Genomic DNA, 66,737 nt, shown 5'->3' on the forward strand with positions numbered 1-66,737 from the left:
TAAACCCAATTCTCTCACTCTCACACTAGGCACTCACCAGGAACTCCTTGCTCTCTCATGTCTCTCTCGAACCCGACTAGATGTGCTCTAGTGATCCTAGGCTAGGCCCTAACAATGGTATCAGACACCTCCTAGAACCTACTCTAGATCGGGAAAAGACTCAGATCGAGAAAAAGAAGAAGAAAGAAAAGCAACAGAAATTGGAAACCCTAACCCTAACCCTAGATCTAAAGAAAAGGGGACGCGGGAACACTTACCTGCTGACGTCTTCACCGCCGCCAGCCATCGCCGGCGAGTGGCAAAGGCCGGCCGAGCCTCGGGCTCGCCGGGCAACACGTCCACCCGAACCACCGGCGCAACCGCTCGGGGCTCGGGGGAGGGCGCCATAGCATCACCACAGGACCGCTCGACGGCGGCGCGCCCAACCCTCGGGTGGACGCGCTCGCCGGCGAGGGGACCCGCGGTGGCGCCGGCCTCTTCTTCTCCATCTGGATCTCGACCTTTCGGGTTTTTGGAGGGAGGAAAGGAGGAGGCTAGCAAAAGAGGGGAGGAGGGGGGCTGCCGCGGCCGTGCGCCGGCGGGGCCATCCCTCCACCGCCGCCGCCGGCCATCGCCGGATGCGGGAGAGAAAGCCGCCGCCGCCGCCGCCGCGGCGAGAGCGCGCGGGCGAAAAGAGGAAAGTGGCTAGGGTTCTGGGGAGCCAGCGTTCCACCGGGTTTTTGTTTCGCCGTAAATGGCGCATGGCCGTCGGATCTGATCGGACGGTCGTGATCGACCGGGCCACTTTCGGCCCAGGCGGGACGCGGCGGCAGGCCGCTTTCGCGGCCCAAGCCCAGGTTGCGGCCTGTTTCCCGCGGGCGCGCGGGAGGCTGAGCGCCGGGCCGTTTTCGCGGGCCGGCTACGCAGCGCGTTAATGGGCCGCCTGCATAGCGCTTAAGCGGGCCGGTTGCGCCGCGTTAGGCCGCCGGCGTCGCGCGAGCGGGCCGCGCGCGGGAACGGGCTGTGGGCCGTTTTCGCGCGTGGGCCGGTTTTCGCGTTTTGCACAGTAACTCCTGGTATTTTGTTTTTTCTATTTTCAGAAGCATTTAATTGATGTTTTTTGCATAGTTTTAGTCTCTAATCTAATTTGAACCAACGGGATAATTTGTATTAGAGATTAATAAAGTTTCTTACAGTGTTTTGGTTCTGAAAATAGATTTATTACACAGTTTCCGCTGCAAAAGTCATATTTATTGCTCTATTGAAATTTAATTTGAACCAACGAGATAATTAAATTTTGTGAGAGCATGATAAAGTTAATTAGATCATGGTGCTGTTATTTTCTGACCAACATTGTTAATAACTGTATCATGATTTAAAAAGTTATTTTGATGCTTTTATTTCTATTTCTGCCCAACGGTGATATAGTTTTAAATTGTATCAACAGTTGTATGTTTTATTTTTTGACCAACGTTGGAAATGACTCATGCAATTGTCGTTATGATCTCACTTATGGATTGTGAATTTCAGGATCATTCAACTTAATGGCGTGTCTCAAAGAGATACCCATTCTCAAAGGCAACAACTACACAGAATGGAGGAAGAAGATTGAGTTCTCCTTCGTTTGTGGAGAAGTTGACTGGGTGCTGACCACACCGCAGCCACAAGCTCCACAGAAGCCAGTGAGGGCTGATGGTGATGATGATGCTGCATGGCAGCAAAAGGAAAGGGACTATGCTCCACTGGAGTCGGCATACCCCATTCGGCCAAGTTCCTGGACCTTTCGCAAGGTTTTTGCAGGAAAATGGCATAGTAGCCCAGTATTCGATGCCGGGCGAACCTCAGCAAAATGGAGTAGCTGAAAGGCGTAACCGTACACTGATGGATATGGTGCGCAGCATGATGAGCTATTCCACCCTACCATTGGGACTGTGGATGGAGGCGCTGAAGACTGCCATTCACATTCTAAATAGAGTACCAAGTAAGTCGGTGCCCAAAACACCGTACGAACTATGGACAGGAAGAGTACCCTCACTAAACCACCTACGTGTGTGGGGGAGCCCAGCTGAGGCCAAAGTGTTTAACCCAAACATCGGGAAACTAGATCCCAAAACAGTAAGTTGCCACTTCATCGGCTACCCAGAAAAATCAAAGGGTTTTCGTTTCTACTGTCCAGACAGATTCACAAAGTTTGTAGAAACGAGACAGGCGATTTTCTTAGAGGATGAAATGGTGAGGGGGAGCATGGTAGCTCGAGAAATTGATCTTGAGGAGAAGCGGGTGTGTGCACCTAATCCGATGATTCAGGAACCATACTTCTCACTACCTATTATTCCCGCACCGATAGTTCCTGAGGTCGTGGTGCAAGCACCTGCTACAGTCCCTGATATTGTGGTGCAGGCACCTACTGTGATTCCACCCGTGGAAACGATGAGTGAAGTTTTGGAACCTGTCTTTCAGGAGCCAACTGAACCCATCGTTGCACACGAGGAAGAGTTGCAGCAGCCACCCCAGAATAGTGTGCCACAAGCAGAGGCACAGAATATGCCTGAAAGTGAGGGGCCTAGAAGGTCTCAAAGGGTCAGAAAATCAGCCATCCCTGATTGTTATAAAGTTTATAACACAGAAGAAGTTCATATAGAAGGTGATCCCACTTCATATGAAGAAGCCATGAAAAGTGTTCACTCATCGAAGTGGCTAGAGGCCATGGAAGATGAGATGAAATCGATGAGTTCCAACAATGTTTGGGAACTTGAGGAGATTCCTAAAGGAGCCAAAACAGTAGGCTGTAAATGGGTCTACAAGACTAAACGTGACTCCAAAGGGAACATAGAAAGGTATAAGGCGAGACTTGTGGCAAAAGGGTTTACACAAAGAGAAGGAATAGATTATAATGAGACTTTTTCTCCTGTCTCATGTAAAGACTCCTTCAGAATCATAATGGCACTAGTTGCACATTTTGATTTAGAGTTACATCAGATGGATGTAAAGACGGCATTTCTAAATGGGGATTTAGAAGAAAACGTCTACATGAAACAACCAAAGGGTTTTGTCATGGAAGACAAAGAGAATATGGGATGTCGTCTAAAGAAATCCATTTACGGATTAAAGCAAGCCTCTAGACAGTGGTATCTAAAGTTTAATGATATAATAAAGAAATTTGGGTTTCAAGAGAATATAGAGGACAATTGTGTCTATGCAAAGTTCAAAAATAGGAAATACATTTTCCTAATCCTGTATGTGGATGATATTTTGCTTGCAAGCAGTGATATCAGTCTACTGCAAGAGACAAAGAAGTTCTTGTCCTCAAACTTCGATATGAAGGATCTTGGTGAAGCAACATATGTTTTGGGCATAGAAATTCACCGAGATAGATTGAATGGGGTTCTAGGGTTATCGCAAAAGGCATATTTAGAAAAGGTTCTAAAGAAGTACAATATGCATGCGAGTAAGGCCACACCTGCTCCTATAGTCAAGGGCGATAGTTTTGGGAACTTTCAATGTCCCAGGAACCAGTACGAGATCGATCAAATGAAAGCGGTTCCATATGCTTCAGCTGTCGGAAGCTTACAGTATGCCCAAGTGTGCACTCGCCCTGACTTAGCTTTTGTCACCGGGGTTCTCGGTAGATATCAAAGTAATCCAGGTATAGAACACTGGAAAATGGTAAAGAAGGCGTTGCGCTACGCACAAGGCACAAAAGAACTCATGCTTACATATAAGAGATCTGATTCCCTAGAGATAAAAGGGTATTCAGATGCAGACTTTGCGGGAGACAAAGATGATAGAAAATCCACGTCTGGATACGTATTCACTCTCGCAGGAGGAGCTATCTCATGGAGAAGCTCGAAACAGAAAGTAACTGCGTCATCAACGATGCATGCAGAATTCATAGCATGTCATGAGGCCACGGGGCAGGCAATGTGGCTAAAGAAATTCATACCCGGATTGAGAGTGGTTGACTGTATTCACAGACCACTAAAGATGTACTGCGACAATGAACCAGCAGTATTCTACGCTCACAACAACAAATCAAGCAATGCTTCCAAAGCCATTGAGATAAAGTTTTACGTTGTGAAAGACAGAATCCAGGATCACACTATAAGTCTCGAGCATATAAGAACAAAAGATATGCTTGCGGATCCGCTCACGAAAGGCTTACCTCCCAATGTGTTCAGGGAACACTTAGCCGGCATGGGTTTAAGGGAAAGCCTATGATTCCTGGATTGGATAAGGCCCAAAAGAAACAGAATTGTTTCAAAATAGAGAGGTGTGTTGTAGCTGTTGATTCTATCGGCAATCAAGCTGTGACGATGAAACATGCTCTACATATTAATCTACGATGAAACGAATAAAAGTGAAAAGTGCAAAGCTAAAAGTAAATGATGAGATCAAGGGGGAGAATGTTAGATTGATCTCTTTCCCGATTGGCCCAAAGGCCAATCAGGACCTTGATCTGCGCCCTGATCGGGGGCGCTCACCCTATCAATGGGTGGTGGGCCCCTGTCGCGCTGCGCTATATATAAACAGGGTGGGGGACCCAGCTCGGCTCACGAGGTTCGCCGAAGCCAGCCGCCCCCACCGACACACCTACCGATCTAGGTTGCGCAGTAGCGGCGGGAAGTACCACCGCCACTTCGCCGGCGACCAAGCTCGGCACTGCGCGTTGCTGCCTTGCGCAGACTCCGTCAACAAGAACCCACGATGGCCAGCAGCTCTGCTGCTCCCACCTCTAGGGGTGAAGGTAAACCCAATTCTCTCACTCTCACACTAGGCACTCACCAGGAACTCCTTGCTCTCTCATGTCTCTCTCGAACCCGACTAGATGTGCTCTAGTGATCCTAGGCTAGGCCCTAACAATCCAGTGACCGGTGGTGAGCAGATCGTCAGTTCACGATCAACCACGTCGACCTCCTGTGGAGCATAGAGTCGAGTAACAACGCATAGCTCCGCCGCGCGCTTGCCCCTCATGCTCAAACATGTGCACGCCACAGACGCCACTACAATGCCAAAGAAGATGGGCATCAACACGCAGGCTGAGTCGGCGTCAGCCCCCCTTGGGCGGAGACCTACTGACGACGGGCAACCGAGGGCTCAAGTTGTGTTCTGCGCGCCGCCACAAGGATGTCGGGAAACACGCCGCCACTTCACCGAGCGCAAGCAGGAGCAGCTCGCTGAGGTCTGTTGCAAAGGTCGCAGCCAACAGTTGGCATATATTTCCTCTCTCTAGTTTCTCTCTCTAGCCCTGAGCATCACGGGCGCATCCCGCCGACGGCCACCCAGGTTCCGGCATCCACCTATGCCCTGCGCGCCTCCACAGGCACGTATGGACAGATCCGGATCTAAGGACAGGAGGGGCAAGGAGGAAGAGCTCGACCCTACCCTTCCTCCCCTAGCGGCTGCCACCATTGCAGCTGGCATCGCAGGCTCGTCGGCAGTGACATCCTCACCACCGCGGTTGCCCCCTTTGAACCCCTTGGCCCCTCCTTACGAGCGGCGGCTAAAGGGGCTATTAGGGGAGACCCCGGAACTGGCTCAGGTACAGTGCCTCCTCAACATCTTCCTCGGATGGACAAGGCTCACAGTCAAGGTCGCCTGTGGCCGCCCGATGAAAGGGGAAGGCGGTCGCGATGGACATCTCGCCGGTCGCCCCTCGCCCCGGCCCTTCCCCTGGTGGCTTCATGGCAGATGCCCGGAGGGGAGGTCCCACCTCCGGCACCCAGGCTGGCCGGCCCAGGCCGCGACTTCTGCTGAAGCGTGTGGCCTTGGCTGTTGCCCATGCTTCAGGTCGCGTGTTGGAGACCCCCCCTAACCACCCACGAGGGACCTTCAGGTGATGGTTGGGTGGAGGTTCGCTGCCGTCGGGGACAGTGTAAGGACAACCTCGGCCCACGCCCCGCCCCTCGTCCGATCCCGACTGACCTGGTGGGACGCTGCTTCAACTACTTCGCCACTGACCACATCGCCGCTGCTTGCAGAAATCCCTCATGCTGCCTTCATTGCAGACGGGAGGGACACTGGTCGTGCCATTGCAAGTGGGGTCACTCTCCGCTGCAACCTCATGGATGCTCCCCCCCTCCACGTCGGGCTCCAACTCCGGCTCGGTTTCAAGCTTGGACTGGGCGCGGTCTCTTATCTTCTTCCAACGCGACAAGGTTAGCACATTCTCAATCTACTGGGCATATCGGCTCTCCCCCAGCGATTTGTGCACTGCCGTCGTCAGGTCCTGAGGACATGTCCATCCCCTCATTACCGCCGTCACCTAGGCCCTATGGTCCATCCCGCCGCTCGGCCATAGAAATGTGTGTGATCCCCAGGTTGTAGAAGATTGAAGATTGTGAATCGCGCTTGCCGTCCTGTGCTCTGGTCGCGATGATTGGAGGCACGCGCCTTTCGGTCTCAGCTATGCAAGTTAAACGAATTCTTGAAGAATTTCTTAACATCATCCCTGAGGAATACTCTGTCCAGCGCTCCGATCTCGATGACTTCCTGGTCGAGTTCAGCTTGTCGGCGATCGATGAAAGGATCCTGCACTCCGACTTGCCGTCGGAAGCGCTGTTCCAGCTGATTTGGAGAAGATGGTGTCGCTAGTCGACGGCAAGCCTGACCTCGCAACAGTTTAGAGTCTTGAATGAACTGGAGGGATTCCTGCACATGCCCAAAATGTGGAGACTACACAGATTGCTCTAGATTTCGCCTGTTCTGACCTAGTGGAGGCCTCGGTACATCTCGCTAGGAACAACAGTGCCATCTTGTATGTTGCTTGCTAGTGCATTCATCTAGACCTTGTCCCAATAGAGAAGCTGATTTTCATTCCAGAACCATCGACGCCGTATGTTGAATGCGGCCTCTTCCTGAAGCCTCATGAGCTGATTCCCTCCAAGCACGATGGGCTGTGGTACAGTGTGCACATCAGAATTGTGGATGTGCAGGATTGGAACATCTTCAGTGACTCATTCGACGATGGCACACCGCCAGATAACCATGACAGCTCAGAAGATGAAGACTACCCGGGCTTCTCACAATGCAGCAGGAAGAATCCATGGCCAAAGAAAACTCGGTTTATAGATGAAGCAGGGGGTTCTGGTGGAGGGCCCTCCCTTGGCCTCGATTGGGGCAGCTGTTCTCCACGACGGCAGCAAGGAAGTGGTACACGGTGGTGGCAAGCTTGCTGCTTACAGCGTTATAGTTTGGTTGCTTGAAGCACGCCATTGCTCTGTAGCAACAGTAGTGGCAGAGTGCCCTGTTGCCTCACCCTCGTGCAACAGCAAGGCAGAAAGCGGGCAAGATGTCATCATCACTGCCACTGTTCCAGAGGTCAGCAAGACCACACGGGCCCTAGGATTCGACCCGATGGTGATGGAGGCGGGCCTTGATTCCTAGAAGAGTGCAAGACATTCGCTTGTGGACAAAGAGCTTGCGTGTTTTCCAGGAGATAGAATCCCACTTGGGTCGCGGCAAGGGGGGCCACCGTGCGCACTGGACCCGATGAGGCTGGAAGCTGTGTTGAATCCACCTTGGAGCCGTTTCCACTCCTGCTCATCATGAGATCACCTGATGGGCCAGGCTAGGAAAATACGGGGAGCGGGCTGAACAGCAGACCTGCTGGTGACGGTGGACAGGCTGGCCATATATGACTTAGTTCAAGATGATGACCCAATCATGCAGGTTAGAGTAATGGACATCGGGTTAAGCACCCCTTGGTCGGTCGCACGCACCACTAAACATCAGCCACAGCTCAGACAATGAGGCTATCAACTTCGAAGTGGTATGCTTCGATGACGTCCCAGCACATGGACTGCCCTCTCCTCCAGCACATAGCAATTTCGTGACTCTTACCAGAGGCTCCTCCCATACATTGCCGTTGCATTTCCCCCCAAGGCCTCTACACCTATTAAGAATGTTACAGCTGACTTCACACATTCCGTTTGCAGGGTGGGATCACTAGTCGTACTACAGCTAACACCTCCGAGGTGCAAGGCCCGCACGCCTCCGAGAACAACACCGATGATAAGGAGAAGCGAGAGACTGGTCAGGAAGTCATGCCATCGAGCGACAAAACTGACACTCCAAGCAGAGAACATGCTTATGAAAAAGCTAGGCATCTCATCACCTACTGGGCCACTAAACGCTGCGGCTTTCCAGCACTTCCTGGAGGTCTTCACCGCTACTGTCGTTGTCAAGATCAGCGGATCAGGACTTAGACTAGTGAATTTCTTTTATGCGCGTGAGCCTCAGATGGTTGCACGGGAGACACGGATTAGACTGGTTCAGGCAAAGGGAGCCCTACGTCCAGTATCGAGGATGCTCGTGTTGCCCGCGCGGGGGTTCTGTAGTAGGGGGTTACAGACGGGCGAGAGAGGGACTGGTCCCAGGTCTCTTGTGTTCTAGGAGGAGTGTTGATCTTTCGAGATGCCGATCCCTTCCCCCGGCTCTAGGTTCCGCCTTTTATATCGCAAGGGGCCGGCCGGAGTTACAATTGGGAACCGGGCAAAAGGTAAAGAGTGAGAGGGTAAAAAAGGTCTGGCGGGAAGGAGGGCAGGGGCCCATGGCGCCCGATGTCCTGCCGACCCTGAACGCGTGCCGTCGTGCATGCTCGAAGGGGTCGCCGCCGGGTGCCAAGTGTTGCAGCTCCTCGCAGGTAGCTACTTCGACGTTCGTAGGTATCAGGATAGATCATGATGAGGGGGTTTCGTCGTCACCTTGCCGTCCGTTAGGGAGGACGGTGGATACCGCCGCTCTGACGATGGCTTGTAGAGGGGGAGCTCCACGCCTGTACTGCCGCTTGCGCGGGGCCCGAGGGCGTGCGGGGCCCGAGGACGGGGCCGCCCCTTACTCCGCTCCGGTCGCCGCAGATCATGAGTACTTTGTGACGAATGGGAGCTGGCCGCCAGTACTGTAGCTCGTACAGGATGGTTGTGCGCGGGTACTTGCGCCGGGTCGCGTGGGGGGCGCGGTCGCCCTGCGCTCTGCCTTCTCTGCGGCGCATTTATGGTGAGGCCGACGGGGGGCCCCACCGGATTTGTCTTGTCTACGCGGAGCGTATCCGAGGAGGATTCTGACCCGTGGGCCTCAGCGTGCCCGACTCCTTCGCTCGGGGTCGTGCAAGGCGGAACCTTTGTGGTACAGGGTCGGGGGCTCCCGACCCTGGGGACGCGGTCGGTCGAGGCGGAGACCCTGCGGAGGGAGGTCGGGTGCTCCCAGTCCTGACGCTGGGGTCGGTCAAGGCGGAGACTTGATCACACTTTGGTGGGCCTAGGCCTTCATGTTTGCTTCTTCAAGCTGTGTATTAGGGGGCCGTTGATATTTCCCCCCGACAGTAGCCCCCGAGCCTGTGGTGGAGCAAGGGTGCTCCTCCGGAGGCTCTTTTTAGCTTGTTTCATTATTCACCGTGCTGGGGAGAACCTGTCAGTTTGTGACCACACGTGTGGTAGTTTTTTGCGAGGCTAGCCCCCGAGCTCCTGCTCGTTGCAGGAAACCGATCGGCGGCCAGGTCGACTTTTTGATCGTTGCCCCTCAAGCGTCTTTTCGCTAGGACGGAGGGGTTGAGCCGGGCCACGTTATCCACGTAGGACGAACCGTGGTGCTCGTTTGAGCTGCAAGCGGGTAAGTTCGAGTGGAGTCCCGGTCCCCGTTCGGGGGGGTCCGGCTCGGGCCAAGCTGGTGGCGTACTCCAATTTCCCGCCAGTCAGTTCATATAGTTCTCGGATCCGTTCGATTGGATCTGAGGGCTCGTTGCCTTTCCCCGTGGAAAAACCATGAACTTTATACTGGGCGGGACTCGAACGTGAGGTTGGGGGCGCCCTTAGCGTTTGCTCGCCTGGGTGTTGGCCGCTAGCGGGCCCGTCCCTCCTCACCCCTCGCTCGGGGATGTCCTGGGGCAGCTGTCGAACCCGTTGTTGGGCCAGCCTTTGAACCCCTGGACCGTATTGGGCCGTAGGGGCATTTTCAGCCCCGTATCCCTTTCTTACCTTGTTGCGGGCGTTGGACCGGTGCGGGGCGGTTGGTATGCCAGGGCCGATCGTGCGGAGCGTCGTGGGCGCGAAGCCCGGGGAGTGGAGTTATGGAAGCGCCGTCCCACGGATCGAGGAAGATAGGATGTTTTTTCGCGGCCGATCGTGCGCGCGTTTTTCGAAAGGAAACGGGCGTGACAGGAGCGTACCTGGCGCCGCATTTATGGTGGCCGGGGCGTCGGTTTGGCTTCCCCGGTACTCTTCCTATAAAAGCTGGAACACGCCGCTCTGGTTCCTCTCCTTTCGCGCTCAAGCCTTCTTGCCTTCTAGCTCTTCCTGCGCTCGCTTTGCTTTCCTTGCTCCCGTTGCCATTTGCCGTGCGTTTCGTCTTCGTCTTCGCCGGTCCTCTTCCCCCTTTGGCGATGGCTTCCTGGGGAGTCTCCCACTTCACCGCCAAGCGCGCCGAAGGTCTGGTGCGGAAGGGGCTCCTCTGCGAGAGGACGGCGGCGGACGAGTGGAGGCTGCCGGAGACGGAGCAGGTTCCGTCGCCGCCCGCCGGCTACGTCGTCTCCTTCGCCCATTTCCACGAGCGGGGATTCGCCTCCCCTCCGAGCCGTTTCTTCCGCGGGCTGCTCCACTACTACGGGCTCGAGCTCCAGCACCTCAACCCCAACGGGATCCAGCACATTGCGGCGTTCGTCGTGTTGTGTGAGGGATTCCTGGGGATCGAGCCCCACTTCGAGCTGTGGAAGTACTTCTTCGCGGTTAGCCTCTACCAGAAGACCGGGAAGGTCGGGGGCCAGCATCAGTCGCCCCCGGTGCCGATTGGGTGCGCCGGCATCCACCTCCGTCATACTCGCTCCAAGGAGTATATGACGGTGAAGACCTCTGTGTCCCATAAGGGGTGGCACAACCAATGGTTCTACGTGAAGAACTACCCCAACTCCCCCTTGCCGACGTTCACCGGCCGCACCATCGACACGGCGCCCGACGTGTGGGCGTACGGGCCGATGGAGAAGGAGAAGAAGAAGATCTTCGACCTCCTGCAGACCATCGGGCAATTGAAGCGGGAGGGGCTCACCGGTGCCGGTGTCATCGGCGCCTACCACGCCCGGCGGGTGGCGCCGCTGATGCTCCGGATCCGGCCCCTCGGCGACATGACCCCTGACATGCCGCTCGAGGGCACCGTCCTGGCGGTAGGCGCGCTCGCCAACTCCGAGATCCAGCAGCGGCTCCGGGAGGCGCTGGAGGACAAGGATGTCGAGTACCCGGTCCCCGGGCACCCGCCGATGCGCCCGGAGCCGGGCTTCGTGGACCTGGTAAGGCGTCTGGGTCACTACCTCTCCCCCCTGATGTTCTGCCGTCTCATTGTTCCGACGTGGATCCTCTTTTTTGCCTCACAGGGCTCGCTGACCCGGGTTAAGGACTCCATCCCGCCGGTGCCGGAGGATGCCGCGCGGAGGGCTCTTAACCGTCTCCAGGCAGAGAAGGACAAGTGCCGCAAGGATAAGGAGACGGAGAAATGGCGGCAGAAGGCCGCCAAGGAGTACCGACGGCGGCGGAGAGGGGCGGTCGTGTCTGACGACGACGACGATGATGAAGAAGAAGAGGAAGAGGAAGAAGAGGAGGAGGAGGAGGAGGAAGTGGAGCTGTTTGCCCCCCGGTCGGGCTTTAGTGATTCGCGACGCACCCCCGCAGACGGCGGCAGGGGGTGCGGCGGTGGGAGCGCCCGTGCGGGGTCCGGCTCCCTCCGGTCCTGGGGCCGTGCCTCAGGGGCCGGCACGGACCGCTCCTCAGGGGGCGACGCTGGGCGTCCCCCGGGGGTCGGCACAGGATCCTCCCCAGCGAGGGACGTGGGGCGCCCCTTCAGGGTCGTCCCAGGGCACCCCCCAGGAGCAGGCGCGGGGTGCTCCTTTGGTGCCGGCAAGGGATGCCGCCCCGGCGCCGAGCCGGAGCGTCCCTCAGGGGCCTTCAGGGCCCGCCCCTACCGCATGTTGGTGGTATGCCCTAGAGGCAATCATAGAGATGATGATATTCCATTTGTATCCATGATTTGTATATTGTGTTCATTGAATATCCATTAAAGGCTACTTGAATTGATTTGCAATTATGTGAATTGTATGTGAAACTCTTTACTTGTATGGTTATTCTAAAGTTGTCCCTAGTCGGAGTTCATGTGAGGACACACATGAATATTAGACTAGCACATGTATTAGTTGATGACTATGTTTCACAAGTCATGGACATGAAGATGTTGAACTAATAATGTGGACACATGTGGAGACATGTGTTAGGACTGACCCAACACGAGAAGTAGTTCTCTCTTTAAACAACATATACGCTTTATCCTTAGACCTGAGATTGTCGCATGTATTCTAGATGTGGATTGACCTACTTAGGGGCTATCAAACGCTACACCGTAACAGGGTAGTTATAAAGGTAGCTTTCGGGTTTGTCAAGAAGCATGCTATGAGACATGGTCAATCAAGATGGGATTTGCCCCTCTCTGATTGAGAGTGATATCTCTGGGCCCCTCGAGTGATCGGATCAGAAAATGCATGGCCATGCTACGTACGGTTAAGAGTTAACCTACAAAGGGATTCCGAATCACAGGATCGAGAAAGAGCGGTCGGCTTGAGGCTAGACCAAATATCGTGAGGCAAAGGGAATAGCATGTATATTATGTTGTGATGGTTCGTCTGATATGATCTTCGTGTGCGTATAGGAGTTGGCACGTCTTGCTAGAGGCCGCTACCGACTATTGGGCCGAGTAGGAGTACTCGGGCTATGTCTATACGTATCCGAACCCATAGGGTCACACACTTAAGGGGCTGGAAGCTCAATTCGGATCTGATCCGAGTTGGATTAGGTTTAGGAGTACTAATGGGCCTCGGATCCAGAGGCCCATCAGGAACCTCTATAAATAGAGGGGTGGGGGCGCCCTAGGGTTTACACCTTTTGGCGAAACACACCTGCCGCGCCTCCCACGCCCTCGCCTATTGCAACTCGCGGATCTAGCAGTCCGGCTTGCGACGCTTCCTCCCTGCACGTGTGGATACCTTGGAGGTGTTGCGCCTGCAGCACTTGGACGAGCCATCGACAAGCCGCCGACGAGCCACGACGAGCCGACGACGAGCCGTGGCACCGGAGGTGATCTTGCTGCACGTGGACGAGCTGCTGAGGAGCTGCTGGACGTGATCGACTACGTATGACTACGTGATCGTCTTCACTGCACCGACGCATATCTACATCTTCCGCACCAGTAGTGCGTCGAGTGGTAATCCCGTGATCCTTATACGGCAGTTCTTCCTGGTTATACGCGGTAGAAAATTTTGTTTTGCGCTAGCGTAGCCTACCTCGTATCCCAACAGTGGTATCAGAGCCGTAGCTGCTTAGTTTTGGATTCGGGATGTGTGCATATGGAGATATGCGAGTTCTCTGTTTGATCTATGTCCTGATTTCGTGCCCTTGCTGCAATGGTAGTGTAACGACATACTCCTACCGGTCGGTTTCCGCCATCGGAGTTAAGTGATACATGTAAATCCAGTTGCAGTGAGGGAAGATCAATATGATTGGTCGAATCAAGATCCAGGGTCATACGCCAGGCGCATTAGATGTGCAATGGTAGATGGGATCTACTGCCGGGGTCGGGATTTTGCCGTATGCGCATGCTTCGTTAAATCAGCCGTAACTTTTCGGTACGATCTCGGATCGGGGCGATTTCTATACGAAAATTGATCTACAGAAAAAGTTACACGTGAATTTCAATGGCTTTGCCATTTTCGGCGAAATTAGATTTGCCAAATTCAGCTTGGAAGATGGAGTTTCGGACCTCCGAAGTTTGGAACGTTAGGACGCCTAACTCTCTTTTGCAGGATGTATGTATATATCTTGTGATCAGTATGGCCCCCTTGTGTATGTGATGCATGTGTGTAACTCATTCGTGACCTGCGTGTCACGCGTACGGCAACACGGCAGGAGCCATATGTGTTGTCACTTTAATGTATTTAATGGTCTGCGTACCAATCTGTGATGATCCAAGCAACTATGTAATCTTCTTTACTAGCTATTAGGCGTAATAGCATGCTCTAGTTCTTGGAGGACTCATCACCAGGAGGATGGCGCACATGGAACATGGAGATGGAGATCACCATGGTGAACAGGTTCTATGGAGATGGAGATCACCATATGAAAACGGGCCATACTGTGTCACAACTGTGTGAATGCTATTCTGTTTATGTTTTACTTTCTGCATGCTGTGATGTTAGAAGTAGAACGATCCCTCACAAAGTTTAAGTTAGTATGCCCTCCCAACTAAAACTTGCACCGTCCCATGTCTTGTACAATTAGTGGTGGGTCTATGAAATTAGGGTGTCACTATTTTTCCTTGACTAGACGGGTTTGTGTCGGACACTTACACGCATAAGGGTTGGTTTGCTTAACAAGGTCATCTTAACGGTTAAGGACCTTGGGGCATAAAGGTTGGGCGCCGAGACATGGAGATGTCACCCAACAACAGGAGTCATATGTGATATGATTAGCAAAAGTTGCTTACCGATCTACCTCGTTTGCTAGCGGTGATGCTAAAGCTCACTAGTCGACTTGTTAGTTGTGGATCCTGAATCACTAAGTTTCAATAGAGGGATATTGATTTTAGTGGGAGTAGATTCTGTTAAAATAGTTTAATATAATTTGCTCTATCATGGATACGTTTGTCTTAGTGTATTTTGCATTACTTTTGTTGTAGATTAAATGGCACCTAGCAACACCACCACATCGTTTGCTTTGCGTTCGGTCCTTGAGAAGGACAAGTTGAATGGAACAAACTACTCGGATTGGATCCGTAACCTGAGAATTGTTCTCAGGGTTGAGAAAAAGGAAGATGTTCTAGACAACCCACTACCAGAAGAACCTGCTGATGATGCACCCGCTGCTGCTAAGACTGCTTACAAGAAGGCATGTGATGCTAACCTTGAAGTAAGCTGCCTTATGCTTGCTTGCATGGAACCTGAGCTGCAGATGCAGTTCGAAACAAACCATGAGGCGCACGATATGATCGTGGCGCTTAGAGACATGTTCCAAACACAGGCCAGGACTGAAAGGTTCAATGTGTCTAAGGCCTTTGTTGAGAGCAAGCTAGCAGAAGGCGCAGCAGTAGGACCACACGTAATCAAGATGGTTGGTTACACTCAATGGTTGGAGAAGCTAGGCTTCCCACTGGGCCAAGAGTTGGCCACTGATTTCATTCTTTCGTCTCTTCCGCCTAGCTATGGGAACTTCATCTCGAACTACCATATGCATGGGACGGAGAAGGGTCTGAATGAGCTGTGTGGTATGCTCAAGACAGCAGAGGCTGACATTAAGAAAAGCGCTAGTACCAGCCATGTGATGGCGATACAGAACAAGCCCAGCTTTAAGAAGAAGGGCAATTCTTGGAAGAAGAAGGGCAAGGCTGGAACGTCCAAGCCAAACCCACCGCCCAAGGCTAAAGCTGGACCTGCTCCAGATAAAGAGTGCTTTTACTGTCATGAACTTGGTCACTGGAAGAGAAACTGCAAGCAGTACCTAGCTTCGTTGAAGAACGGTGGAAGTAAGAGTACTTCTACCTCAGGTATGCTTGTTGTTTATGTTATAGACAACATATTTCTCGCCGATACAGTTATTAATTCTTGGGTATTTGATACCGGATCGGTTGCTCATATTTGCAATTCGATGCAGGGAATGATAAGAAGTAGAAGCGTGGAAAGAGGAGAAGTTGATTTCCGCGTGGGCAATAATGCAAGAGTTGCTGCTTTGACCGTCGGGACGATGCAACTCCACCTCCCGTCAGGATTTATTATGGAGTTGAATAATTGTTATTTTGTTCCTAGTTTAAGTCGAAACATTTTATCTCCTTCATGTTTGATGAAGGATGGTTATTCATTTGCGAGTGAAAACAATGGTTGTGTGATCTCTAAGAATAATATGTTTATGGCTTTTGCACCCATTGTGAATGGATTGTTTGTTTTAAATCTTGATGGTTCACCTGTCTGTAATGTAAGTGCTAAAAGGCCTCGGCCTAATGATTTGAGTCCTACCTACTTGTGGCATTGTCGTTTGGGTCATATAAGTGATAAGCGCATGAAGAAGCTCCATTCTGATGGACTTCTAACTTCGTTTGATTTTGAATCATACGAGACATGTGAGGCTTGCTTGCTAGGCAAGATGACCAAGACGCCTTTCACAGGATTTCCTGAGAGAGCAGTAGACTTGTTGGAACTCGTACATAGTGATGTATGCGGACCAATGAGCACGACGGCTAGAGGAGGATTCCAATACTTCATAACTTTCACTGATGATTTTAGTAGATATGGCTATGTCTACTTGATGAGGCACAAGTCTGAAACCTTTGAAAAGTTCAAGGAATTTCAGAATGAAGTTGAAAATCAGCGTGGCAAGAAAATTAAGGCCTTACGATCTGATCGTGGAGGCGAGTATTTGAGCCACGAGTTTAGCAATCATCTAAAGAGTTGCGGAATTGTTCCACAACTTACGCCGCCTGGAACACCTCAGAGAAATGGTGTGTCCGAGCGACGTAATCGAACTTTGTTAGACATGGTTCGATCAATGATGAGCCAGTCGGACCTACCGTTGTCATTTTGGGGATACGCTCTAGAAACAGCAGCTTTCACACTTAATAGGGTACCATCTAAATCCGTAGTTAAGACACCATATGAGATGTGGACTGGAAAGGTTCCTAGTTTGTCTTTTCTAAAGATTTGGGGATGTGAAGTGTTTGTCAAGCGACTTCAGTCGGACAAGATCACACCCAAGTCGGATAAGTGCATTTTCGTGGGATATCCAAAGGAAACTTTGGGATATTATTTTTACAACCGATCAGAAGGCAAAGTGTTTGTCGCTCGGAACGGGGTTTTCCTAGAGAAAGAGTTTCTCAAAGGAGAAAAGAGTGGAAAGACAGTGCATCTTGAAGAAGTTCAAGATGAGCCAATCGGGCAAGAATCAATGAGTGATGCTAACGTAGCAGAACAAGTTGAGATACCCATGGCAAGAGAAGCACCGCCACAACCACGAAGGTCGGCAAGGCTCCGCGAAATGCAGGAAATATTATTGTTGGACAATGATGAGCCTACGACATATGCAGAAGCAATGATGGACCCAGACTCCGAAAAATGGCAGAGTGCCATGCAATCCGAAATAGAGTCCATGGGAGACAATCAAGTTTGGAACTTGGTTGACCCGCCTGATGGTGTTAAAGCCATAGAGTGCAAGTGGATCTATAAGAAGAAAAAGGACATGGATGGAAATGTTCACATCTACAAAGCACGACTTGTCGCAAAAGGTTTTCGACAAGTTCAAGGAGTTGACTACGACGAGACCTTCTCGCCCGTAGTGATGCTTAAGTCCATTCGGATTATTCTAGCTATAGCTGCATATTTCGATTATGAGATATGGCAGATGGATGTCAAGACAGCTTTCCTGAATGGAAACCTAGCTGAGGACGTGTATATGATACAGCCCGAGGGTTTTGTCGATCCGAAAAATGCTGGAAAGGTATGCAAGCTTCAGAGATCCATTTATGGATTGAAGCAAGCATCTAGGAGTTGGAACATTCGTTTTGATGAAGTAGTCAAAGGGTTTGACTTCACCAAGAACGAAGAAGAGTCTTGTTTTTACAAGAAGGTTAGTGGGAGCTCTGTAGTATTTCTAATCTTATATGTGGATGACATATTACTGATTGGAAATAACATTCCTATGCTTGAGTCCGTAAAGACTTCACTGAAAAATAGTTTTTCGATGAAGGACTTAGGGGAAGCGGCATATATTCTGGGTATTAAGATCTATAGAGATAGATCGAGAAGGCTTATAGGTTTGAGCCAAGATACTTATATTGACAAAGTGTTGAAGCGGTTCAGCATGGATGAGGCAAAGAAAGGGTTCTTGCCTATGTCACATGGCATACATCTCAGCAAGACTCAGTGTCCTTCGACTGCTGATGAGCGGGATCGCATGAGTAGAGTGCCATATGCCTCGGCTATTGGATCTATCATGTATGCAATGATAAGTACTCGCCCAGATGTTTCATATGCGCTAAGTATGACAAGCAGACACCAATCTGATCCAGGTGAGAGTCACTGGACAGCGGTGAAAAACATTCTTAAGTACTTGAGAAGGACTAAAGATATGTTCCTCGTCTATGGAGGTCAGGAGGAGCTCGTTGTAACAGGTTACACCGATGCTAGTTTCCAAACCGACAGAGATGATTCAAAGTCACAATCAGGATTTGTGTTCACGCTAAATGGTGGTGCTGTTAGTTGGAAGAGTTCCAAGCAGGAGACGGTGGCCGATTCTACGACAGAAGCCGAGTACATCGCGGCTTCGGAAGCCGCGAAGGAAGGTGTTTGGATAAGGAATTTCCTCATTGAGCTTGGTGTGTTCCCGAATGCGTCCAGCCCATTGAATCTCTACTATGATAACAATGGGGCAATTGCGCAAGCAAAGGAGCCAAGGAACCACCAGAAGAACAAACACGTAATGCGGCGATTTCATCTCATTCGAGACTTCGTTAACCGGGGTGAGATCAAGATATGCAAAATACACACGGATCTGAACATTTCTGATCCGTTGACAAAACCACTCCTGCAGGCTAAGCATGATGCGCATGTAAGAGCTATGGGTATTAGGTACCTTCTAGATTGACTCTAGTGCAAGTGGGAGACTGTTGGAGGTATGCCCTAGAGGCAATCATAGAGATGATGATATTCCATTTGTATCCATGATTTGTATATTGTGTTCATTGAATATCCATTAAAGGCTACTTGAATTGATTTGCAATTATGTGAATTGTATGTGAAACTCTTTACTTGTATGGTTATTCTAAAGTTGTCCCTAGTCGGAGTTCATGTGAGGACACACATTAATATTAGACTAGCACATGTATTAGTTGATGACTATGTTTCACAAGTCATGGACATGAAGATGTTGAACTAATAATGTGGACACATGTGGAGACATGTGTTAGGACTGACCCAACACGAGAAGTAGTTCTCTCTTTAAACAACATATACGCTTTATCCTTAGACCTGAGATTGTCGCATGTATTCTAGATGTGGATTGACCTACTTAGGGGCTATCAAACGCTACGCCGTAACAGGGTAGTTATAAAGGTAGCTTTTGGGTTTGTCAAGAAGCATGCTATGAGACATGGTCAATCAAGATGGGATTTGCCCCTCTCTGATTGAGAGTGATATCTCTGGGCCCCTCGAGTGATCGGATCAGAAAATGCATGGCCATGCTACGTACGGTTAAGAGTTAACCTACAAAGGGATTCCGAATCACAGGATCGAGAAAGAGCGGTCGGCTTGAGGCTAGACCAAATATCGTGAGGCAAAGGGAATAGCATGTATATTATGTTGTGATGGTTCCTCTGATATGATCTTCGTGTGCGTATAGGAGTTGGCACGTCTTGCTAGAGGCCGCTACCGACTATTGGGCCGAGTAGGAGTACTCGGGCCATGTCTATACGTATCCGAACCCATAGGGTCACACACTTAAGGGGCTGGAAGCCCAATTCGGATCTGATCCGAGTTGGATTAGGTTTAGGAGTACTAATGGGCCTCGGATCTAGAGGCCCATCAGGAACCTCTATAAATAGAGGGGTGGGGGCGCCCTAGGGTTTACACCTTTTGGCGAAACACACCTGCCGCGCCTCCCACGCCCTCGCCTGTTGCAACTCGCGGATCTAGCAGTCCGGCTTGCGACGCTTCCTCCCTGCACGTGTGGATACCTTGGAGGTGTTGCGCCTGCAGCACTTGGATGAGCCATCGACAAGCCGCCGACGAGCCACGACGAGCCGACGACGAGCCGTGGCACCGGAGGCGATCTTGCTGCACGTGGACGAGCTGCTGAGGAGCTGCTGGACGTGATCGACTACGTACGACTACGTGATCGTCTTCACTGCACCGACGCATATCTACATCTTCCGCACCAGTAGTGCGTCGAGTGGTAATCCCGTGATCCTTATACGGCAGTTCTTCCTGGTTATACGCGGTAGAAAATTTTGTTTTGCGCTAGCGTAGCCTACCTCGTATCCCAACACCGCAGTCTCGGGTCCGGCGCGGGGTGCCCCCCAGGAGTCCGCTCGGGGGGCTCCTCGGGGATCCATGGCTGCTGCCCCCGCCGCCGTGCCTGCTGGCGGGGGCAACGGGGCGGCGACAAGCGGCCACTGCCAGACGCCCCGGGGTCGGCGTCTGGCTCCGAGTCGAAAGCGCGCACGCCGCCCCTGCGCTTCGAGGGCGTAAGTTGACTCCCTCCGCACGTCATCTTTCCTTTCTGCTTTCATATGTTTCTGTTTGACGCCTATCCGTCGACGTTGCAGCGCTTCTCCCCGTGGCGTCAGCCTGCGGCTGGCCCAAGAAGATGCTACGGTCGTCGTCCTCCTCCGGGGGACGGGCCGCCACCCCGCCAGCGGCGACTGGCGGGGTTCCTGGCGTGGCCGCAGGTCCCTCGGCGGAGGTGGCCGCTAAGGAGCCGGTCGTCGGGACGGCGGCGGGGCCGGCCGCAGGAGGGGGAGCAGACCCTACTCTGCCTGCGGCCCCACCGGTCGTCCTTCCGGCTCGGGTCGCGATTCCCCCGGGCCCGCAAGCCGGGGAGGTGATCGACCTCGACGCCGATGAGGCGGAGGAGGCGGCGATGGCGGTGGGCGGGGCGGATGCCCCTACTGTCGTGGCGAGGTCGGAGGCAGAGGGGGCACTGGCTCCCGAGGGTGCGGCGGCGGTGTAGGCACCGGTGTCGGAGGCCGAGGTCTCCGTCCCGGTTGCTCCCACGGGGGTGCTTCCGGCGGCTGAAATGGAGGTGCCGGCAGAGGTGCCGTCGGAGGCCATGGCGGCGACGGGTGCGCAGGTGCCGGAGCCGCCGGCGGATCTGGGGGTTCCTGGCGTCGTACTGTCGTCGTCGACGACGACGTCAGAGTCGGGCCTTGTTCAGCCCTCGGCTTCCTCCGTCCCCGGGGCGTGGAGAGGGCCCATCCTCCGCTGGTCGTCCCGCGACGACCCGCCGCGGCGCCTCTACGCGCTGGATGATGCCACCGAGTGGCAGAAGTGGCAGGTGGTGCATGGCGGCGTCGCCCGGGCTCAGGCAGCGCTGACCTCGGCGTTGGGAGCTTTGGCCGACACTGTAGTCCCCGGCAACCAGGTATGCTCGTTTTTGCCGCTCGGTGATGAGCTCTTTTCTTTTTACTTTTTGATCTTACCGTCATGCTACTTTGCAGGCTCTTCAGGAGGCCAGCCTGGAGAAATCCGACTTCGTCCGGTGGCAGCGGAACCTCTGGGAGCACTACAACACCGAGAGGGAGCGTTCCAGGGGTCTGGCCCTGCAGCTCGGTGCTGCCCAGGGGGCCGTTCGCGACCTGGAGGGGCGCGAGCAGGCGGCGCTAGAGGGGGCGCGGCGTGCCGAGGCCAAACTCCAGGCTGTCGCGGAGAAGGCCCGCCTTGATCTTGAGGAATTCCAGGCTGCTATGGCAAGGGCGCGCCATGATGCCGAGGGGCTAAGAGCAGCTGCTACCGAGCGGGCCCGCCGGGACGCCGAGGAACTGGCGCGGCTGAGGGGGGAGAATGCAGCCCTTCGGGCGGAACGCGACCAGTTCCGTTTGCAGGTGGACGGGCTCCAGACCGCCGTGTCCCTCAGTGTCGCCCGGGAACACGAGCTGAAGGCCAAGGCCGACGGTGAGGCTCTTTCTGCTTTTGTATTTCCGTGCTGTCGGTGTTTCGTTTTCTTTAACTTGGTGAGGTTTCTTGATCGGCTCCTGCAGAGGACCTTGCCAAGTTGCAGGCTTCGCTCGACGAGGAGCGCGGCAAGCACGGCGCCTTGCGGGATGCGGTCCGCGTCGTCTACGAGGACTTCGGCGTCGCTCCGGAAGAAGGGTCGAGCTCGCTGCCGGCTCGTGTTCTTGAGGTGCGCCGTCGCCGTCGTGAGATTGCTGTGGATGCGCTTCACCTTGGTGTGCGGCGCACCTTCGGGGTCTTCGGCTCTCACTATGCCGACATTAATTTTGTCGGGATGAGTGAGGGGTACTGCGTCGGCTACACCGACGCCGAGCTGGACGAGATCGACTCCGCGGTGACCGCGCCGGCGGAGGCCCTCGCGAAGCTTTTGGAGGATGAAGCCGTTCCCCCTGCCGACCCTGAAGCCACTCCTGCCGGCCCCGACGCCCCTGCCGCCGCCGACCCTGAAGCCGCCGCCGTCGCCGACCCCGAAGCCGCCGCCGTCGCCGACCCTGAAGCCGTTGCTCCAGCCGACCCTGGGACTACCGCTCCGGCCGACCCTCCTGTGAATTAACTGTACCGGGCATGTGCCCAAAAGATGTTTGTATTAAGTCAGTCGCTTGGAACTTGTTCGCGTTGGCCATCCGGGCCTGTTCTTATGACTTTCTATTTTGTGCTAAGGAAACCGTTTCCCTTTGATATTCCTTTGGTTTTTGAAAGCGTTCGGATGCGTTGCCGGGCGTATCAGTAAGTTTTTGATGAGCGAAGGTACCGTAGCCGCTGGGGCGTAGGCTTTTTCGCAGTCCGATCGCTACTTGGCTGAGTACCGTTCACGCATCCTTATCTTTTTGCGTCCAAAGGTTTTCGAAAGGGAGTGTCCGGTTCTTTGAAAGAAGATCAAATGTTTTCTTTTTAACGGTGCCCAGCAGCTGGGGTTGGGACCACTGATAGCCCCTGAGGGGTATGCGACCTTGGAACGAGGCCAGGGTCGGATACCCCTGAGCTTAAACGAAAACGGGGGCAAAGCTATGTATAACTTATAAACAAGAGCTATGGGTAGAAGCGCCTTAGCTGTTCTATGTTCCAGGCATTGCCGAAGATTTGCCCATCGGGAGTTGCCAGCTTGTAGGTGCCTGGCCGTAGCACCTGTGCGACGATGAACGGGCCTTCCCATGGGGGAGTCAACTTGTGCCGACCCCTGTTGTCTTGGACGAGGCGGAGCACTAGATCTCCAACGTTGAAAGCGCGGCCTTGTATCCTGCGGCTGTGGTAACGCCGTAGGGCCTGCTGGTACTTAGCCGAGTGCAGGAGGGCTACGTCTCGCGCTTCGTCGAGTTGGTCTTGTGCGTCCTCGAGCGACGCCTGGTTTCCCTGTTCGTCGTATGCTTTGACTCTTGGTGATCCGTACTCCAAGTCGGTTGGCAGGATGGCCTCAGACCCGTAAACCATGAAGAACGGGGTGAATCCTGTCGCCCGGCTGGGGGTTGTCCTCAGGCTCCAGAGGACTGCTGGGAGTTCCGCAACCCATCGTCCGCCGAATTTTTTAAGGCGGTCAAAGATCCGTGGCTTGAGACCCTGAAGTATCATGCCGTTGGCTCGTTCGACTTGCCCGTTCGTGCGGGGGTGCGCAACCGCCGCCCAATCCACTCGAATGTGGTGGTCGTCGCAGAACTGGAGGAATCTCTTTCCGGTGAACTGCGTACCGTTGTCCGTTATGATGGAGTTAGGAATCCCGAAGCGGTGGATGATGTCGGTGAAGAATTGTACCGCCTGCTCGGACTTGATCTGCGCCATAGGCCTTGCCTCGATCCATTTGGAAAACTTGTCGACAGCGACGAGTAGGTGGGTGAATCCCCCTGGCGCCCTTTTGAAGGGTCCAACGAGATCCAACCCCCAGACCGCGAACGGCCATGTGATGGGGATGGTTTGCAACGCCTGTGCGGGCAGATGGGTTTGGCGGGCAAAGAATTGGCATCCTTCGCAAGTGCGGACTACCTGGGTAGCATCCGCGACCGCGGTTGGCCAGTAGAAACCTTGCCGGAAGGCATTGCCCACCAGCGTCCTTGGCGCGGCGTGGTGACCGCAGGCCCCGGCGTGGATGTCCTGGATCAGCGCCCTTCCCTGCTCGATCGGGATGCAGCGCTGGAGGATCCCCGTGTGGCTTCGCTTGTAAAGCTCCTGGTTGATGATGGCGAAAGATTTCGCTCGACGCGTGATCCTGCAGGCTTTGGTCTTGTCAGTTGGGAGCGCGTCGTGGATAAGGTATTCGAGGTACGGGGCTCTCCAATCGGTCGGGGGATCGGCCCCCGCCGCGGGACCCGCCTCGATTTCCATAACCGCGGGGTCGGAGGGCTTGGCTTCCGCGGCCGGGTCGGGCGGGGCGGCGTCGTTTCCCTCGGGGTGGGTGTTCGGGTCCAGGATAGATGGCGTATTGCCGACCTTTCCTGGCTCGGATCCCGACCCCAAGGCTGGGCATGCCTCGCCGACCCCTGCTGGCTCCGGGTAGCGGATCGAAGGCTTCAGCTGGTCGCTAACGAAGACGCCGTCGGGGATGGGTGTCCGGCCAGACGCCGCCTTTGCGAGCTCGTCGGCGGCTTCGTTGAAGCGCCTTGCGACGTGGTTGAGCTCCAATCCGTCGAACTTGTCCTCGAGCTTACGTACCTCGTTGCAGTAGGCGGCCATTTTTGGGTCATGGCAGCTCCATTCTTTCATGACTTGTTCGACGACCAACTGGGAATCGCCTCGGACGTCCAGTCGACGGATGCCCAGCTCGATGGCGATGCGAAGCCCGTTGAGAAGGGCTTCATACTCAGCAACATTGTTGGATGCAGGAAAATGGAGGCGAATCATGTACCTGATGCGCACGCCCAGTGGAGAGACGAAGACGAGGCCTGCTCCGGCGCGGGCCCTCATTAGCGACCCGTCGAAGTACATCGTCCAGTACTCCTGCTCCTCTATTGCCGTTGGGGCTTGTACCTCTGTCCACTCGGCCACGAAATCGGCAAGTACCTGGGACTTAATGGTGGTGCGGGGGACGTAGGTAATACCCTGATCCAATAGCTCGAGCGCCCACTTCGCGATCCTTCCTGTCGCATTCGGGTTCCGGATTACTTCACCAAGCGGGAATGAGGAAACAACCGTTACCGGGTGGGAGGTGAAGTAGTGACGCAGCTTCCTCTTCGTGATGAGGATGGCGTAGACCAGCTTTTGGATCTGCGGGTATCGTGACTTGGACTCGGACAACACCTCGCTGATGAAGTACACCGGGCGTTGCACCTTAAGAGCGTGCCCCTCCTCCTCCCTCTCCACCACTAGGGCCGCGCTGACCACCTGGGTGGTTGCCGCGACGTAGAGTAAGAGGGTCTCACCGTCGGCCGGCGGAACCAGGATCGGGGCCTTTGTCAGGAGGTTCTTGAGCCGGTCAAGCGCCTCCTGCGCCTCGCTGGTCCACTCGAAGCGGTCGGATTTCTTTAGGAGCCTATAGAGGGGGAGTCCTCGCTCGCCGAGGCGCGAGATGAAGCGACTTAGGGATGCTAAGCATCCCATGACGCGCTGCACTCCCTTCATGTTCCGGATCGGCCCCATGCCGCTGATGGCCGCTATCTTCTCCGGGTTCGCCTCGATGCCGCGTACGGAGATGATGAAGCCTAGCAGCATGCCCCTTGGGACACCGAACACGCATTTCTCTGGGTTAAGCTTGATATGCTTATCCCTTAGCCTTTCAAAGGCTAACTCCAGGTCGGGAACAAGCTGATCGCTCTTCCTGGATTTGACCACGATGTCGTCAACATAAGCCTCAACGGTTCGCCCGATGAGATCTCCAAAGCACTTAAGCATACATCGCTGGAAGGTAGCCCCCGCGTTTTTGAGGCCGAATGGCATCTTAACGTAACAGTAGGGGCCAAAGGGGGTGATGAAGGAGGTGGCGAGCTGGTCGGCCTCTTTCATCGCGATCTGGTGGTAGCCGGAGTATGCATCGAGGAAGCTGAGTGTTTCGCACCCGGCTGTCGAGTCGACTATTTGATCTATTCGCGGCAAAGGGAACGGATCCTTTAGACACGCTTTGTTGAGACCGGTATAATCGACACACATTCTCCATTTCCCATTCTTTTTCGGTACAAGAACAGGATTGGCCAACCACTCGGGGTGGCGTACTTCCTTGATGAAGCCGGCCGCCAGGAGCTTTTCGAGTTCTTCGCCAATGGCCCTGCGCCTTTCTTCGTCGAAACGGCGCAAGCCCTGCTTCACCGGTTTAGAGCCGGCCCTGATGTTCAGGGAATGCTCGGCGACTTCCCTCGGGATGCCTGGCATGTCCGAGGGTTTCCACGCAAAAATATCACCGTTTGCGCGGAGGAAGCCAACGAGCGCGCTTTCCTATTTGGGGGATAGGGCTGCGCTGATGCGCACCACCCCTCCGCTGGAACAACCGGGATTGAGGGGGACTTCTTTGATACCTTCGGTGGGCTCAAAGGGGGTTCCTGACTGCTTGGCGTCGGATCGGTCCTCAGCGGTTTCCTCAAGCTGGGCCATCATGTTGCCCGAGACGGTGATAGCCGCGGCGTACTCGCAGCACTCGACGTCGCACTCGTATGCCTTCTGGAAGGTCGTGCCGACGGTGATGACTCCGTTGGGTCCCGGCAGCTTGAGCTTGAGGTAGGTGTAGTTGGGGATTGCCATGAACTTCGCGTAGCATGGGCGGCCCAAGATGGCGTGGTAGGTTCCGCGAAAGCCCACCACTTCGAAGGTGAGGACCTCCTTTCTGTAGTTGGAAGGGGTCCCAAACGTGACGGGCAGGTCGATCTGCCCGAGGGGCGTCGCCTGCTTTCCTGGCACAACGCCATGGAAGGGGCCCTTGCTAGGACGGAGACGGGAACGGTCAATCCCCATGGTGTCGAGGGTCTCAGCGTAGAGGAGGTTGAGGTCGCTTCCCCCATCCATGAGTACCTTGGTAAGACGCGTTGTGCCAATGATGGGGTCGATGACGAGAGGATAGCGCCCTGGGTGCCGGACGCGCCCAGGGTGGTCAGATCTGTCGAAGGTGATGGCCGGCGCGGACCAATTGAGGAAAGTCGGGGTCGCAGGCTCGGCAGCGTAAACCTCCCGACGCTCTAGCTTGTGTTGGCGCCTGGTGTCGTACGCAGCGGGTCCCCCGAAGATCATGAAGCAGCCGTCCACTTTAGGAAAGCCGTCTTCCTTCTCCTCGTCGCCAATGTTTTCCTCATCGGGCTTCCGTTTTCGATCGCCCTTCACCGGGTTGCCCACGAAGAACCTCTTCATGAGGTTGCAGTCTTTGTAGGCGTGTTTGACGGGGAACTCGTGGTTCGGGCACGGTCCCTCGAGCAGCTTGTCGAAGAAGCCGGGTGTGCCCTCGGGGGGCGGCTGCCCTCGCTTTCGTTCGACTGCGGCCACGAGGGGGGCCTCGCGCCGCTGCTTGCTCTTCTTCTTCTGTTGCTGGCGGTTGGAGGTGCCTTCGCCGGCGTCCTCCTCCCACTTTGCCTTGCCTTTGGAACGATCAAAGATCGCTCCGACAGCCTCTTCGCCGGAGGCATAGCTGGTGGCGATGTTGAGGAGCTCCTCCGTGGTTCGTGGACCTCGGCGCCCTAGTTCGTGGACGAGGGGCCGGCATGAGGTCCCTGCTAGGAAAGCTCCTATGACGTCGGCGTCGGCGACGTTGGAGAGCTCGGTGCGCTTTCTGGAGAAGCGCCGGATGTAATCCCGGAGGGACTCTTCCGCCCCCTGGCGGCAGCTCCGGAGGTCCCAGGAGTTGCCAGGGCGAGTGTATGTCCCTTGGAAGTTTCCTACGAAAACCTCCTTCAGGTCGTTCCAGTTACGAATGCGTCCTGAAGGGATGTGCTCTAGCCAGGCTCTCGTGGAGTCTGCCAGAAACAGAGGTAAGTTGCGGATGATGAACAGGTCATCGTCCGCCCCGCCGGCCTGACATGCGAGTCGGTAATCGCTGAGCCATACTCCAGGGTTGGTCTCCCCCGAGTATTTGGCCACGCTCGTAGGTTGCCGGAAGCGCGGCGGGAAGGGCGCATTCAGGATGCGCCCAGAGAAGGCCCGAGGTCCAGCTGCTCCAGGGCTCGGACTGCGATCCTCCCCGCTGTCGTAGCATCCGCCACGGTGGACGTGGTAGCCACGGTCCGCCCCGTCCGCCCTGTCCGCGCGGGAACGTCTCCGCGCGTTCAGTGTGTCGCGGGCGTCGCGAACGGGACCGACGCGCTGGTGGATGGATCGGGCCTCGCCTATCGCGAGTGGCGGTGCTCGCTGGGCGGTCGCAGTTGGATTCGCCTCCGGAGGGGGTTGATGGAAGATTCCCCCCGCCGCTCCGGGGGGGCGCCCTGCGTTGCCCTGCTGGCATTCTGGCCGCGTCGTCGAGACGCCGAACTTTCCGCCTGCTGGACGGCGGCGCACTCGAGTAGGTTACGCATCTCTTGGCGCGCCCGTCGCTCCTCAGGCGTTGCCGGCTCGGGGAGCTGTCGGAGCAGCACCGCCGCAGCGACGACGTTCTGGCTGGCGCGGGCAAAGAGCGGTGGACGTTCTCCATCCGCGCAGATGCGTTCCTGGACGTCGCGCGCTCGTTGTCGTGCTCCCCCCTCGTGGTGGGGGTGCTCTATTTCTTGACGTGCGCCCATGTGCTCTTCCGGTAGCAGAGAGCCCTCTGGCGCCCTGGGTAGGGCCCCAGTCGTAGCTGCGGCGCGCGAGGGGGGAGGCCGTTGCCTCCCCTCGGCACCATCGCCATTGGACCCCTCGGAGTGCGCGTCAGCCATGAAGCACTCGCGCGAGGGGTCAGGATTCTCGTTACTAGAGCTAGTGTCGGAGGCTGCCCTTGCCACGCCTACGAGCTCGTTGCTCGCGGGCGACGTGGCGAGGGACCGCGTTAGGAGGCGGCCATGAGCCCCCGCGGCGTTGCGTAGCCCGAAGAGCCATCCTTCTAGTGAGGCCCTTCCGGCTGGTGTCCGGCCGCTCGTCATCGTCGTCCTGGCGGTGGTGCCGAGGGCAGCAGGACGAGCGGGCAGGACGTGGACAGGGATCAGCTCGATCCCGTTCCCGGTGGCCAGAAAGTCCAGGCTCCCGAAGCGGATCAGGGAGCCCGGAGCGAAGCTGCGATCGCGATTGGCCATCTGAGACTTGGTGATGTACGCGCAAAGGTCCCCTACCTGGCGCGCCAACTGTCGTTGTCAAGATCAGCGGATCAGGACTTAGACTAGTGAATTTCTTTTATGCGCGTGAGCCTCAGATGGTTGCACGGGAGACACGGATTAGACTGGTTCGGGCAAAGGGAGCCCTACGTCCAGTATCGAGGATGCTCGTGTTGCCCGCGCGGGGGTTCTGTAGTAGGGGGTTACAGACGGGTGAGAGAGGGACTGGTCCCAGGTCTCTTGTGTTCTAGGAGGAGTGTTGATCTTTCGAGATGCCGATCCCTTCCCCCGGCTCTAGGTTCCGCCTTTTATATCGCAAGGGGCCGGCCGGAGTTACAATTGGGAACCGGGCAAAAGGTAAAGAGTGAGAGGGTAAAAAAGGTCTGGCGGGAAGGAGGGCAGGGGCCCATGGCGCCCGATGTCCTGCCGACCCTGAACGCGTGCCGTCGTGCATGCTCGAAGGGGTTGCCGCCGGGTGCCAAGTGTTGCAGCTCCTCGCAGGTAGCTACTTCGACGTTTGTAGGTATCAGGATAGATCATGATGAGGGGGTTTCATCGTCACCTTGCCGTCCGTTAGGGAGGACGGTGGATACCGCCGCTCTGACGATGGCTTGTAGAGGGGGAGCTCCACGCCTGTACTGCCGCTTGCGCGGGGCCCGAGGGCGTGCGGGGCCCAAGGACGGGGCCGCCCCTTACTCCGCTCCGGTCGCCGCAGATCATGAGTACTTTGTGACGAATGGGAGCTGGCCGCCAGTACTGTAGCTCGTACAGGATGGTTGTGCGCGGGTACTTGCGCCGGGTCGCGTGGGGGGCGCGGTCGCCCTGCGCTCTGCCTTCTCTGCGGCGCATTTATGGTGAGGCCGACGGGGGGCCCCACCGGATTTGTCTTGTCTACGCGGAGCGTATCCGAGGAGGATTCTGACCCGTGGGCCTCAGCGTGCCCGACTCCTTCGCTCGGGGTCGGGCGAGGCGGAACCTTTGTGGTACAGGGTCGGGGGCTCCCGACCCTGGGGGCGCGGTCGGTCGAGGCGGAGACCCTGCGGAGGGAGGTCGGGTGCTCCCGGTCCTGACGCTGGGGTCGGTCGAGGCGGAGACTTGATCACACTTTGGTGGGCCTGGGCCTTCATGTTTGCTTCTTCAAGCTGTGTATTAGGGGGCTGTTGATATTTCCCCCCAACAGCTACCCTATCGATTTCCCAATGTGAGGCCCTTGATGAGTTGATTCCTAACGGTCGGCTGCTTTTCAGTGTGGTGGTAGCTGAGATAGAACCCTGAGATCCTCTCTAGCTGGCTTAGTAAATTTGGTCACTGAGACTTGTTGCTATGATTGCTGAAAACATGTTAATCCGGAATGTCCAAGGGCTCAATGCTAGAGCCAAACAAAATGTCGTGCGTGTGCTAGTCGCTGAAGAACGCGTGTCACTTATCACTCTACAAGAAACCAAATTAGATGATTGTAATAATGTGCTCATTATGGAGCTGCTAGGGACTGAGGTTGATTATTACACGTTGCCTGGTCACACACCTGTGGTGGGGTGATTCTGGCATGGAGATGGGAGGTTTGGGTAGCGTCTAACCTGGTGTTTCGTGAGAACTCCTTAACCGCTAAGGTAAAGCTTTTGGCAAATGAAGAGGAATGGTGGTTGACGTGCGTGTATGGCCCCTTTCACTCTTTCATGCCATAGAACTTTTCAATCACTGTCCTTCCTTCTCCGTGCAGGTCGATAGCCAAGTGCCTCCAACGCACAGTCGGAGTGACAGGCTGATAGAGACCCATCATCCGTACACGTTGTATCCTCTTATCAGCTATCATGCCCTCATCAATGGAATACATAGCCACCGGTCGATTGAAGCACAAGCTCAAAATGTCTACCACAAAAAGAAAACGAGTCGCAGGGTACGAGCTTGTACTGAATCGGCGACAACTCGGATAGCCCACCAATTGGCAGCAACGCCGGTCGAGCCCTCAGCCACACCAATCCAAGTAGATGTATTGCTGACAATTCAGGATGTTAATCCCCTGGCAGCATCAGAAGCTGGGTCGGTGGTTGCATCTCTTCTAGTGGAGGCCATACAGGTAATCTTACTACTCTAATTTCTTCATATGTATTATCAATACTAAATCCGTCCCTTTTCAACAGGCCACACAACTCATCCCGAAGCAGACTGTTCCTCAATCGGCTGATCCCCGAGCCAAAACTGCGCCACCAGCAAATCTTCAGATTGAGGTAAATAACACGCTCTTCACTTAATCCCCATAACCCTTTCAACTAAAATCGGCTGATTCTTGGCACAGGATGCTCCAAACACATCGATCATTCCCCTTGAGCGACCATCGACTGCGCGATTCCCAAAGGTGAGAAAACCAAGACTCATACTTAGATATAGTATTCTTTCATACTCACAAATGCTTCTCTCTCCCTTCTCTAGGAGGCTGGTTCAAGTACATTACCGGTTATTACCAGAGAGCCGATTATTGTCGAATCTTCTCCTTCTGATGAACTACCTCCGCCGATTCCTGAGACGGGAGCAGCAATTCTACCAACCCAAGCAGAAGAGATTCATTTTAAGGAGGTAAGAACCTTCTATCTTTACCAGTCGATTTCTTACTTCTATCGGCTAAAACATTTTCCCACATCTTTGCAGGAACAGGATACACCAAATAACAACCTCTTCTCTTTTGCAGTTGCGGTCTCCGATGATGAAGAAGTCGCATCGCGCCAAATAACCCTGAGCTCAATACCAGAAGATATCCGCGCCAAGCTCCAAAACATGTGAACTCTTCTTCAGGAAAATGTTGGCCGACTAGTGGAAGATGCGAACCGATACGACGGATTTTCAACGAGATCAAAGGCCAAGTCCCAGAAGACGTAGAAGAGGCTCTCACACCCGCAGCATACATCGAAACCATGTGGGTTCCAGTGTTTAGAGCCTTGCGACACATGGCCGACCGTGCCAAATTGGAGAAGGTGCGTCAAGAAGAAGAATCTTACAAGCACCGTGCACATGAGGTACATCGGCGGATTGGCATCCTCGAGACCTCCCGTCCGAGCATCGTCAATGCAATAGATCGGCTCAAACGGCTTAGAGCGGAACTTGCCAAAGAGATGGAACAGGTCGTGAAGGCTATCGCCACTGAAGAAAATAAGCTTGAAGATCTTCCAATTGTCATCGCCGATTTGGAACAAGAAAGGCAATTCCTCGCTCATGAGGCTATCCACCTCCATCGTAACGTGCCAGAAATCCCAGGATCAGCCAATGACGATTGGCAAGTGTTGGATGCGGCCGACCAAGTTCACCTGCGAGCAATCGAGGCCATAAACAATCTCCTCAGATAGTTGTAACGGCCTTTGAATGTCATGTATAACATTGATACTTTTGACGTTTCTATCTTGAATGCGAGTCTGAACGGCTTTTCCCGCAGCCTTTTGACTCAACGGTCACTCTCTTTAAATGCCTTCCTTATACCAATCGTTGCCCATCACCATCTTGTTCTATAAATACGACCCCCTCGCATCTCCTCCGAAGGCACTCGCACAACACCCATTAACTCGTTCCTTGTACACACTTCCAAGTCTTCGACCAGGCGACCAAGATGGCTTCCTCCTCTTCTGTCAATCAGGTATGAAGTTAACTCTCTCCCCCCTCTTCTGTCAATCAGGTATGAAGTTAACTCTCTCCCCCCTCGATTGATTTTTTTGTCAATTGATTATGCGTTCCTGAAACTTCATTATTATATTCTCGACATCCACTGGACGTCTTATTACTTACGGCAGATTTGTTGTTAGAGAAGTTAGATGGGCGGCAATAGCAACATCGGCAATGTTAGCAAAAAATTCAGGACCATCAGCCGATGTAACCATGGATGGGATTTCCTTCTATCAGAAGCCGATGGTCTGCAGTAATAAGGCCTTCCTACATCAGAGATTGTTCTGAACGCAACAGAAAGTCTTAGAAACAGCCGATGAGCTTTTAATCGGCTTAGGCCACTTTATTACGTATGATGAGGGCAGGCACCGTGTCCAAGCCGATGGGTGCTCTAGACAAGATGAGGAGCTCGCCGCACAAATAATCCGCTGGGCAATCGAGGTTCGGCGAAATCGGATGCTCCGTTACGAGCAGGGCCGATAGCGTGGTAATCGGCACTACAGGTTGTCGTTCTCTTACTGGATGGCTTCATCGGCCGTTTGTCTGTCTGCTGCCAACGATGAGGCTGTCGAAGAAGATAGCAAAATTTATTTCATTTGCCTCCTATTCAGCTGTTGGTTGTATTGGTGGAATTTAAGCATCATGTGTACCCTTGACAAATCACCTCTTCTATTAACTGGCAGCCGATTGGTCAATTAAGAAAAAGGATCGGTTCCAATATTCATGCATGCAAATGTATGGGCTGCGAATCGGCTATCTGTTGTGACAAATACAACACTAGGGACAGCCGATGGGGGAGCAGCCGATCTAGTTTTTGCCCATTGGCCACTAATACCAGAGATGAGCTGACAAGAAGATACAAACAATGTGTCGGCCATTGATGCTTATCGAAGGACCTCACTTTCGCCTCTCGCTGCTAGCGGATGATCCGGGTCATCTACTTCCCTTTCGACGTTGATGAAAAAATGGCGTTAAATGGAACTACGAAGATACTGATGGAGCCAACAATTGCTTCGGAAATTGTATGGGGGCTGAAGGAGCATTGGCACTGAGATTTGGACAATTCGATGGTGAAGCATAAATAAAGGGACAACCACTATAACTCATCGTGGAGCATATGCATGCACGTGACTTACTTGGGCAGCCAATACAAGTGTGCTGTTGTGTGGGCAGCCGATGGTTCAGGCAATTGTGAATTGGCTGCGCAGGTAGAAAAAGAAGCTGCTCTAGAAATAAAAAATACAATGGCGGTCGATATAAAAGAGATAATTGATTTCTAGGTTACATGAAGCTTGCTTTGGAGCTAATGATTATCTCTTTAATGAGGACAATGGCTCAAACCGTCGACGATTTTCGACAACCATCGAAAATTTCCAGCGACCATTGGTGATTCGCTTGCTAATCACTTCAAATCCCAAATCAATTCCATGGCCACCCTTACTGTCGTTCCCGAGGTACACCTCTCTACCTTCATCATCTTCCCCGTACCTTTTACCTTCCTTTCCTCACATAGCCATTTTCGCATTTCTTAGGTCCTCAAAGACAGAATCACCATCCCCATAACTGATACCCCTGGATACATCGCCTTAAGCCCCATGGGAGATCTTGATCCAACAGATCTAATTAACTTGGAGACTAATAGAATCCCTTTCAAATCTGCATCAATGGATTTGGCTGATTGGGTTAGCGCTTTCAGATATTGGACCAACCGCACACCCGGATGGAAAAATTGGTATCTCAGGGTAGCCAATTCCAAAAAAGTCTCTTGGCAAGAGCGCTGCATCAGTCAATGCATTACTCTTTCTTTATCAAATATGGCTAGAAACGAGCCCATGCTCGTAGCCGCATCATATTTCTGGTCAGACGCTCTGAATGCCTTCTTGTTCAGCCATGTGCTGATGACCCCAACTTTAGCCGACGTCCTGATGCTGACAGGTTTGGATGTCACCTCTGCCGATTTGCCATTTCATTTCCCAGCTAAAGGTTCTCACCGGCAGTAGACAAAATCCATCAGCAGATGGAAAGGCTATATCGATCGTCACATCGGGACCAGGACCGTCGATGAGAGGGAGCATGTGGCCTTCCTGAACATGTGGCTGGATAAATTTGTATTCTACGAAAGATCAGCCGGCCCGACCAGTAATCTGCAACCCTTAGCCGAAGCATTAGCAGCAGGGTCTTCAATCCCCCTAGGAAAGCACCTTCTTGGATCAGCCTATCACTTATTGCATCAAGTATCTAGCAAATTATTGGCCGAGAACCAATTGGCAATCTGGGCGGCCCCTGCTGGTTCATCAACCTATGGCTCAATCTTTACTTCCAGCACACCTACCAGTACGACCTCGGGAAATTGTCTTTCCCCAACGATCAGCCAGAGGAAGAACCAGTTGTAACCCATCAATCCACCTCTTATGGTGAAGCACTATTGGTCATCCCTAGCAGTAGACTCTCTCCTTCTGCAGCAGCCGAAGCCTTCAAGTGCTGTTACAATGGACTCACCAAAGAGGCTACCATTTGGTACGCTTAGCACTGTGAAGTCCCTATATTTGAGTTGCCATATTGCTTCGACTTCGTCACATGCACCTTCAGTGGAGAAATCTTACAGACAATCATCAAGCCCGGAATTCTTCCAGCTAACTTTTTTGCTGGTAAAGGCCAATATTCGACATATGAATTTTATCACCCGTCGGCAGCAGCTCGCCAACCTGGCTTTGGACAATTGCCGATAAGACCTTACTTTGCCGACCTGGTGAGATCCCGTGAGAAACTTTCTAGCGGCCTTGAATACAATAGGCTCAGCAACTTGGCTCCAGATACCAATACCATCGACTTGCAAACATGGACAGCTGCAGCCTTCACCATTAAACAATTCAGGTCATGGTGGAAAGAGTGGAAACATCAACTCTTCTGCGTGGCAACAGGGATTTATTGCGGGAAGTTCGACCCAGACTTCAATGATCCTGATGGAGGGGTAATCATCATTAATTCCACCAAATTTCCTTTCATTACAGATATTTTCTTCCCACTAACACTTTTCCCCTTTACAGGGTGTTAACTTTACACCTCCAAGAGCTAGCCAGAGCAACAAGCCGATTGCCTATGCCCCTCCATCGGCTGACCCTCTCATCGGCTACGACACGCCATCTTTAATGGACATAGCCGCAAGTCGAAAGTGCAAAGCCTCTATTCCTGAGAAAGCTACCCGTAAGAAGCGCCTTCAAAAAGGTTCACAATCGGCACAAGCGTCCGTCCCGCCGATAGCGGCGTTGGCCCAGGAGACTGATCCAATGGCAGCGGTAGCACCCCAAACGGTTGTCCTAGCGGAAGTAGCGTCAGTAGCTGCATCACTTTTGATAGAGGCCTTGCAGGTAATCTCATTCATTCGAATTTCTCTAGATACTTAACCAGTGCTGACTCCTATTTCTTTCAGCCTTCCGCACAATTGGCCAAAGATCCCATCCTAGAATTAGCTACGCCTCCGCCTCCCTCATCGGCTGCTCCGCAAGCTAAAGATACTCAGGAGACTGCACCGGCCATCACCCCAACTCTTGAGGTAAAATACATATTATATTCCAGCCCTCTTAACCCTTGTTGCTAAGAATCAACCGGTTCTCTATACAGACTATCCCAGAAGTGTTGGCCACTACTCTTGAAACACTAGCAACCGATGTACCTTCCGAGAGCATGCCACCCTCCGCTGAACCAATACAACAAGAACCCCCAATGGAATCACCAACACAAGCTAGAGAAACCCAATGGAAGATGGTGAACATTTTCTTTGTATATTAACCGATTTCCAATCGACTAGCTTCATCGGCTTATACCTTATTAATCCTCGCAGGCTCAGGACACTCCGGACAACAACCTCTTCTCATTTCAGGTTGGGGAAAATCCATGAAGAAGAAGTCTTGTCACACCCGCTAGTTCCAGAATCCATTCCTGATGACGTAAAAGCCAAACTTCAAGACATACTCGACTTCCTTCAGCAAGACATTGGCCAACTAGTCAAAGATGCACAACGGATGCATGACATCCTCCGCAAACGCAAAAGCCAGATTCCAGAAGACAAAGAAGAAGCTATCCTCCCTACATCCTACATAGAGAGTCACCAAGTCCCGGTGTTAAGGGCTCTACGCCACATAGCCGATCATGCCAAACAGGAAAAATTGCATAAGGACAAGGAATTCCATAAACTTCAGGCTGACGAAATCCACCACAAGATCGACTTTCTTAGGGATTCTCGCCCCAATATTGTTGGTCAAATTGATTGGCTTAAAGCGAGGAGGGCAGAACTGATGAAGGAATTGAAAAGCATCAGCGACGCCATCATCGTTGAAGAAACCAAACTTTCCCAACTTCCAGAAGTCCTCAAGCAATTAGAGCAGGAAAAGCAAGCACATGCGCATCAAGCTATTCAGCTACATCGGAGCATAATTGACATACCTGGCTCAACCAATGATGACCGTAGAGAGATAGAGGCTGCCGATCAGATTTGTCTGCGTGCGATAAACGCCATTCAAACTCTTTTGGCATAACTGTAACGAATGTCATTGGCTTTTATGTACTCTGGTATTTGGTACATTTCTTTCGTGATGTCAATGATCAATGCCCATCTTGAATGTAGTTTGACCATTTCCCTGCAGTCCTTTCTGACTCGCCAACGGCTAGTCCCATAAAAAGCCCATTTTGACTAACTGTTGTTCACATTTCACATGTCTATTCGTCTCATAAATACAGACCCTTACACCTTCCTTGAGGTCACCTTCAAGACCGCACACGCTACAGATTTTGTGAACCAGATCGAATTCACGCGACCAAGATGGCCTCCTCTTCTTCAGTCAACCAGGTATTGCTACGTTTTCTCTATTCGGAATTGGTTATCCTGAACCAAACCTTGACTCTTTGTTCCCTTTCCCAACCAAATCAAGTGGACGAATAGCTTGAACAGGTCATCCAGATTCTTCACTCCAATGAGCCGCTCACCCAAGTGGACAAAGCTTTAATCCAAGCTTATCGTGATCAAATTAGAGACCATTTGCCTGCGGATGTCAAATCGATCTTGTCCTCAATCGAAGCCGCAGGCTCAAACCAGCAAGCGCAGCAGTCAATCCTTCGAAGCCACAACCTCCCCCCCCCCCCACCCCCCCACCCCCCGTGTATTGCTTGAAGACAAATTGACCAGTTTGGAGGCTAGGAAAATTCAACTTCTACTGGAATTGGGCTGGGTCAACAGGGAAATCGGCAGTACTGAAGCTCAACTGGGACGCCTCCCAGGCACATCTCGCCAAAGGGAGTAAGTAGTTACCAATATCAATAGGGAGCCATCCGGATTTGCCTGTAATGAAATGTATTGGCCACGATATGATGATGACTTTGATGTAATAACCTCTTGTGTCCCGAGTGTTGCAAATATTATTTGTTCTAAGGGCGACTTGTATCGTGTCGGCCACATCACAACCAATTTTATCGGCTATCCGTGTGTCTGCCTTTTTTCCTTCTTTTCTTTTAGACTAAAGGCGATACCCTCGATATCGGCTATGTCAGTCTAAGGCATTGCACCATCAGCTATGCATCTACCCATATACTCGGGTAGTACTTCTTTAAGTACTTTCCATTTAGAGCCCTTGCGAACTCCTCTCCTTCAAGTGTCTCCAAAATATACGCATTACCAAGAGCACACCGGTTTATCCAATACAGTCCCTTCCATGTAGGCAACCATTTCTCAAATTTGGGATCTTTAGACCCAATCAGCAATATCAGCTTCCAGACTAAATCTCCTTGGGAAAACTCCTTGACTTTGACCCTTTTGTCATACCATCTAGCCACCCTCTTCTTATTTTCTTCAATGCTGATCAAAGCCCTTAGTTGATGACCCGCTAGGTCTTCCAACTCCCCTTTCATCAAAGTAGAGTATTCTTCGGATGTTAATTGATCTTGTAACGATGCAGGCCTAGATCCAGTTTTCAACTCCCAAGGTAGAATTGTTTCATGTTCATAAACCAATTGATAAGGAGATACTTTGTAGCTCCATGACAAGCCATCTGATACGCCCATAAGGATTCGCTCAAAGTAGTGTGCCAGCGCCTTGGCTGCTCTTCGATCTTCGTCTTAATTAATTTAATGATCCCCTTGATGGATGATTCAGCTTGACCATTTGCCTGGGCATAATACGGAGAAAAATTCAACAACTTAATTCCCATACCAGTAGCAAATTCTTCAAACTCTCCTGAAGTGAACCTTGTCCCTTGATCGGTTGTGATAGTTTGAGGAATACCAAATCGATAGATGATGTGTTCCTTGACAAAATCAACCATACTTGCTGACGTCGCGTTTTTTAGGGGAATTGCTTCAACCCACTTAGTGAAATAATCCGTTGCTACTAGTATGAACTTATGACCCTTGCTTGAAGGTGGATAAATCTAGCCGAACAAATTGATACACCAGCCCCTGAATGGCCACGGCTTTACTATAGGATTCATAGCTGACGCCAGGGCTCTTTGCACATTGCCAAACTTCTGACAATCTTGACAACCCTTATAGTATTTATAGCAGTCTTCAAGTATCATCCACTTCATCTTGAAAGCCGATTGATGAACTCCGCAAACCCCTTCATGAATTTCGCCCATCAGATTCTTGGCCTCTTCAGCCCCGAGGCATTTAAGCAGGACCCCATCAACCATCCGATAATAAAGGTCATCTTCAAGCAACACATATTTCAAAGCCTGAAATCGGACTCGCCTATCGACTTTCTTGGAGGGATCTTTTAAGTAATCTACTATTTCTTTCCTCCAATCATCAGCCATTAACTCCAAGGCCATAGCACTACAGATCGGCCGATAACCAGAGGCATGCTGAGCGAGCTTGTTAGCATCTTCATTGTAATCTCTGAGAATATGCTCAATAACCACACTATTCAATTCTTTAAGTAATTGGAGGCACTGCTCATAGTAAATTCTTAAGATATCATCTCTGCATTCACATCCTCCAGTCAGCTGGTTGACGATAAGCATAGAATCCCCAAAAACCTCAATGGCATCATCTTTGATTTCTCTCAGCAATTGGATCCCCTTCAAAATGGCTCAATACTTAGCCTAGTTGTTGGTAGCAGAAGCCTCAATCGGCAGCGAGAACTCGTAGTTTGCCCCCTGAGGTGATATAAGGATTATACCGATTCCTGATTCAATCCCACATGAAGATCCATCAAAGAATAAAACCCATGGGGCTATCTCAATAGTAGCAACCTCTGGCCCACAATGTTGAGTAACAAAATCGGCCATGACTTGCCCTTTGACAGCTTTAGTTGATTCATACTTTAGATCAAATTCGGACAAAGCCAGAATCCATTTTCCAATCCTTCCATTTAGAATCGGTAATGACAACATGTATTTGACCACATCATCCTTACATACCACAACGCACTCGGTGGATAATAAATAGTGTCTAAGCTTAGTGCAGGAAAAATATAGGCACAGACACAACCTCTCAACTGGGGAATACCTGGTCTCTGCGTCCAAGAGCCTTCTACTCACACAATAAATTACTCATTCCTTCCCTTCAAATTCTTGGACAAGAGCCGACCCGATAGCACACTCATCGGCGGAGAGGTACAACGTGAACGGCTTGTTAGCTTGTGGAGGAACCAATATAGGAGGTGACACCAGGTATCGTTTGCTATCATCCAACGCCTTTTGCTATTCTACCCCCCAAACAAACTCTTGATTAGCTTTTAATTTAAACAACGGGCTGAAAGATTTAATCTTCCCAAACAGATTTGATATGAATCTTTGGATGAAATTGATCTTACCGATTAATAACTGCAACTCCATCTTATTTTGCCGAGCCACAACTTTATTAATAGTACCAATGATCTTCTGATTAATTTCGATGCCTTGCTCATGAACCATGAACCCCAAGAACTGTCCAGCCGACATGCCAAAAGCACATTTATTCGGGTTCATTTTCAACCCATGTTTCCTTGTGCATTCTAGGACTTCACGCAAATCAGCTAAGTGCTCTCGGTACCCTTTCGATTTGAATACGACATCATCGATATAAATTTCCACTAGGATGCAGATAAGTTTATGGAAGATGTAATTCATGGCTTGCTGATATGTAGCCCCAGCGTTTTTCAATCCAAAGGTCATGACCACCCATTCGAATAAACCGATGTGTCCAGGACACCTGAAGGCCGTCTTGGAAATATCTTCTTCAGCCATCAATACTTGGTTGTATCCAGTGTTGCCATCCATGAAACTAATGACTTTGTGTCCCGAAGCAGCATCTATCAACACATCCGCCATTGGCATCGAATAACCATCCATTAGCATGGCTTGATTGAGGTTCCTGAAATCAATACAAATGCGCAGTTTTCCATTCTTCTTGTATACGGGAACCACATTAGAAATCCACTCAGCATACCAACATTACCGAATAAACCCTGCCTCAATTAATCTTGTAATCTCGACCTTAATATCAAGTAAAATTTTCGGATTACAACATCGCGCAGGTTGCTGATACGGCCAATATCCTGGTTTTATTGGCAACTGATGTTCGACAATAGATCAATCTAAACCAGACGTTTCATGATACTCCCAAGCAAAACAATCTTTGAATTCTTTTAACAACTTTATTAGCTCACGCTTATACTCAAGATTTAACTTAGCACTAATATACGTCGGCCTTGGCTTATTCCCATCTCCAAGATCTACCATCTCTAACTCATCGACCGACGTAAACCCGTGCCCCAGCTTCATGTCGTCTTGGGTGAACTCATCCATTAGGATGATTCTTCAGAGCCGACTACTTGGATCGGCTGTAGCCTAAAATTGGACATCTTCAGAAAGTCTGTGTCCCAGACTCTGCCAGATATGCAACTGACTTGTTCGTAATTCCACTATTGTGCGTCGGCTGCAGCGACGCTGAAAGAAGAATCGGCGGTGACCACTTCAACTGAGTCGCCGATCCATTGGACGAGACATTGATGCATTGTAGACGGGATGCAGCAGTTGGCATGAATCCAATCCCGACCCATAAGCATGTTGTAGGACCCTTTACCATTAATGACAAAGAAAGTAGTAGGTAGGGTCCTACTGCCAATGGTGAGGTCGACGCAGAGTGCCCCCGGGCCGGAGAGACATTCCCTTAAAAGTCCTTCAGCATCATGTCTATCTTGATCAAGTCTTCTTCGCCCTTGCCAAGCTTGCGGAACATGGCATACGGCATGATGTTCACGGCTGCACCTCCGTCCACCAGAAGCTTGGTAATCGGCCTCCTGTCAACTTGTCCCTTGAGGAAGAGGGCTTTCAGGTGCCGACATTTTTCATCCCCGAGTTTTTCAAAGGTAGCTGGCATCGGCTCCAAGGTTAACTGCGCCATCCCCTATTCTGCTTCTGTTGCCTCATGATCGGTTGGAGCCATGAATTCCATCGGCAAGACGAAAACCATGTTGACATTGGCAGCTGATCCGGGATTGTTCTCTTTGTCATCGGCTTTGTCTTTGATGCGCCACACCTAGGATTTGCCCCCCTTTTCTTTCTGAAGAACGCCTTTGTTCCTCTTCCTGCTACTCCCATTGTCGCAAGAGTTGAACCCTTCTCTTCTAGGACTTAGTCAAACCTGCTGGGCACCATCTAGGGTGTGCTACAGTTTTGTCTCATGACACACGCCGCTGCTCCGGCTCGCGACACAAAGGCTCTTCGTCGAGGACCCTTGCATTGGCTCTTTCCTCTATTCTGTTGGGTACATTTAGCCTGCCCCCTAGCTGATCGTGTATACTGATTCTGCCCCCCAGCCGATCACGCATTGGCATGCACCTGTCATCATGGTAAGGTCTATCCCTGTCGATCAGCTTTTGATTCCTGTCATCAAAACATGGTCTTTTGGACGATCGGCTGCCTTGGTATGAACCATTGCATTCGGGGCAGTTGTTGATCGATGGTAGCTTGATTCCCTCCTCCCAGCAGTATATGAAGAACGGGCATCTCCAGTGGTCTTCATGGCGACGCGTCATCTCTTCCCAGTGCCTTGCCTGGTCTTGCTATCTCTGGAACTTGTTGAGTAACTCTTGGGAAGTCATCGGCCGTCGAGGCCTTGCTGAGCTTTCCCCTTCTTGCAACTGACCCTTCCCCTTGACATCGTTAGCCAACACCTGTACTCTAGGGTCCACAGCTCCACTCCTCCTAGCTGATTCTAACGTCAGCACCTTTGTAGGAGACACGCTTTTACCCCCAACCTCTACCATATTGGTAGGAAACGGATGTTGGTCGATCTTCATCGGCTTTGCCAGTTTCAAAGGAGCTTCAAACTTGAGCCTCCCTTGCTCAATAGCCGACTGGATCTGCTGGCGGAAGACTTTGCACTCGTTAGTATTGTGAGATGTGGCATTATGCTACTTGCAGTATTTGATCTTCTTAAGTTCTTCGGCCGATGGAATCATGTGGTACGGTGAGAGCTTGATTTGGCCCTCTTGCAGCAACAAGTCAAGATCTTATTGACCTTGGAGATATCGAACCCGAATTTTTTAGGCTCCTTCTTGCCGTACGGGCATGAGATCAGTTTTTTGGTCTTAACCCACTCTACCAAGCCGACCTCTGCTTCTCCTTCTAAGTCCGAACACTCCATGTATGCCACCTTCTTCTGAAAATACTTCCTCTGATCAAACGGGCGCACGTCTTGGTTCGACAGCCGGTGTACAATCTGACTCAAACTCTCAAACTCCTGTGAAGTATATTTTTCTTTGATGTGCAGTAGAAGCTCCTGAAAAGCCGCATCGGCTAGTTGGCTGTCGCTCAAGACCAGACTATAGCTCTTGTTCCTGACTTCTCTAAACCATTGGATGAAGCTGGCCACTGATTCATCACTCCTCTGCCTGAGATTGGTTAGATCTATCAACTTCATCTCGTGAACTCCAGCAAAGAAGTATTTATGGAACTGTTTCTCCAGATCGGCCCAGGTGATAATGGAGTTAGGTGGAAGTGTTGTGAACCACTGGAAGGCTGACCCGGATAGGGATGACGAGAATAGCCGAACCCTCAGAGCATCTTGCACAACTGCCTCTCTGCATTGAATGATGAACCTATTGATGTGCTCCACCGATGTGTCATCTTGTCCCGAGAACTTGGTGAAATCAGGCACCTTGTATCGGTGAGGTAATGGCAACATGTCGTAGGCCGGTGGGTACAACGTTCTGTACGTGTAGGTCTGCACTTTAGGTTTTAGCCCGAACTGATCTTGCATCACCTAGGCTATCTTTGCAGCCCAATTGACCTGTTGTTGTTGCTGCTAGACCATAGGCTGGAGCATTGGTTGGACGGCCGGCACCTGCTGTTGAATTTGTGGCACCATAATTGGTTGTTGGATAGCCAACATGTGTTGCAGGTGCTGCAGCTGGGTCGACTGGCGGGAAGAATCAACATGATGTAACACGTCGGTTGCCTCGTCGTACACCACTAGTGGTGACCCATCCCTGTGAGGATCCGGAGCGCCATCCTCCCTGCTGACCTCGAGCAGATTCTGTTGATAACGCTGGGCCGCTGGCTGCGGAGCCGATGGCGATGGAGGTTGTACTGGAGATCTTGCGGTTGGAACAAATAATCTTGGGGCCATCCCATATCCAGTGGCTGGATTCCAGATGGGTCCGAATGGCGTCCCTACGGCCCCCCATGGCGCTGATGCTGGGAACGATGATGGCACAGTGTATGCTGGAGCGAGCTGACTTGTCGCCTGATTGATCAAGGGTGTTGCAGCGTTGGTGTTCTGGAGTAGCGTAGCACCACAACCCCCAGTTGATATCTGGATCGGCTGAGAAGCCGATTGTCCTACCATAGATGGATTCATCCCGCTTCCGATCGGAACGTTCTTGGGTGGCCCATACACTGGACCGTGAAACCCCTGAGAGCTTCCACCGTGGAGAGTGCTGAGGATGGCATTGTCCACGGTGTTGGTCATTACTGCCGCTTGGTTGATCAGCGCGTGATAAAGAGCCTGGTCGATCATCTCCTGCATCCTGTGTCTTCAGCAATGGTGATTTGACGAGGAGTTGGAAGGGTGTGCTTCTTGACAGGTTCCCCTTTCCTAATACGGCTGAAGGATTTCAGGCATAGCAATCTGAACTCTTCTACAACTCTTGCCACCTCGCTCCTCTGATCTTCCTGGAGCTCACTCTTCGCGATCTCGATGTTGTTGTCATCCGAAACTTTGGCAGTCTTTGACGCAGACATGTTGAGGCTTTGTGTTGTCCCACTGGGCGTGCCAAAAGTGTGTTGACGCAAAAATCAAGAGAGAACCTCGCGCACCAACACACAAAACCTGGGAGAATCTGCTTCGCTCCTATTCAGGTTGTAGCCCTGTTGATCCGTGGCGTGCCAGTCAATCTGACCTATTGATTGACAAGGATAGGTAAAACGTCAAATACAAGAGCAAATCGGCTGGAGTTTCGAATCGCTCCACAAGATGTATCGGCAAGGCTGCCGACACGAGCAAGGTCAATCGGCTAAATCAGCCGATGTGGATGTAGTAGATACAAAAGAAGCGTAAAGTACCACCTAAACAGTACTACATAGATAACACTTAAAACAGATCTAACCGGCTGTGTGACAGTAGATTGGTACGAGAAAATAAAGCAAAAGCCGGTCGGAACGTATTCTAAGCTGGATAATTGTGACAAAAACTAAAACAAGATGTAACGAATAAAACATGCAGATCTAGTGAATATCGATAACTTGTGAATAAATCTAGACAAAATGACAGTGATACGCCCAAAGTTAAAGCCTAGGAAGTATTCAGTAAACGTGGAACTTACAATCTAGCCGGAGATCGAAGCGATGCAACCCAACTAGCTTGGAAGAACTCATGAAGAAACGAAAACGATGGCGAAATCGCCGACTTAAAAGTAAACTAGTAGAAATGCCAGTGCGTTGCTTCGGGTCCTTACTTGCTCTCACGTTATTATTCACTTATGCCTAATATGTTGGCTTCACTTTACAATATGTTGGTGTGTTGTCCCTAATAGTGCTCTCTTTGCAAATATAGTAGTAGAAAATATTTGTGGGTAGTTTGATGCCATCTGTTTATTATGTGGGACCCACACATGGAAATAAAATAATTCACCACTTAACCTCCGCTCTATCCATTCATTCGATTTCCCCCGTACTCATCATCATCCAGCCAGTCACTACCTCTTCGTCCATCAGCGCCATCCACATCTTGCCCCATCCTTGCCGTCACCCAAGCATTGCGCATCTTGCCGTCTTCCCTGTCGCCCAGGCAAGCGCTCGTCCTCCCCATGCCTAGCCTCATTCCCACTTCGAGCGCTAGGCCGCAGCGCCTCTAGCCGCCATGGGCAGGAGTGCGTCCTCCTCCTCTTCTCGTTTCCATCCACCTCCCTTCTATAATCCACTCCAAATCATTCTAATCAAGTGCAAAATTGATCCCCCAATTGCTAGATGCCCCCCTCCCTAGCACCTTGCCCTCTCTGGCACATGGCTCTACTTGGTTGACTACAAGGAGGCACTCGGCTCATTGTTTCCTTTCCCCTTCCTCCTCTCTCCTTCACCCCTTAGGTCCAGGTGACCTTAGGGTGTGGAGCCCCGAGGGAGCAGCTGCCTGCTAGGGCAAGTGGCAGTAGTGCGTGGTGAGCGCGGGGAGGGTTGGTCACGCGAGCGACGGAGCAAGGGCGCGCGTCCCGCGCCGCCGCCGGCAAGCGCGCTGTGTGGGTGGGACAAAAGAATAGGAGCAAAGGCTGGACCTCGGTTTAGTTGCAATAAAATTTTGGAACTTCTTTGCAAAATCGTCAAGAACTATTCCAAGGACTACGGATTGATTAAAAAAAGTTGAGGGACTTTGCAAAACAACCACGACGGTTGGAAGAAACAACCGCACTTTAATATTAGGTAGAGATTGCGAAAGTAGTAGATTTGTATTGATTATGATGTGTGTCTCCAGATCTTTCAAGGTCCCTATTTATACCCTATAGATCAAAATTTCTAATCCTAGTCGCAAATCATAAGATTTATGCCTAAAGAAACAAACTTTCTAATTTGATGCAGCCGTGATGATGCCGATGACACCACAAAACCTGACAAGGGCAGCCGACAGAGGGGGTACAAGCTGAAAGCCGATGTCATAGTGCATGCTCTTTCTCGGCTGGCGCGTCATGCTCGCACTCACGGAGGCCGCGGAGTGCCTGGTTGACGTCAAGACTGAACCGGCATGGTGGGATAGAAATATCAACGGAAAATTAATCAGGTGCAGAGTTAATAAGCTATCAATCATCGGAATATTATTGGTTGCCATCGGTTGAGAGATATATTATAGAGCCGATGAGTCTCAAAGCTATTCAGGAAGGTGTATACGTGGCCAACAAAATTTGAAGCTTGGAAGTCTACGAGAACTTTTTCTTATTCGGTTGCATTAAATAAGGAGCCATACACGTTACGTGACCAAATAAGAAAAGAGGAAGACATGACATGGCGCCTTACATAAATAAGATGAGCATACAGCCGATTGAACTCTATAGCCATCGGCTCATGAACAGCCAATATGCACTTGTTGGCTCCTAGCTTCCAAATTATTGTTAAGAATTCTATGGGTTATTGATCAGCCGATGAAGCTCCTCGACATTAGCTACCTGCTTTTCCATTGTTTCACTACAAGGCCGATACCTAGCCAAATTGCGCTGCGGCCGGGATGTCGAGATCTTCAGCCGGTCCTCCAATGGCTGCGTCAAAGAAGTTCATCAACGCCAGGGCATCATCTGCGGTGGATCTATGCAACCAGGGGGTATCAGTACTAACTGACAACAAGCTAAGGAGGAAGACCAGAGTCTAAAGGCTTTCATCGGCTATGTGCTTTTCTACATGAATACATAGGGAGCTGATGAGAGTAGTGAAAGATGGCCGATGAAGCTTGAGCGCAGTTGCCGATGGCCATCTCTTTAAAAAAGACCATGATTATTTCCTTAATGGTTGCCGATAACTTGTGCCAAGCCTGGTACGCGTACGTCGATTGGAGAATCGTTGGTGGTCTTTCTCGACTGGAGAATCGTTGGCGGTCTTTTCCCCCTATACATACCAGCCGATGGAGGAAATAAGAAAGGATAGCTGATCTGCGATCGAATCGGCTACTGAAGTACGAGGAAGTTCGCGGAAGCCTTTCCGAAAACTCATCGGCGAGGAGTATCAAGCTGTAACAAAGCACCACTGAGATCGACTTCCAGCTCGACGGTGCCCGCGGCGACCTACATCGGCAAACTCTGATCTGCCCTCGACGACCTGCATCGGCAAACTCTACCCTCCAGAGCTCTGTCCTCGTTGTACACGTACGTGGCCGACAATTGGTTAAGTTGAAGCTGCCGAGACTGTTTAAAGCACTTCTTTGACAGATTAGTGGTCAGAGGCGTCACGCAGGGATCAAAGGCCAGCTGTTGGTGAGCGTCGGCAAGGACGGCACGCTGACGATGAAGACGATGACGCCGCAAAGATATTGGATTAGATCATAAGATGGAGCTGCCCAAGGTAGAGTGATGACGGCACAAGTGGCGAAGACGACACGGTGCGAACCAGGAGCCGATCAGGATGGTACTGCACGTCTATATACACTACACCACGAGTGCTCTTCCATTGCATGGATAGCCAACGAAATACTAAAAAAAAGGGACTGGAAGAGCCTGGAGAAATAATTAAGCTGATCGGATGGTTAAAAATATATAGCAAATGCAAGGGCAGCCGAAAGAATAGCACTGAATTCTTTAACCGGCTATTGTACGTTGCTTTTTGTATGAAAGATAGCCAATGGAAGAGTCCTGCCTAAAATCAAATTGGTTACTAAAGGAGTATGAAGCCCTGCACCTGAGATGGAGGCACGGCACCTACACCCCGCAGTGACGATGCAAATTAAGGCGACACCATGATGACGACAGCAAGACGGCAGGCCTCCGCCAAGGTCGGTTCCGCCATCACAGGCTGCCGAGGATGCCGTGGAAGATGACGACGATGACACGCGCCAACGGCCATAAGTGCTCGACACATAAGCAAGAACAACAACGTCCTTCAGCATTCATGCAATTTCAGTTTTAATGGAAGATTGATCAGATCGGCTCTGCATTACCCACTAGTAGTTGACTTGAAATTTATCAGTAGCCGATACTGGAACGAGAACAAGCTCCAGACTACGATGAAGCATGAAGACATCGGCTGGTCTCTTACACAGTATAGAAGCGTTGAAGCCGATCTCTTGCCCATCCGTCGCACTGCACATATGAGCTAAGGTCGCGCGCACCAAAGAATCATGTGCCGTAGGGCGCGACCCTCATCATGGTGATCGACTCGTACCACATCGGTGAACTTATCGACCAGGAGAAGCAGGATGGGACTTCCGCAACGGCCTGGCAATTGGCTGCTTCCACCTGCGCTGCCATCGTCAGCCATTTCTCAGCCTATGATCTAATTGCAGAGCAGCCGATGATGCAAATGAACAGCATTATATTGAACAGCAAGGGCTCGGGATCACAAGACGTTGTTACTGTTACCACCGCCGCCGCTACTCTCGCTGACATTAATTGCTGATACTGCCGCCGCCACCGCCGTGAGGTTGCCAGAACAGAGGAACGGCGCTGGGCTTAACCAAGATACGGAAGAGGATATATGGTATGATCAAAGAACCTTATTTCTTACTGAAAAATACTTGGGAATTTTATTTTACGAAAATAAAATTAGCTTAGCTGCTCAATAATATAAAATTCCTACCAAAGCCATATGATGATACTTTTGAAAACCTTATACATAGGCTGCTTGTTTTGTATTGAGCATTGTCAAATTGTTTGTGATCCTTGTAAGATTCATTTCATGATTTTAAGATCAGAATCATGTACACTCCACGTATTATTCCATTGTTGGGTATGCTAGGCTTTAACTTCTGGACGCATCGTTGTCGTTTGGTCTGGATTCACGTACTCGGCTATTCATATGCTGACTTCTATACTGGAAATTACACAAAAACATATCTTCCATTCACACAAAAATACTCCATCCCTTTGACATGACTCTTCATATTCATTATGCGAAAAGGTACGGGCTACGCAAAAAGAAAAAAAATATCAGTGCTCAAAAACATAAGAAAAGAATGATTAAAAAAGAGTAAAGGAGAGATAGCCCGTATCCCAAAAGAAAAAATAGAAGGAAGAGTCATGCAAATAAGGAGTTCCATCCAGAAATTCCACACATCTTGATCTGATTGTATGACTTGTTCTTTCCATTGGATCCGGTTTTTAACTTTGCAAAATATGCATGCAAGTATGCTTCCTTTTTATCCCCTACCCTGAGCTCCACAAAAGTCAAGGAGAAAAAAAATGGAGCCCAATGCTTTGGTAAGCAATTATACACATTGAGTGATCTAAGAGAATCATTTGAGGAGCAAGGTTATATTTTGATTTAAAAATTCATCAAAAACCCAAGTTACTTGAGCAGAAGAAATAAAGTTGGCTTAATTTTTGGTAAGAAGCTTAAAAACAAACATCGGCTATGGAAGGGCAATACTAGAAAAGTTTGCCACGGTCTCCAGTTCGCTACGATTTTCATCTGTCAGGTGCTCTAGACTTTAACTACCGATGCATCGCTGTGGTTTCGTCTAGATTTATCTGCCAGTTATCGAAGTCTCATGGCTGTTTGGAGCCATCAGCTAGTCCATCAGGAAGTGTGATTCTGATTATCGGTCGGAAGATTCGAGACGTTGAGATTGCAAAGTTCGAAGCATGAATATTTATACTCCGAACTGGAGGGCCTTGTGTTGATATCAGATTTTGACCAGGAAATCCAGATGATCGGAAGTAAGAGGAGACGGTCGGCTACTCACGTGTGTCTACAGGAGCTACGTGATCAGCAAGGAAACGAGCCGATGGTTTTGCAAGCAATGGTACACGGAGCTACATGGATGTACATGGAGATGGGTGCTGCATGCGTACGTACGTTGGAAAGTGACCATAGATTGCTAGCAAAGTGATTAAAGAAAGATTGGTGGCTGGAATGATTGGATCAGAGAAAGAAGGATCATGGCATGGCTGTTGGTCTACGCTACGAGCAAGGAGTCCAAATTATTATGCATGCAGATTGGTCTCTTCGCGTATGGGTCAAAGGAAGCTTTATTGGCGAGGGCTCTGCATAAGGGAAATTAGAATATATGTATCTTAGTATTTTCTTTTGTTTAGACTTTTTATATTAGGCAAGTCTTGTACGACTCATGCTAGGAGTCATTAGTTCGGGTACCCAGGGTCGTAGTAACATCTATCACACGATGAATACAACATATGTACCTTTTCGGCTTCACGCCATTGCATTAGGAGTAGGAGTAATGTAGATTTTCTTCGGTGAGTTCTTTCTGGCAAGCAAGGCTGCATCAACTTCGATCTCCGGCAAGCCGCAAGTTCCCACCACCGGGTATCCTAGACTCCAACTTCCGGGCGCATCGCTGTCGTTGGATCTAGTTCTTACCTACAAGTTATCGAGTATCTTGGATCTTCGACTTACAGCGCATCACTTCAGTCTCAATCCACGGTATTCACCCGTTATCGGTTTTGTCATATCTTGTAAGGCTGCATCGTTCGATCTCTTGCTAGATGTGGTAGAATCACAGTTATCCTGCCTTGATTCAGCTTGCATCGGCTGATATTTATTTAATTTATCATCTTATTGTCTAGTTTGCTTTAATTAGCTTTAGATCGTATCATCACAGATGATAGATCTCTTAATAGCCTATTGCATCTTAATCTCGGTTACCCCCCGGGTGCTATTGGAATCGAGTTCCATTGTGATTAGATTCATCGGCTGGCGGGGTTTAGATTGACTTCCTGCTGAGTATTTCTAGGTTGCAACTATCTGGTGCATCGTTGTGGTTTCATATAGAAATATCGGTAGTGACGTTAGTTCAAATCTCATCACCTTGTGGCTTTAGCTGGTGGGGTAAGAGCTCAACAGCGCTCTGTTTCCTATCGTCTTTCTAGCCGATGGTTTCTATGCTTCATTATCACCAACTGTGTTGAACCGGCTGGATAGCCAATGAACCACTCACGCTCATCAGAATACTGGAATCGGCTTCATAGCCGATAATTTATTCATCATGCATTATTCTGCTACACTATCATAACTGTTGGTGCCAAATCACATCGGCCTGATTGGCCGGTTGCCTCAAACTTCAGAAGGATTATCTTCACCTTGTCAGTTGAATGGTCAAACTGACTAACACGCCCGTGTACACCACGCACGCTGATCCACAGGACCTGCACCAGAGTGAAGCAAATCTCCCCAGCCTTTCGTACGTACTAAGTTAGTACGTGAAGACCACGGTCCGATTTTGCGTCAACGAATCCATACACGAGACCCATCAAATAAGGGCCAATGCGCTCATTTGGCCCACAACTATCGATAAAGTTCAGTTTTCACCTCTATCTAATAATAAAAAAAGATTTATCGACACCTCAACTTTTGAAATTGTTATTCGCAAAAAAAATTGAAATTGTTCGAATTATGAGGTAAAAAAAATTAGATTTCACCGAGAGAGGCTTAAATGGACTATTTTCCAAAGAGAAACACTGATTGGTAGGCAACCCGCCAAAGAAATTCCTAATGGCCTGTCCTTTAAATTGTAATGGGACAACCGGACAAGAGTTCTCAGGGCAAAAGTACGTTGACGATGTCATATAACAGGTGATCTCATGTATTGACACGTAATTTTAATACGACTCAACGGGTGATCCGTTCAATGTGTTATCTTATAAGTTGTCTGATAGAGCTATATAATTCCTTAATTTGTGCATATGAAAAAAGAACTATTATGAGTTGTATGGCAACGATAACTCGTACAATAATTGTTGAGTTGTCTCGTAGTCCTACAATTTAGCTTACGAGGTGATGTTTCACGAAACAACAATATCTTCCTCTCTCCTCGCTCTCTCTTCTTCACATCATTAAAAATTTTACATGACACTGCATGAGATGACCTACAACCGCTAACATGCAGTGCTCTTAGCCCACTAGAATTCCTACTCGAACGCGCCCACGAATACACCCAAGTAAAAGAAAACGAAGAAGAAGAAAACCTTCCAACAATACATTAAAAAAAGAATCCGCGTAACACGGACTGGCTCCAAACGGCCTAACAATCTTCACCGCCGTCGCCCTCGCTCCCGATCGAACCAGCCATGCATCGCGGCGCGTGCGGCTGCGCTCGCGGCGCCGGCGAGGTCCCCAGGGAGGAGCTGGAGGCGCCGTGGCTTGACCTCGAGAAGGGACGTGGCCAGGACTACACCGTGGCGCAAACGATGACGGCGGCGGCGCCGGCCGATGACATGACGGAGGCCACCAGGGCTGCCCTGCTGGATGCCCAGGAACTGGAGATTGAGAAGGCCCTCTCGACGGCGATCAAGTGTGTGTTCCGGGTACGTACGTCGATCACAACCCCCGATCTCATGGAAGCCGATGAGCTGATCGAATCTCATCGATCTGAACATGTGCAATGATGCTACAGTTTGAACAGAGGAAAACATAGTTGTGAAAAAAGATTAATAGTAAGGATGAGTAGCGTGTGAGATTTTTAATTTCCCGTGTTTCAGTGATGGGCACCTTTGAAAAATTGTTTGAGATAGCGTAGTATTATGTGTACTGATTTTAACAGTTCATGCCTAGTTCGACGCTTATGAAAAGAAGATATTTTTCTAAAAAAAAATAATTGAGTCACTGCAGAGGCACTGAGGAAAGTTTCCTAGATCTTTTCTATGAGATCTGAAGGAGAGGGGATAAACGCTAATATCATGTGTTGCCTATTTGCTTCAATAGTGTGTAAACTCTCTCCGTCCCAAATTTAAGTCGTTTTGATTTTTCTAGGTGTATAGATATTTATATGCATCTAGAAATACAATATGTTTACGTACATACAAACATCTATAAACCTAGAAGCGGCAAAACGACCTATAATTTGAAACGGAGGGAGTACGTCCTAGTGTAAACCACAAACTATCTGAATCTCCCCGCATTGTTCTTTTAAACGAAGCGTCAGTTTTGAAAAAAAAAACTCTTTGTGCTCTACAATTTATATCCACATTACTCCCTATGTTCCCAAAATACAAGTCATCCTAGAAATTCTAGGACGGATCAATAAAGATGTGAAATGATCTTTCCTACCCCTATTTATTAGTCATATTTGGCCTCTTTTTTGCATGGAGGGAGTAGATGCATATGCCAATAAAATTACTGTGTTTTCCTATAGTCTTATATGATTTTCCTGTGTGCCTCAGACAGTCCACTGAGTCTTATTTTGATTGTACCTCTAACTTTTTGATTAATACATATTTTTTTTATATATAAAATAGGGGTAGGGGCCTCACCTGCCGATTCCCCTCAAAAAAAAATTGGTTAATACAAAGCAAAATATGCATACTAAAATTTTTGCACTCATGATTTGCAGGGATTAATCGTCTTCTTCAAAATCCTGTGTTTTCCTATAGTACTATATGATTTTACCTGTGGTTCAGATAGTAGTTCATCAACTCATTTTTTGCTTCTCTATATAACTATTTTGGCTGCTATAAAAGCAAAATTCTTACTGAAAGTTATGCCTGGTTTAGTTTGCAAGATACGTGGCCACCCGTAGTCTAGAAGAATTAGTTTTCACTTTATATCCTCTGGGTATTCTCGTTGTAGCTGTGTCTATGTTCCTTTGTATTTTGGTGGGGAGCATAGATAAATGTGTCCCGACAACAATTCCACCACCATACAAAATTTCGCAGGCCAAGTACTATGCAAGTTCACCCTAGTTTGATTTGATGGGCCTTTGTTTCCTATTTTTGTGCTTGTAGAGGAAACAGATACTGTCCCTTCTTTCTTATACTTTGAGAGAGAACTGAAGAGGGGGTTGACCTTCTCTATGGGACAAAAGAAAAGGGTTTAAGAAGATATTGTAAAACTGGAAGGCAATTTGTGCACCGAACTTAAAGCTTGCATATTGTGATTACCTTTCTTTGCTCTCAGCTTGTCCTAATCTGCTTATAGTTATGGAACAACCGATGTTTGCTTGAATCTGAGGCAGGAAAATGTTGGTCTCACTCTTGCAAGTTGTTGTTATTTGGTTTGGTAATCAATCCAGTCCATGAAGTGAAGATCGAACTCATCTTTTTAGCCGATTTACCTATGACAATTATTTGTTATAGTCCTAAACTGTATAACAGATACACCACCATTTGACATATTTCTTGCATATGTTGTGGTTGCTGCATTTTGAAATTGGATTTAGCATTTTTTTAAATTGCATCCAACAATGGTTTTGAAAAAAAAATCTTCTTGTTCTACAATTTATCCACATTAGATGGATGTGCCAATAAAATATTGTGTTTTCCTGTAGTCTGATATGATTTTTTTCCTGCGCTTAATATATTCCATTGAGTCATATTTTGGTTGCTTCTATAACTTTTTTGGTTGAGGTTGATACAAAGCAAAATGCATACTAAAACTTTAGCACTCACATATAGTTTGCATGGATTGATCGTCTTATTCAATTTCCTTTGTTTCCTATAATCCTATATGATTTTTTTTCCTGTGGTTCAGATAGTTCATCAACTCACGCTTTGCTTGTCACTATAACTTTTATCCGGTGTAAAGCAAAATTCTCACCGAAACTTATATCTGGTTTAATTTGCAGGGATTGATTGTCTTACTGTGGGTATATTTGATCGACTTAATGAGAAGATACGTGGCCACCCATGGTGTAGAAGAATTATTTTTCATTCTTCTGGGTTTTCTTGCTGTATATGTGTCATTAATCTTTTGTTTTCTGATGGGGACCGTAGATAGATACGTCCACCAATAATTTCACCACCTTGAGTGTAGTGCTGCGTACAAAGTCACCCAGGCTGAATATTATGCAAATTCACCCTAGTTTGATTTGATGGGCATTTGTTTCATATGTTTGTGCTTGTAGAAGAAGCAGATATTGTTCCTTATTTTCTTGTACTTAAGAGAGAAATCTAAAGAAGAGGTTGACCTTCTGTATGGACCAACAATTAAAAAGCTTAAGAAGATATTCTCAAACTGGAAGGCAATTTGTGCACCGAACTTAAAGCTTGCATATTGTGATTACCTTTCTTTGCTCTCAGCTTGTCCTAATCTGCTTAGAGTTATGGAACAACCAATGTTTTCTGTATGGAAAATTTCGGTCTCACTTTTGTAAGTTGTTGGTATTTGGTTTGGTAAATAATCAAGCCCATTTATAAAACATGAAGTGAGGATCGAACTCACACCTATTTAGCCAATTTACCTATGATCATGGGAATTGGTGATAAGTCAAAGAAAAATGTCTTGGGAAAGAACAACCATCACCTGTCATACATATGTTTCACAACACAGGACAGCACAAAAAACATGGAGTACTTGCTGTAGTATGAGCAGTGTAAGAACACAGATGAAAATGAGATAGAGCTGATCAGAGAACATGGAAGTCAAAACATTTGCGAGTCTTGCAAGCGTGGCAAAACAATGATGTAATGCATGGGCGCTATCACTACTGACAACTCAACATGACCATGTCAAACTGAGACTCGCACCATGTGAGGAAAAAAGAAGAACACAAAGCTGGTGTTCTAACACGATCAGCTTATTCTGTTTTTTGTGTTGAGCCGATTAGGACGACTCCTACCTACATCACCTACTCTGCAACACACTGCAGCATCCCCCACAGTAAGCTTGCAACATGATCTCAACTGAAGCTTATGACCAGCTGTATCCTGTACAAGAAAAGAAGTAATTAGTACAGATCGATATTGATGGAAAAAGGATGAAAAAATCGATATTGTGACATCATTTAGAAAAAAAAAGGATTATACCTATGGTTGATGCGTTCTTCAGAAAGATGTGAAAGGTTGATTATGGTTGGGCCTGCTGCCCTTGTCCAGGAGGTTGATATCCTCTGAGAATCATGGCAAATACAGTGAACCCCACAAACAGACCAAGGAAGAAAAAAATGTAAAAAGCATTTGCACTTCCTACCTGGCTAAATGAAACAGCGCAGAAAGTGCATTCCTCAACGAGCTCCAACAACTACAAGAACACTGACCCAACTTAAGAATATCCCTGCACTCATAATCCACACAAATTTATTATACATCTATCATGTCAAGTTAGTATATAATAAATATAATCACAGTTACTAACCTTGCAAACCACATTATTAAGTGGAGAAGGTAATAAAGAACGAAGAAGACAGCAAAGAATGGCAGACTGATCACCCACAGGATTGACTTCGCAACAATATGGAGCAGCTGAAATGTCGTGTATCATATCAGTACAAATTTTCAATAATGTAGCTATATGCAGTTACTCTATTTAAATAATATAATGCAAGCAAACTCTAACCAGAGGATCTTGCGCGGCGAAACCCCAGTAAACTGTGATAACAGCAAATGCCCCCAAGAATGAGTAGAAACATTCCTCAGTATTAGAGTAGTACTTCAGCGAAGCCATATGAAACGTGCCTAATGTGAAAACAAAGGCCTGCCAGCCTCCCAGTCCAGCCATCCCAGCCGCTAATGGTGAAGAGCTTGGGAATGTAGAAGCACATAGTCCCAGCGACATCAAGACAAGAGCAAATGCACCATAGATGAAACTGTTGCTCACCCAATGAGCCAAACTGTAATGGACCCAATCAGCAAGGTTCTCTGCAGAAACAAGTTTCTTCTCAAGATGGGCAATGACATTGGTTGCAGTTCCCCAGAACATTGTACCCAGTCCAGCAAGTATGATTTTCTGGTATCCAGAGAACCGGTTTGCCTCCAAAGTTGCACGCTGCAATTTATTCAAATAAACATTCCTATCTCAAATTAAAATTGATTCGTATATCTGAACTCATTCTCATGTATGAAAAACAAATAATTCCTAATCTCTTAGCAGGATTTGTTCTGAGTAAAATTCATTCAGAACAAAATGAATAACCACGTTTAATTAACCCATTTCTATCTACAAATGAATACTCATTGAACAATATTCATTTCATCAGTAAAATACCCTGAACTTGTCAAGTACAGAGACAGAAGCACTTACTTCCTCAGCTGGCCTTTGCATCTCGTCAGTCTCGTAGTTCTTTGTGGTGATCGTCCCAAGGCTGAAGAAGTCCTGAAACAGGATCTTCTGCCAGGCTTTCAGCACCTTCCCCATCCGCTCCATCTGAAGCAAATTCAATCACATTTTCAGAGAATGCAAGCACTGATTAAGATCAATTCATCAGTTTTTACTAGTAGAATTTGTAATAGATTTGCTCATGAGTGTGCTAAATTGGTGTCCTGTAACAGCCGGTGGAGGAGTGGCTTATAACTCCACCAGCTCTACAGGGTGTCCTAGATGCTGATTGTATTCCTACTCATGGTTAATGAAGGAAATCCGGCTGTTCTCAAATAAAAAAAATTCATCATAGCTTCTCCACATCCAATTAAACACCTCCGTAGCCCCTCCACTGTGCTGGCGTCACCCCTTCACGTTCACAATCACAATATGCTACGCCAGGACCCCAGGGCTACAACCATTGCAAGCAATCAGCAACTAATCTGATCAACGCAGCGAAAAAAGGCCGCCAATCAATTCCCAGGACAGCAACACAGCGACTCGCCACACCGCGCGACTTCGCCCTTCCAGACGAAATGGCGCTGCCCAACCAATGACCGCAACCAGCGACACATCGTGCCGCTTCAGCGCGTGTGCCCCAGCAAGCACGCTCGGCTGCACGCCAGTCACGCCGTCGCGCGGCGAGTGGTGGCTGCACCACCGCCCCACCGCAAGTCATTGACCCGACGATCATCCGCGACGCCCGTCCAGCCCGAGTAGGGGCGAGTCGAGGACGCCGACGAGTGCACTTGACAGCCTCCTCGACTTGCCCGAGCTTGGCCGGACGCGCACCGCGGATGATTGCCTCCGTGCTCGCGGCGCCCCCCCAAATGCGAGTGCTCACCCCACGCCCGCGCACCCCGCCTCTACTTGATCACTACTCCCATGGCACCCTGATCCGCTGCACGTCGCGCTACCACACGCTGTGCCACCCGCAAGCCCCACACCATCCGCTAGGTGATCATCGCACAGCGCCGCCCGCGCGAGCCCACCCGCGCGCGACAAAATTTCCCGGAAACTCCGCTAGGATCAAAGCTCGGAGCATTACCTGCAGCGACGAGGAGGACCGGCTCGGTGAGGTCCTCGGGGAGGCGGCGAGGTCGTCGGAGAGATGGCGCGGCCGCCGCCACGCTGAGTCGGAGAGCCCGGGACGAATTGGCGAGACGGTGGGGGGAGGAGAGCGTGGGGAATGGGGAATAGCCGAATAGAGGCGATTGGCCTTGTGGATTCGAAAGCAGCGGGGATGGTTCAAATTTTCGGCTGAAGCCAGCGCGCTGAGGGTGGGTGGGCCCACATGTCAGTTTTTTCTCTCTCGCGGGTGGCGTGACGACTTGCCGTCGTGGCGCCCGTGCCCGACGGCCCGGCGAGGCGGCGACCGCTTGCGGCTTCGGCCGCGGCTGTCTGACTGGTGGGGTGCGGCAGTTCTTCGGTCCCACCAGTCAGCCACTTCTACACTTTTACTCTAGGTTAGGTTAGTCGGGTGGGCCCAGCCCAAACATTCTCCCCAACAAAGAGGTGGCGGCGCGGCAGAGGGCGGCGTCGGTGACCCGGCTGGCGCGCGGAGATGGCGGCTGGCACGGCATCTCTTCCTCAGGAGCTTCGATGCACGACAGCGTGCGGCCAGAGGAGGGGCTTGGCCGAGCGGCGGCGGGCGTGGCGGAGGGGGTGAGGCAGCTCCAGGCCCTCCTGCGCCGGCTGCTCCTCCCTGCAGCTCCGCAGCGGCCTCCCCGCAGCAGTCTACCGCCTGCTCACTGTGCTGGAGAAGTTCCTGCAGGAGGACTGAGTGGTGGTCGCCGCCCCTCCACATGTTGGATCTTAACCTCAATGAGGAGTTGCAGGAGCAGGTATGACATAGTTTCTTCAAATCTTTTTTCGCTTGGCTTTCAGGGAACTTTGTAGGCTGAGAAATCGATTTATGCTCTTCTGGAACATTTCAAGGTGGTGACTGTGCGATATGGTGCATCCATCTGGACAATTGCTCCAGACTAGATGCTGCATTTGCTCAGGTTCTTGTGCATCCATCTGGACAATGGCAGTCAGGCAGTCAATGCTGGGAGGATTATACTGCATTTCAGGGAGTATCTCAAGTTTGTTATAGAAGCTGAAAGGGAGGGCATTGGTGAATGATGGGGTAATGGTTGATGCACTGAGATGAGGCCTACAGTTTAAGAATGTAAGTTGTTTCACATTCAGGATAATTGGGCCTTTGAGGATAGTTTCAACTATCACTGACGCTGATGTCAATGCTGCTGTGAATTGTTTCATCATCTCAGATGTGTTTCAAGTCTGGTGTCAATTTTGGAGAAATGATAATGTTTGTTCCTAGTATTTTCTGCTGGCTGCACTCATGCAAGATAGAGTTCAGCACACTTTTCTTGCTGATCTAGACAAAAGTGGACTACCAGAAAAATATCTGTGTGATCGTAGAAGGTTAGCTAAATGGTTTCGTAGTTATTTTGTATTGTAGACTCTTACATTTCGTTAAAACTTAGGATGTCAATATTTCGAATAAGTAAGGGAAAGCATAATTTTTTATGCCTTGGTTGGTTACAGAAGAATTATGGATGAACTTGGATGTAAAGGTGTCCCCAACATGTGTAAATATTATGCCTCTAGTCTCACACACAAGTAAGAGCTCTTAGCTGTTGAAATGGTCATTATTTGGTAGCTAGTTAGTTTTGAAGTACCTGTACTAGCTAAATTTATTGATATTGTCTTCGCTTATTGCAGATTTCAATCCAGCTTACAGATCCTTCCATCCAAATCTTCACTTTTAACTATAGTTAGTGCAGTGCAACAACTCTGTATTTACATGTCTTAAATGCAGAAATGCTGAGCTTACATTCTTCTCATGTTGTACCAAGATTGAATGTTTAGGAAGTGAAGGATCACTTGACGGAATAAATGCACTACTTGTCTGTCCTTTCCACCTAGTCTCTGCCGAGGTTCTCTAGATTCCTTTTTACAATTTTGAGACTATATTGTTATCTATTTTGTTCTAGTAGTTCTTTTTTTCTTGGGCGTGGAGGTCCTAACTATCATGCTGTTACAATCAAATAGTTTCTGGTGGCAAAACACATTATTTAGTTCATAAGTTAGTTTGCAACATATTTCCAAGATACCAAATATTTGCATAACCTCTATATCAAACCAAGAATTTAATAATAGCAGTATTAACTAATTTTTTTACATGTTTGCCTTAAGGTTGTTCACAGATCTCTTCACTTTCACTCTTACAATACATATTCTCCACATCCATTTTTTGAGATGTTGTTTAACAATTAAACAAAAAAAATATTATAATATGTCGCACTGACAGCACTTGGATGGAGCTAAATATGAAAACTTGTCAGGAAGGCTGAAAAAAGTAGTGTGCCATTCACTGTACTATGCAATAAACTGGATTAGGGAGTTGGCAAGTACTGATTTCATATACTGTACTTTTCAAAAAACTAGTGTCATTAGTGCGAAAAACTAGTGTCATTAATGCAGCTCAGTGCTTTCAGCACACAGGTTGGAAGTAAGGTTCATAATGTCTCACAGAAAGGAAGGCATGAGATAGCAGTAAAACTTCTGAAGCATCTGATAAAATCTGGTGTGAACATATTCTGCTTGAATACTGATAATAAATAGGCATTCATAGTTTACCTTGTTCCAGAAAACATCTATAAATGGGGTTGAACCATTGAAGTTCTCTATTGGATGTTAGTTGCTCTGACTCAAGTTTTGCACTGTTCCTTCTTATTTATGACTCAAAGGTGTGCGGAGTGAATTTCCTTCAGTGTTGATTAATACCAATCCGAGAACTTGGTAGATTATATCAACTGTTTTCCTTTTACCTGGCCGCTGGCTGCTTGAATGACTGTTAGAGGGGTTAATGTAAAAGTTTAAAGAATTGTACATTGGATTTCGTTGCATGAGGTTTGTTGATATGTATTCACATATAGTGTTACGACAATTTTCTGCGATGCAGATTACATGAGGGCCTGCTGAATGCATTTCTCAAAAATCATCCTCTATCTCTACTTGTGATATCTTGGGGATTGTTTTGGATCAACTAGCACCAGTATATTCAACCTTCCAATGAAAATAGGAGGAGAGAGCATGGACCTACAATACTGGACAAGGCAATCTAAAAAATGAATCCTGATTATAAACTCAAGCAACCTACAATACTGGACGTTTTTCAGGTCCCTGATCAATACCTTCGGCAACTTTCAAAGTCAGGAACATAGACATGTAAGTCTACATACAATGCCTATTTCACTGGAACCATCAGACTTGCACCCTGGAAGGTCATCTGGAAAAGTTGGGCCCCATTATGCTGCAAGTTTCTCATTTGGCTTGCTGTTAACAATAGATGCTGGACAGCTGATCGTCTTGCTAAGCGCAGACTACCACACCCAGATGCTTGTCCTCTTTGTGATAAGGGCAATGAAACAATCGAGCATATTCTCATCTCCTATGTGTTCTCCAGGCAGGTTTGGATGGAAATTCTCCAAAGGCTGGGGCTGATCGCTATTGCACCTTCACCTTCTGTCACGTGTTTCTCTAGTTGGTGTTACAATGCTATAAAGGGAGTTCCAAGGAATGGAGGAAGGGTCATACCTTGATTATTTTCGTAGCCTGGGAACTCTGGAAACACAGGAACTCATGTGTGTTTGAGGGGGCCAGTCCAAGTGTGGAGGTGGTTTTACAGACGGTCTGCTGATGAGAGTGGCCTGTGGTGCTTCGCTGGAGCCTCAGGCTCTCACCGTGATCCTCACTAGGTTGCTCAACCCCGGACCTCTGTCCAGAGTTGGTAATTTGGCCGTGGTCATGTTTCTATGACTGTAAGTGCTCCAACTCCTCAATGTTCTCGGATCGGCGGTTATCGTGGATGTGGAGGCTTGCTGCATTGTTGTAAGACCTGAAGCAACTGATGGACTGCATAACCATTGCCCAATCATCATGCCATGCCCCATCTGAACTTTTGCAGAACGGTGATCCCTCCTGCTATACATCGTACTAGAATTCTCAAGTACTAGTCAATGGCCTTTGCAGCCCGTTTCTGTACCACAGGGCGCACACGTGATCGCCCCCCAACTGTTCGACGAAACACCCATGGAACGGCCTCCGATCGAGTACAGAACTACAGGCACTTTTTCGTGCTCGCTACCCGCCAATCCGCGTGGCGGCGTGGGGGCCGCGCGGCACGTGGATGGATGGTTGATCAGCTTCGTCCGGCGCCCATGGACTGGAATGAAGCAACTGGTTGCGACTGTCTGATCGACTGATGATGAGAGACGCTGCTGCAGACAGCTGCATTGCTGATCATCAGGTCGAGAACGTGCTGCATTGCATGGACGGAAAGAACTTGCCGAGTCCGTACATCCATGCTGCTGCTCGGTGTGTCAGGGTGTCTCCGTACCGTATTCGTTGTTCGGTTCAGATATATGAGTATTCCTTCGATGAAAATGGGCTCGCAGTCACAGGGGAATGCAGCTCACTGCATGTGAAAAAGGCCGGCACTATCCCGGTCTATCAGGAACAAAATGCATGCATGTGTGTGAGCAAACCGTAGCTTTTTCTTCAGGGCCTAAGAAAATTCAGGTAACAAAGAGATTCTTCACTTCATTTTTCTCCTTTTGGTTTTCAGTGGATGCAAGGTTCAGTAAATTCTGTCAGCATTATTCAGCAAATGCACTTTCCTGTTGGAACACGAAGCGCTCTCCTGTTGGAACACATTTCGACATATCTGAAATCAATGCCGTCCATCCTCCAAGAACCAAGCACATGAAGTAAATCCTTTGGTGCAGGGAGAGGATGACACTGAAGACACGGTGGCAGTTGCATCTTTTGAAGGCCCATTATAAAAAGGAAGGTGAGCTACATATGTTGTTAATTAATTTGTCACGTCGGAAAGCTAAGGAGCAGATAAAAGGGAAAATCTTTTCAGAAGAATTTTGTGATCCAGCCGACTGAGGCATTTCTCAGCTTCTTCCACTACAACTGATGGCACTAGATGCTCTACAGTGGAAGTTATCGACTATGCTTCTCTTTCCGGAACAGTGATGCTAAGTCTGAGATGAACTTTCTCACACATGTCGAGCATCATCAGGTCGGGTGTTGAGGACGAATGTGCTGCACTGCACACACAGTCTTCAAGGATTCGAGACGTGCAGAGTTCGTCCACCCTATGTGCCGTCCAGATTCTACTTCTGCACGCTATGTTGCTGTCGGTTGTCAGTGTCTACGAGTAACGTGTTTCAATAATTTTCTGACCCATGTATGACCCAACAAAGTTCTTTTTCAGACCCAAGGCCCAACTAATGATGGGGAAAGGTCTCCCCACACATGTATTTATAGTTGGGGAAAAGTCCTATTTGCCTCCCTGAACCATTGGTTGAGTTCGTGTTTTCACCCGATCTCGCGAAACCATGCATCGGACCACCCAAGCCCAAAACAACAACGGTTTTGTCCGATTGGCGCCACACTACACCTAGCTGGCATCTGGTTCGGTGGGTCCCACATGTCAGCCTATGAAATCTTTTTTTTTAGCAAACTCTGAAATCTTCTTCAACACCTATCTCTCTCAGTCCTCAGTCCTCGCCATCCCCCACGCAATCCTCCTCCAGTCCTCCTCTTCCAGCCCCTCGTACCTGGCCATGGTCGACGGCGGGGAGTCCGCCGACAAGCGCTGCAGCCCAAGTGCATGGCAGTTGGCGTCCTCCTACATGGCATCGCGCGGGACGACCATCTCGGTCTCGAGCGGCTTCACTTCCATCACCGCGTCTGGCGCATTCCAAGGATCCCGCCCTTCGCGGTTCCGGCTGCCGGCAGAGCCCGGTGGCCGCGGCGGCGGGTGGCAACCGCGTGATCCCGCATGCGGCCGCTCGAGATCCGAACCTCGTCCGCCGCCGTCGTCGTCCGCGGGAGAGGTGGATGCGCTCGCGCTGTACCTGTACGTGCTGCTGGTTGAAGTGCTCCTCGAAGGAGACTAATTGGTTTCTCTGGATTTTTACAAGAAGAAATTGTGGCATTGGAATTTGTTCGTCCATGAATGCTGAGCTTGCAAGATGCTTCAAATCACAAGCAAGTTCAGGGACAACACAGGGAGCAGTCAAAAGAGACCTTCGTCTTCCAGAGCGCGTTTATACAGCGAGCCGGCTGTTGTCGTGGACTTCAGAATTAGATGATTTGAATTATCTTCTGTCAATGATCTGCACGCATCGCATCAGACTCTGATGATCAGAGTAGACCGATTTTGTTTGTGGCCAGAAGCTGCTTGCCCGCTATGGAGCCGTTGTCGCACCTACCACTCGCCCGTAGGATGGCCGTCCCTAGACGCCGGAGCCTGAAGGGATGCATGCCTCACGAGAATGGGTGAATGGTCGAACTTGAGCATAAGCACGGCTGCAGATTTGGGAATCGAATCAAACGGCATTTGTCGAGCCAATCGAAGCCGTTGACTTCAATTGATTGGGCACCATGAGAGAGGGTCCTCCATGTAATCCATGTCCTCGAGGATGCATCGATGAACGAGCTCGATGAGCGCGCCCCTACCTGGTGGTAGAACTGGCTGATTGACTGCGCGCGCGCGCGGGGGAAGCACGACAATGTGGCCGTCGTGCGAGAGCCCGAGCTCCAACCACGGCATGGACGCAGCGTATTCGGTGAACATGGACGTGAAGCCGATGTGGCTGCCGGCACCAAGACCCCTCCGGCGGCGCTCCCGCCCGGAAACTCGAGGCCTGAGGAGAGCCCCAACTTGTGGCGGTCCCTGTTGGAGATCAGAGAAAGAGATAGGGAGAGGTGGAAGAAGGACAGTAGCTGGCATATGGGCTGGTTGCCACATAGGATGGTGACCTGGCGCCACGTCAGATGAAACCGGGTTGGATTTTTGCCTGGGTGGTCACATGTCCGGTTTTGAGAGATCAAGGGTGCAGAACGGACGGTTTTCGAGTCAAGGGTGGAAACGCGGACTAGGCTGATGGTTCAGGGAGGCAAATAGGACGTTTGCATTATAGTTGTGGCTGCTTGCCAAGCGCGAACTCTTTGTAGGCCATTTTTCTGTTGACCGGGCAAGGCCCATGTGTCGACATAGAACGGGCGAGGCCCATTTTTATTTCTAGACTAACGCAATGACGAGCCCAGCCCGTTAACTTCTGGTCTGCTGAGGGAGCCAAAGCCAGATACTTGGCCGGCCCAGGTCTACGCTGCACGTTACACACGGTTTGGAGGCTAATTTTAGTATAAGGGTCTGTTTGGCAGAGCTCCACGCAGCTTCAAATCCTAAAAAATAGCTCGGCTTCCAATTTTCCCAACCAAATGGTTTTAGCTCTAGCAACTCCACCGCAGATCTGCTCCACAAAAACAGTGGATCTACTCCCAGATCCATGGATTTAGTGGAGCATATCAGGGAGTGCTCCACGAAATCAAATTTGGTGGAGTTGGAAAAAATTACCCACCACTGCCACTCATTAGTGGAAAATGACCGGTTCGTTCTATTTCTTTTTCTTCTTGCGAAACGCCGCCGTCGCCGTCAGTCGTGAGTCCATGAGTCGCCTCTCCCGCACGCGTCCGACCGCCCGCGAGCCCGCGTCCTACTGCGGCGCCGCCCGAGCGGCCGTGCGCCACCGCCGTCTCCTGCGTCCGCGAGGCCCCGCCGCCGTGCGCCGTCCTGCGAGGAGGCCGCGCCCGGCGCCCCACCGCCGTCCCGGCCCCGCATCGCGAGCACTTCAGCGACCGGGTCTGCGGCGAGCGCATCAGCGACGGGGCAGATGCGGCCTGCAGGGCTGCGCTGCAAGTGCATCGGTGGCGGAGGCAGGCTGCGGGCGAGTGCATCGCCTGCATTGGTAGCTGCGAGCACTACGAGCACATCGACGACGGCTGGTGAGTGCATCGGTGGTGTTGGAGATGCATCGGCCTCGACGGTGAGATTCCGAGTCTTGCCGCCACATTCTTGTCCTCCACATCTCGGCGGAACTACGCACAGGCAGGGGCTGCACTCCTAATCAACTCAAGCCTAATCTCGCCTCTCTTCTCATTGCTCGATGTTGTGGTGATACAATCTCTCTCCTGTCGATTGTGAATGGAATTTGAATCTCTTTGCTAGCATATTTTTGAGGGGCAACATGAAGAAAG

At 50.2% G+C, this 66,737-nt stretch overlaps 1 protein-coding gene and 1 long non-coding RNA gene across 4 annotated transcripts; one reads left to right on the top strand and one right to left on the bottom strand.

Annotated features, from left to right (window-relative positions):
• Positions 1 to 55,871: 55,871 nt before the first annotated feature.
• On the bottom strand, positions 55,872 to 58,855 carry LOC117855273 (uncharacterized). Its single transcript, XM_034737582.2, has 7 exons — positions 58,660 to 58,855; positions 57,555 to 57,677; positions 56,871 to 57,299; positions 56,670 to 56,776; positions 56,505 to 56,588; positions 56,342 to 56,424; positions 55,872 to 56,242 (listed from the first exon to the last, which is right to left on the bottom strand). Exons 2-6 carry the CDS (start codon positions 57,675 to 57,677, stop codon positions 56,382 to 56,384), a joined length of 786 nt encoding a protein of 261 aa, XP_034593473.1. The 5' UTR covers positions 58,660 to 58,855; the 3' UTR covers positions 55,872 to 56,242; positions 56,342 to 56,381.
• Positions 58,856 to 58,928: 73 nt separating this feature from the next.
• LOC117855275 (uncharacterized) lies at positions 58,929 to 60,534 on the top strand. Of its 3 annotated transcripts, XR_011898393.1 has the most exons (4): positions 58,929 to 59,455; positions 59,550 to 60,041; positions 60,165 to 60,239; positions 60,342 to 60,534. It is a non-coding gene; the product is annotated as an uncharacterized lncRNA (long non-coding RNA). The 3 variants fall into 3 exon arrangements; XR_011898392.1 differs by having other exon boundaries at positions 59,550 to 59,784; positions 59,885 to 60,534; XR_004640480.2 differs by having other exon boundaries at positions 59,550 to 60,534.
• Positions 60,535 to 66,737: the final 6,203 nt, after the last annotated feature.

This window comes from Setaria viridis, chromosome 5 (genome assembly GCF_005286985.2).
Source record: "Setaria viridis chromosome 5, Setaria_viridis_v4.0, whole genome shotgun sequence".
NCBI lineage: Eukaryota > Viridiplantae > Streptophyta > Magnoliopsida > Poales > Poaceae > Setaria > Setaria viridis.

Bases quoted from the DNA above. Each gene is read 5' to 3' on its own strand.
- LOC117855273 (XM_034737582.2), bottom strand. From the start codon at position 57,677: ATGGAGCGGATGGGGAAGGTGCTGAAAGCCTGGCAGAAGATCCTGTTT. The intron at 56,777-56,870 runs GTTAGAGTTTGC...ACGACATTTCAG, and splicing joins TCGCCGCGCAAGATCCTCTG to CTGCTCCATATTGTTGCGAA. The intron at 56,425-56,504 runs GTAGGAAGTGCA...CATGATTCTCAG, and splicing joins GCGCTGTTTCATTTAGCCAG to AGGATATCAACCTCCTGGAC.